General features: G+C 41.8%; 4 protein-coding genes across 4 annotated transcripts; 2 read left to right on the top strand and 2 right to left on the bottom strand.

Annotated features, from left to right (window-relative positions):
- Positions 1-10,845: 10,845 nt before the first annotated feature.
- Positions 10,846-14,649, top strand: cd248a (CD248 molecule, endosialin a). Its single transcript, XM_026298578.2, has one exon. The coding sequence runs from the start codon at positions 11,115-11,117 to the stop codon at positions 13,437-13,439; it is 2,325 nt and encodes a 774-aa protein (XP_026154363.1). The 5' UTR covers positions 10,846-11,114; the 3' UTR covers positions 13,440-14,649.
- Positions 14,650-17,245: 2,596 nt separating this feature from the next.
- On the bottom strand, positions 17,246-34,456 carry LOC113146365 (somatostatin receptor type 1). The gene is given in 8 exon segments (XM_074933700.1): positions 17,246-17,365; positions 17,447-17,631; positions 33,025-33,149; positions 33,151-33,235; positions 33,238-33,370; positions 33,372-33,418; positions 34,317-34,429; positions 34,431-34,456. Coding segments are annotated over 8 exon segments (834 nt in total).
- A 10,353-nt stretch (positions 34,457-44,809) lies between these two features.
- On the bottom strand, positions 44,810-50,090 carry znf16l (zinc finger protein 16 like). The gene is made up of 3 exons (XM_026299394.1): positions 49,210-50,090; positions 47,349-47,558; positions 44,810-47,138 (listed from the first exon to the last, which is right to left on the bottom strand). The coding sequence occupies exons 1-3, from the start codon at positions 49,952-49,954 to the stop codon at positions 46,429-46,431; spliced, it is 1,665 nt and encodes a 554-aa protein (XP_026155179.1). The 5' UTR covers positions 49,955-50,090; the 3' UTR covers positions 44,810-46,428.
- Positions 50,091-53,777: 3,687 nt separating this feature from the next.
- On the top strand, positions 53,778-70,587 carry sh3tc1 (SH3 domain and tetratricopeptide repeats 1). Its single transcript, XM_026299339.1, has 18 exons — positions 53,778-53,894; positions 59,833-59,963; positions 60,674-60,779; positions 60,955-61,095; positions 61,267-61,465; positions 62,050-62,126; positions 62,243-62,438; positions 62,536-62,666; positions 63,457-63,495; positions 63,582-64,925; positions 65,471-65,611; positions 65,699-65,920; positions 66,043-66,223; positions 66,315-66,465; positions 66,769-66,891; positions 67,173-67,323; positions 68,983-69,179; positions 69,552-70,587. The coding sequence occupies exons 1-18, from the start codon at positions 53,891-53,893 to the stop codon at positions 69,783-69,785; spliced, it is 3,768 nt and encodes a 1,255-aa protein (XP_026155124.1). The 5' UTR covers positions 53,778-53,890; the 3' UTR covers positions 69,786-70,587.
- Positions 70,588-72,089: the final 1,502 nt, after the last annotated feature.

Genomic DNA, 72,089 nt, shown 5'->3' with positions numbered 1-72,089 from the left:
ACTTTCATTTGAAAACCCCATTATTGAAGAGCACATTACAGCATTGCTTTAATGAAGATAATAAATCAGTAATAATAATACTACTAGAGATTATGATTGTGACCTGATGAGCTTAATATTGGATAAAACATTGTCTATTTCAAGGGTATTCAACTAAAATTTAAAGAGGTCCAGTTAGAGAAAATTTCTTGAAGCAAAGGTCCGGAAGATCATAATGTCTAACTAGTTAGTGTGATATGTATTTAAGTAGCCTAGTAGTTTTATCAACATCTGCATGTAATCAATACCTGACTGTCAAATCAAATTAATTCAGTACAATTCAAAATCTTTCTGACAATATTTATTGTCATGTAACATACAACTGAACATATATGTATGGCTGTAGATATGTATAATGTTCTCTCATTAACTAAGTTAATAAGTTCTCATTAACTCTCTCTTTCTCCGTCTCACTCGACAGTTTCTCTCCCTTTGTTTTCTACGTGTATCGCTATCTTTCTTTTTCTTCTTCTGCTTCTCTTTTTCTTGTACATGTATAATTTGTCTCTAGCGCTGTTTACACTGTAGAGTCGTAATGTTTACCGCGTGGGATGCACAGACTTGATTGGCTGAATGGTATCACGTGGGATGGCTCAACTCGCATGCAATTGGTCTGTGCGTTTCCACTACCGTAAAGTCTAAAAAAGCTGCGCCGGTGGAAATACAAGCGCCCCGTTAGGTTTTAAATCACAATCTTCTGTTTTGGCTGTAGGTCCGGGTCCATATGGGGTGGCTTCTGGGTCCGCACCCGGACCGCGGTCTGCCTGTTAGTGACCTATGGTCTATTTGAACGTAATTACAATATATACATTCACATCCCTTCACTTTTTTGCACATTTTATTACGTTGTATAAATTTAGCTTGAAATGGAAAATGTTGTGGATAATGTCAGTGTGGCAGATTGAAGTACACATTAGTGGTCTTTGTTGAGTTCACACAGGGAGGCAGTCTGGTGGAACAAAAAGATGGCATCTTATATATATGAAAATTTCCTTCACATATCCCTCCTTTTATCATTCTATGATAACTAAAATATGGTCAGGATTCATCAGGGCTGAGCAAACTAGGGATGTTTCATCAGAAATTATAGTCTTATACGACGCCCAAATGGGCCATTAAATAGCATGACAACATGTCAACTGGGTGAAAATAATCAACAGGAACACAGACTGATGAAGTTAAGGTCTTCCACACATATACAGTCACACACAAAATTGAAGCCAAAAAACTCTTAAAGACCATCCTCTCTCCCCCTTAAAGCTCTCAGGAAGCTAATAGTCAATAGGTACATTTTTATATGTAAGAGACCACGTCCCCAAGTAGTCCCTATTACTCCCTGCATGAATTGACAGTGCTAATGAGGAAATGAAGGTTTTATTAATTCACCCAGAGGATAAGATGAGGGAGAAGCAGGGGATTAGAGGACTCCATCTTTGATTTAAAGGTTAATTTGGAGGGGAGGGTAGAGGGAGCACAAAGAGTGGTATTGACAACATTTTGATGCTTCTGGATGTGGGCCAGTTGTCAGTTGAGAGTCAGATGAGAGGGAGATGAAGTGGCAGCTAAATTTGGGTCATCACTGGGCAACACTTGGGGGCAATTAAGAGTGTTAGCCTCATCAATAACACCAGTGGCTGCATCGGATCACATAGAGCATTGGTAAGAGCTTCTAGCACTACACACGTGGTGTTAGGGTGGCATTATCCACTCAACTCAACACTTGACTTTGATAAGGTCAACCTTGAGGAGCAGCAGGCAGATTGGAGTGATGTCAATAACCTTATACCGTCATGCTGGTGACCTTGCTGGGCTCAGTGCTGCCTTCAATTCAATTCAATTCAATTCAATTTTATTTGCATAGCGACAAATCATCTCAAGGCACTTTGCAAAAACTAAAACTAAAAACCCAACAATTCCCTTATGAGCAAGCACTTGGCGACAGTGGAGAGGAAAAACTCCCTTTAACGGAAGAAAAAACCTCCAGCAGAACCGGGCTCAGTTTGGGCGGCCATCTGCCTCGACCGGTTGGGGTGAGTGGATAGAGAGAGAAAAGAACAGCATCAATAAACAACAAATAGACACTGCAGGTTGGTGGGACCAGTAACTGCACATCAGCGATATACAGCTCCCGGACCGGGGACACCTGCAGAAGGTACTGAGAGAGGGGGAGAGAGCTCAAACTAGGGCAGAGAGAGAGCACAAGGTTAGTGACATTCAATGGTGGAATATACATGAGGTGGGAGGAGAGGGAAGGGGGGGGGGGGTTAGGGTAGGGGGGCTCAGTGCACCGATGGTCCTCGGGCAGTCTAGGCCTATAGCAGCATAACTAAGGGATGGTTCAGGGTTGCCTGAAGCCAGCCCTAACTATATGCTTTGTCAAAGAGGAAGGTTTTAAGTCTAGCCTTAAAAGTATAGAGAGTGTCTGCCTCCTGAACCCAGGCTGGGAGCTGGTTCCACAAGAGAGGAGCTTGATAACTAAAGGCTCTGCCTCCCATTCTGCTTTTGGAAACTCTGGGAACCACAAGTAGACCTGCACACTGAGAGCGAAGTGGTCTATTGGGATAATATGGTACTATGGGGTCTTTAAGGTATGAAGGAGCTTGATTATGAAGGGATTTGTATGTGAGAAGAAGGATTTTAAATTCTATTTTGTATTTTACAGGGAGCCAATGAAGAGAAGCCAATATAGGAGAAATATGATCTCTCTTGCTAGTTCCTGTCAGGACTCTGGCTGCGGCATTCTGGATTAACTGGAGGCTTTTTATGGAGATATTGGGACATCCAGATATTAATGAGTTACAGTAATGTAGCCTTGAGGTAACAAATGCATGGACTAGTTTTTCTGCATCATTTTGAGACGGGAAGCTCCTAATTTTGGAAATGTTGCGCAGGTGAAAGAATGCAGTTCTAGAGATTTGTTTTATGTGTGAGTTAAAGGACATGTCCTGGTCAAAAATAACTCCAAGGTTTTTTACAGTAGTGTTGGAGGCCAGGGCTATGCCATCTAGAGTAGCTATAATTTTAGAAAAGTTATTTCTGAGATTTTTTGGCCCAAATATAATGACTTCTGTTTTCTCTGAGTTTAAAAGTAAAAAGTTACTGGTCATCCAGGCCTTTATGTCACTTAGACAGGCTTGAAGTCTGGTTAACTGGTTTGTGTTAACAGGTTTAATAGATAGATATAACTGAGTGTCATCTGCATAGCAGTGGTAATTAATAGAGTGCTTCCTAATGACATAGCCTAGAGGAAGCATGTACAGGGTGAACAGAATCGGTCCTAGCACAGAGCCTTGTGGAACTCCATAACTAACTTTTGTACATGTGGAAGGTTCATCATGGACATGAACAAACTGGAATCTGTCCGATAAATAGGATTGGAACCATTTTAACACTGTTCCTGTGATACCAGTCTCTGTAATAAGATGTTGTGGTCAATGGTGTCGAATGCAGCACTAAGGTCTAGGAGGACAAGTATAGAAACAAGTCCATTATCTGAGGCTAAGAGAAGATTGTTGGTAACTTTTAACAGTGCTGTTTCTGTACTATGATGTGCTCTAAATCCTGATTGAAAATCTTCAAATAGTTCATTCCTGTGTAAGTGGTCTGATAGCTGCTTAGCAACAGCTTTTTCTAGGATTTTAGAAATAAATGGCAGGTTGGATATTGGTCGATAATTAGCCAAGACTCCTGGATCAAGACTAGGCTTTTTGAGTAAGGGTTTGATTACTGCAGTCTTAAAGGCCTGTGGTACGTAGCCTGATAGTAGAGATAAATTTACCAAGTCTCATAAAGATGAGTTCATTAATGGCAGGGTGTCTTTAAGCAGTCTAGTCGGGATGGGGTCTAAGAGACACGTTGATGATTTCGATGAAGCAACTACTGATGTAAATTCAGAGAGATCAATGGGAGAGAAGCAGTCTAAACATAACTGAGGTCCTACAGATGATTCAAGAGCTACTGTAGTAGAAGATTCATTTATTGCAGGTATAGGAAGTATCTGCTGAATTTTACCTCTAATAGTTGTGATTTTATTTGTAAAGAAACTCATAAATTTATCACTGCTGAGAGCTAAGGGAACACTGGGCTGTGACTTTTTGTCAGCCTGGCTACAGTGCTGAAAAGAAACCTGGGATTGTTCTTATTTTCCTCTATTAGTGATGAATAGTATGCAGTTCTGGCTTTACGGAGAGCTTTTTTATATGTTAGTAGACTGTTTTTCCAGGCTAGAAAAATTTCCTCTAAGTTTGTGGAACGCCACTTCCTTTCCAGCCTTCGCGATGCCTGCTTTAAGGTATGAATATGTAAATTATACCATGGGGCTAGTCTTCTCTGATTCACTAACTTCTTTTTCAGAGGGGCCACAGAATCAAGCGTTTCACGCAGTGAGGTTACAGCGCTGTCAACAATATGATCAATTTGGTAGGGAGTGGGATTGAAGCAGCTGCCCTCCACTATGTTTATACTTGGCATAGATGTAAATAAAGATGGAATCATTTTCTTAAATTTATTAACAGCGTTGTCGGATAAACATCTGCTGTAGTGGAATTTTCTTCCAAACGCTGCATGATCCATCATCTTAAATTCAAAAGTTATTAAAGAATGATCTGACAAAACAGGATTTGGGGGAAAAACTATTAGATGTTCAATTTCGACACCATAGGTCAGAACAAGATCAAGGGTGTGATTGAAACAGTGGGTGGGTTTATTAACATTTTGAATGAAATCAATTGAATCTAATATAGAATTAAATGCAATGCTGAGGCTGTTATTTTCAACATCTACATGAATGTTAAAATCTCCCACTATAATGACTTTATCTGATCTAAGCACTAAATCAGACAGGAAGTCAGGGAATTGTGAGGATTTTACAACAGAACAAATGGTCACTAACTTGTGGGGGTTGAATGTTTGCTTGACCCTTTCATGGTATGTGGTTCTGTCTGTTTTATTGGTTTAGTGTTTTAGGGTAGGAAGTTGTAAATAACTGCCAACAATTTGTTTCTTTGATGGTAAGAAGACTGAAGATAGTACCTGAACAAACGTGGAGTCTGTTCAAGATTAGTCCACCCCTTTCTTGTCAAAATGTATATAAACTGGTGTTTTAACACAGACGGCAGAGGACTTCTGCAAGAACGTCCTCTCCGGGCCTGTGATTAAACCTGAGATGATTCATCACACTTGTGGTTGTTTTCTGAGAATTAGCAACTCTCAAACTTAACGAAATTTCTACCACAATTTGGCGACGAGGATGGGATGGACAGGCCACTGACCGGCGCCTGTTCTGGACCGAAGGAACCACCGGTGGTAAGATTTAAAAATGAAGGGAAAGTTCCGCTCCGACAAACGGAGGGCTGGAATCCCGCCTGAGGTCAGAACGGGTGGCGGACAGTGGATGCTCCATTCATTTAATAAGTGAGTACAGTGTTATGAATCATTTCTTGTGTGTGTCTGTTAAGTGTTGATTTATGTTTTTGGTATGTTTTTGGTCTGCGTCAAAATGAAAAACCCTAGGTGTGTGTGTTTGGTAATCACGTGATCTTTGTAATCCCTCCTGGTAATGAGACCAGTGTGTCTGAGGGACAGACGCCAGATGATGAAAAAATAATCCTAACAAAACAAAAAAAACAAAAAAGAAGAAAAAAAAAAGAAACAACGAGAAAACCCCACTGGCTGAGGATTACAAACGTAAGTCTTCCTTCGGGAAGCCATATGGTTTATTAAGGAAACGACCCGTACGTGGAAAACATGAAAAAATTAAGACAGTACTGAAGAAGTAAGCTCTGATTGTTAATGAGAAGTTCGATAATGTTGTTAATGTGAACTAAGCTGTTAAATGAGAAGTACGCTATTGTCTATGAGGAGTAAGATGTTATTGTCTATATGAAGTGAACTATTATTGTCTATAAGAACCACCTTAGAAATTGTCCCATATCATGAACTGGGCATATGAATGAGGTGATAATTTTATAAGCTTTGTGGTGACTCCTTCAGTGTCTTGTATGCACAATGTGTGTACAATAAGGGTACGTTGCTCGGAACGAAAGTGTCATACAAACTACCTGGCTGAAGAAAGTTACCCAAAGTTAGTGTTTGTCTGATAAGATCTGACCATACGATGAGATGGGAAGATCAGTGTGAATGAGAAATTATTGTGTGTGTGTTATAAGCCCAATGAAAGTGTAAGCACCAGCCCCAGTGCTAAATGATGGTAGATAAATGGGTTAAAAATGTGGTTATAGAATGTTGTTGAGAAGGAGAAGAGGAAGTAAATAGAAATAAATTGGCACTCTTTTCAGGAGTGAGAAAGGGAGGCAGAAATAGAAGTAAGAAAAAACTGCTGCAGAATTAAGGGTAAAGTTAGAGAAATGATGTTGAGGAGAATAAGAAGGTAAAATTGAAATGTAGGGTGAGAAAGTAGAAGTTATGTGTTACAGGTTCGTCAAACTCCGATGGGGACACATCAGACCCACAACACAGCACCAGTGGGATCGCAACAATTCACCGCTACGATGGACACCTTGGATGAAGCTGTGCGGACTGCAATTCCTCTGAGAGTCTGCTGGTTTCAGATTCATGATACTGGACAAAAGGGGGGTGAGTTTCCAGCTGATTATTGCACCCGCATGGAAACTGTATTCGCTGCACACTCCGGATAATGCAGCATAAAGTCACCTGTGGAAGACTGCATTAATAAATGTCTCAACCTGGCCCAAGGAGCTGCGTCATGATGTCATGTGTTGGCTGGGAAACAAAGACTGAAAAATGTATGGACACATGTCTTACACGCAGAAAGGAACCGAGAGGAGTCAGACATGGACCGGGTAAAAAAAATAAAATTCTCCGCTCACCAGCAGGAAACTACACAACCTCGCAGAAGGAGCCTGCGATCTCGACAGAACAATGCAAGGAGATGTCAGGGAAATCAAGGATTTGTTCAGAATCAGCTTCAAAAAAGGACAGTTTCACACTTTAAAGGACATGGACACATATCCTATAACTGAATCAACAAAGACTGATGAAATACAATTGAATGATTGGACCTCAGGAAACCCATATGATGACAGTGCTATAGAAATACCCTGACTAATAATGTAATGTTTTTTTCCCTCTGATTGGTAATTACAATTGTGTTGACACTTTGTGTCAAAAGGGGGGAATGTGAGGATTTTACAACAGAACAAATGATCACTAACTTAAACCAATGTGGGGGTTGAATGTTTGCTTGACCCTTTCATGGTATGTGGTTCTGTCTGTTTTATTGGTTTAGTGTTTTAGGGTAGGAAGTTGTAAATAACTGCCAACAATTTGTTTCTTTGATGGTAAGAAGACTGAAGATAGTACCTGAACAAACGTGGAGTCTGTTCAAGATTAGTCCACCCCTTTCTTGTCAAAATGTATATAAACTGGTCTTTTAACACAGACGGCAGAGGACTTCTGCAAGGACGTCCTCTCCGGGCCTGTGATTAAACCTGAGATGATTCATCACACTTGTGGTTGTTTTCTGAGAATTAGCAACTCTCAAACTTAACGGAATTTCTACCACAGAATTCAGTTAAAAACTCTGAGTAAGGGACAGGTGGATGGTACACAATGACAAGTAGAACTGGTTTTTGTGTTTTCAAGTTTGGATGCGAGAGACTAAGAGTGAGACTCTCAAATGAGTTATAACTGTTCTGAGGATGAAAGTTTAATAATAAGTTTGAGTGGAAGATTGCAGCTACTCCTCCACCTCGACCTGTGCTTCGAGGAACATGATAATTTTTATGACTGAGGGGGGTTGATGACATATTCATTGACTGACATATTCATCTTGCTGTAACCAGGTTTCAGTAAGATAAAGTAGGTCAATTTGGTGATCAGTTATCAAATCATTTACTAACAGAGATTTAGATGAAAGAGACCTGATATTTAATAATCCACATTTGACAGTTCTGTTTTTCTGTTCAATAAGAGGAGTGGTCTTAATTTTTTATTAAGTTTTTATGAATAACTCCTCTTCTGTTCACTTCTGATTTATTTGATTTATATGTTCGAGGGGCAGACACAGTCTCTATGTGGTTTGACGGGGGCGGCGGCTCTAAGGAAACTGCAGAGAGGCGTTTTAGACTGAGTCTCTGCATCCCGGTCCCCACCCTGGATTGTCAGGCTTTAGGTCGGCTAATAAACTCGGCCAAATTTCTAGAGATGAGAGCTGCACCATTCAAAGTGGGATGGATGCCGTCTCTCGCTACCAGACCGGGTTTTCCCCAGAAAGTGGCCCAATTGTCTATGAAGCCCACATCGTTTGCTGGACACCACCTAGACAGCCAGCGACGGAACGACGACATGCGGCTAAACATGTCATCGCTGGTCAGATTGGGGAGGGGTCCAGAGAAAACTACAGAGTCCGACATTAATTTAGCAAAGTTACACACCGACTCAACATTAATTTTAATGACCTCCGATTGGCGTAATCAGGTGTCATTGCTGCTGACGTGAATAATAATTTTCCCATATTTACGATTAGCCTTAGCCAGCAGCTTCAGATTTGACTCGATGTCGCCCGCTCTGGCCCCAGGAAACATTTGACTATGGTCGCTGGTGTCTCTATTTTCACGTTCCTGACTATGGAATCGCCAATTATCAGAGTCGGTTTCTCAGCGGGTGTGTCGCTGAGCGGGGAAAATCTATTAGAAACGTGAACAGGCAGGTGATGAGCCGTGGGCTTCTGCTTAGGAGTACGTTTCCGTCGGACCGTCGCCCAGACTAATTCTCCGGGCTGCTCCGGAGCTGCCCTTGGACCGCTAACAGACCCTGAGCTCGGTGGCTCCACACCAGCTAATGGGGCTAGGCTAGCTGGCTTTTGTTCGAAGGTGCGGAGCCGCGCTTCCAAATCAGTGATCCTCGCCTCCAAGGCTAACAGAACCTTACACTTATTACAGGTATCATTATCGCTAAAGGAGGCAGAGGAATAACTAAACATGTGGCACACCGAGCAAGAAAGAGAGAGAGAGGGAGAAGCCATGTTAGCTAAGCTAACTAGCTAGCTAAGCTAACCGGTAGGCTAACGAGCGCTAAGTCAGGAAATAGCAATAAATACCGGTCAAAATAGAAAGGTACTTGACTTGTACCGGAATGTAGCAGTTAATGAATTGTTTAGAGTTTAGCTAGTTGGTTTTTAGGTGTGTTAAACTATAGCTAGTCTGTTGCTAGTCTGTAGACGAACTATACAACACGACACGCTTGCAAGACAAAAGTGATTGGGGGGGGGGGGTGTGTGATGGAGTCCAATTTGATGGAGAGCAGTTTGTCCAGTGAAACTCTGAACCACGACTTCACAAAAGTACTCCCACTCTGGCACCACGTCTTAAGATGGTCTCATGTATCTATACAGTGCAATATTTATTATTTCAATATTATTTATTAATTTATTTATTTATTTTTTTTTCTCTCTTTTCTTAGTAATATTATTGATCTCTAGTGTGTGATTGTGTGTTTGCTGCACCATGCCAAGTAGTGTCCCCAATCTCACTGTAAACACACAGCACGTTACAATGAGAATAAAGCTTTTCTGATTCTGATTCTGATTCCTATTTGTCTTTTGCACAGACTATACTGAAATTACTGCTACTGGGTTTACTGGTCTAGTGTGATGCTTACTCAGGTATTTACTGTAGCTTCTGGTGATTTTTACCTTTTTTGCACCCTTTTAAATTTAATATGGGCTTTCACTTGGTAGCTGGATTTATGATAGGCTCACAGACTCCTGCTTCAGCCCTATCCCACGTCATCCATTCCTCAGGCTCCTCTACAAGACACACACATCCAGACCCTCTTCCCTCAAACACCCCACATTTAGAAACATAAGTCTTTATTTGACTGGCCTGGCTTTGTTTTCACAGCAAATCCATAGGCCTACTTCCACCGCACTGGTGAGCCCAACAACTTTCCACACTTCTCAAGACCAGTCTGAGAATTATTGTCATAAAGGGAAATCATTGTTTTTAATGTAGCTTGCAGACTTTTGTGCAACTGCCCTCTTTTTTCTGGTCTCTTGTTGCTAGTGTGATATGTTAGCTGTGTGGAATTCGACTAAAGTAGAAGCTTGGTCCTTTTCAAATTATTAAAGACCCGCTTTAATACTATTAAAAGTTTAATAGTTTGTGGACCAAACAAGAAGCCTGTTTTATTGTGAACAAACTTATCATAGACACATGTACAGTGAAGTAGATAAAACATTATCAGCTGATCTGAGTGAATTTGAAAATGTAAGTGATTTGTTTGGAGGAAAACCTCCAATCACACTGTAAGGAATCAAATAAAGCAGACAAAATAGTGTGGAAAGTATTAAACACCATAGGAAGAACATGTGAAGAACCTGTTGATCTGATTCATACTGTATAAAAAGTTCAGCAAAATGATGACAAAGGCAGATACAGGAGTTTAAGTCTGGAGAAGAGAAGACAGAATGATTGCTTTCATATGAGTTATATAGGATAATAAGAAAACATTTAAGTACCACATTTTGATTACTCTGACTGCATATGTGTTTATGTCTGTGGACATAAATGGCAAAGTACCAAAGTATGTCCATGAATAGGGCTTATGAAAACCATATGACATGTGCTGAAAAAGAAAGAACTGCATAGTTTACTGCACCTCCCCCATTCTGACACACATATTCACCCCCCACCTCTTCCAAAAACATACAGTTCTTTTCCTCAATTCCCTCCCTTTCCCCCCTTCTGCCTACCCTGCTCTTGCTATATCTCCCTCCCTCTACCCCTATCCTTTTCTCCCCTCCCTCCTTCCTCTCTGAAATCTTGCAACAATCTGCATGCACTCACCACAGATCTGTTTCAGCAGGATAGAGTGAAGAGCAGAGACAGACTATGAAAAAATCAGGGTTCAGATAGACAGATAGTCAGGGTTCAGATAGACAGATAGTTAATAGAAAAGTTCAGATAGACAACAAAAGCAGATAAAGGGGAAAAGACAGCTGAAAGAAACCTTTTAAGGCAGAGACATAAAAGTGTGGAGAAAGTCAGGTAAGAGACAGGCAGAGAGTGGAGAGATATATTCAGTTCTAAAAAAGAATGGGTTCCCTGATAAGCAGTGCTACTGCTCTTCTTTTAACCTTTCTTCTGGCTTTGCTCTGTGGAATTTCTTCGGTCCTGGGCCAGGAACTGAGTGAGAGAGATGCACTATGTAATGCAGATGGTTGCTTTGTGGTCTATTTCCAACGCAAAACCTTTCTGGACTCATGGAGGGCCTGCAAAAAGAAAGATGGCAACCTAGCTACTATCAAACGTAAGGAGGATGCCACTACCATTGCAGCTCTTTTCTCCACTCTGGACTTGCACCATTTACACACCAAGGTCCATGTGTGGATTGGCCTACAACGGCAGCCTCGTCAGTGTACCTCCACACACCTGCGCGGTTTCTCATGGACTACTGGTGATCAGGACACAGAGTATACCAACTGGCAGAACGAGGACTCCCCTGCTAAGTGCTCAGCGCCACGCTGTGTGGTTATGAGCTACAGCATTCATGAGCAAAATGATAACTTAAAATGGCTAGATGGCCCTTGCTCAGTCCCTGTAGATGGGTATCTTTGCCATTATTCCTATAAAGGAATGTGTCCTACTTTGTGGAATGAAGGTGCTGGCAATGCCCAATACACCACACCATTCACCACTTCTTCTCTAAGTACATTGCTAACCCATATACCCTTTGGATCTGTTGCTGTTGTGTCCTGCCCCACAGGCCAGAAGGAGGAACAGAGAGTTGTGTGTATGCTGAAGGTAGATGGCTCAGTGGGGTGGTCTAGAGATCCCCCCCTATGCTCTGATCCCCCTGTATCACACAATTTGTGTGACAAGGATAATGGTGGATGTGAGCATTTCTGCAGGCTGGCTGGTGATCACGTCTATTGTGAATGTGCCAGTGGGTATAAACTAGGAGATGATGGGAAGAACTGTGAGTTGTTTGATGCTTGCCAAGGGGCCCCCTGCGACTTTCAGTGTCTGCCCCATTCAGATGGGTACCGTTGTGCCTGCCCTGATGGATACATGCTTGCACCAGATGAACGTGGTTGTTTGGATGTAGATGAATGCCTCCAGAGTCCCTGTGAACAGCTTTGTGTGAATGCTCCAGGAACATTTGAATGTCGATGTCGAGAGGGTTACCATCTGGATGATGAGGGTGGCTGTGAGGATTTAGATGAGTGTATACATGACCCATGTGAACATGCCTGCGAAAACACTCCAGGGTCTCATATCTGTCACTGCCATCTGGGTTTTTTCCCAATGCCTGAGGACCCAAGCCGATGCCAAGACACAGATGAGTGCCAGATTCCTGGGGCCTGTCAGCAGATGTGTGTGAATTATGAGGGTGGGTTTCAGTGCTATTGTGTGGAAGGTTACGAACTCATGTCTGATCATTACTCATGTCAGAAAAGAGGGGATGACCAATCCACTGTCACACCTCCCTTTCCCTGGGTCACCCACCAACCTGGATCAAAATTCGACCCTGTGGACTATGACTGGAAGCCACAGCAGAGTCACACTGACTGGCCCCCAGGGGAGGAGCACTGGCTGACTGATCTACCCAGAGTTTTGAATTCCAATGTCATTTGGGTCACTAGTGCTCCACATGTGGAACTGCCCACTGACTTAGCATTGGACCTTCAGACACAGGGGACTGGAATGGGGACTGAAAATGATAAGAAGAACATACACAACAGAGGAGAAGATGGGTTGAATTGGGTGCCGAAATTTCAGTCTGAGACAGAGTTTTTGCACACCATCTATACCATACCTCCACCCACCACCAGCTCCAGCACTGTTCAAGACTTGTATGAGGATGACAAGGAGACCACCACAGCTCTTCCGTTTCTTTCCACCTCTACTATCTCTGAGGGAGCTTGGAATTGGTGGAAAGACCTTACTACTTCCAGCCAAAACCGTGATGATATAGTTAGAGACAAAAACATGCCCACAGATTCCAGCTACCACAATGAGGGAGAAGAACTTAGCAAAGACTCTCAGTTCACAGAAGAGGAGTTACAGGAGGAGGAAGAGAACCATGTAGAGATCACACATTCCCAAGATCCAGCTGTTTCTACTCAGTTTACTTTTTCTCAGTCACCCCCAGGCAAGGGCAGAGAGAGTGGGGACATTGTGGATTCCATCCTGGAAGAAAGGGGGCAGAAACAGAGCACCACCTGGCTCCTGGTGGGCCTCCTAGTGCCCATAGGCATCATCATTGTGGTCATGGTGGTGCTGTGCATCGTCTACTGTACCCGCTGTGCTGTTCAGCCACGCAATAAGAATGCCACTGACTGCTACCACTGGATCTCTGGGGCTCATGATAAACAGGGAACTGCTCACTCCTCAGCAGGGGTCAAGACCCATGTTTAAACAGATGAGAGAAAGAGATATTTACATAAATGGGTTTCAGAGGTAAGCAGGACTGAATAATAAGCCTAGCAACGAGCCAGCTAAATGTCTTACTCTGAGTGTGGAACTGCCCACTCTTTGAACACATTTGGATAATATTATTGAATATCAACAAAAAATATGTGGGCAAGGGACTCTGCAAAACACAGATTTTTTTGAGATTGTGATGCTATGTGGTACAAAGTGATATTTCATACCACCACGCACAATCTAATTGCTTTGTGATTGCACCAGGCTACATTGGTATATCAGAAAATCTGCTAGTATCTGAGTGTTCAATCATTTCTTCATTTCAGCATTTCACAGGGAGCGTTAAGTACTGTTAGGAGCCTTGGCAATTATTGTACAGATGCTACTAGCATTCTGCCAAATATCCCCCCAGGTACAAAAACATTTTGCTGTCACATGATATTGCTGTGAAAAAAGTCAATCCAAAATTACTGTGCAGAGTTGAGTGGCTAATAATAGAGCAAACCCTTCTTTGTATATTGTGGTTCTATTGTATTTATGGTTGTTTCAGTCATTCTTTAAAAAATTGTACAACTTTAATACTTCTGACACTGACAACTTTTTTATGAATACCATAAACTTGGTGATGAGAACTGTATCTCTACACATGGGAATGTTTTTCCTCACTTACTACAGTTTAAGGACATTTCTCCTTTTGTTGACATTTTTTGAAAAAAGGTTAAAGTACAGATGTTCATGTTGCACAGGGAATGTTGTAGCAGCTGGTAGCTGACCTTAGCTTTGTAACCCTAATTCATTCATGAACTTCATACGATTGTGTTCTAAACCAGCCCTGAAATGTTTTTACCGACATGGTGGATTACTGCTGCAACACACTGCAGCCAGTGCCACACCTTGCCTTTGCTGGTAGTTACCAATTTTAAAAGACTGAGATTTCAAAGAATTCAAAATGCCAGATTTCAAAATGTTAAATAACTTAAACATGTTTTATTTGGAGAGGTGCTTATTAGGTATTAGAGTGTATGAATTTTATATCCCAAAGGGGCACACAAAAATTAGGTACTTATCATTCTAAATTTACGCATAAAATATGCCTTTATTTAATTGATATACTGTGAAAATAAGAACCTTCTGATGTCTTTGTATTATGTTTTAGGAAATTGTGAATTAAAAACCACAACAAAGATTGCACAGAAAAGTTTACAACTGGTTTTGACTTTCTGGCTTTCCTCCAACCTTTCAGTGCACCTAATTGGCCTTTGTTATATGAAGTTTCAAACACATTCACAATTACCATCTGATTAGAAAAACTGTTAAATGCATTTTAAAGCAATTTAGAGTTACCTCCTCAGAGAAGTTTTGAAAAGGATGTGGATAGTGGGAGGGTTGGGTGTGTGACACCAGGATACTGTAATTTCAAAAATGGCCCTCTCTTTGTAGTTTGTTAGTGCAGAAAAAAGACAGGCAGTAAGGAACCATTGTGATTTCATTGGCTAACGTAATGTGCTGATCAAAAACAGGTCCTAGCTCTGTGACTGGCTCTCTGAGGGGGTCTCTCTCTCTCTCTCTCTCTCTTCTCTTACTTTGTCTCTCTCCCTTTATGACCTATTTTCAGCATTGTCATCCTGTTTGCATGCTCAGTGTACAGGCACAATCCAGTCACCAGTGAACTGAGTTGTGCATTTTCCTTTGGTAACATTCTCTTAGCATGATGTCAGGCAGCAAAGATGATTTAAAATTCAATTGAGTTATTTTAGTTTTTTTATGAGTAATAATGTAGTTATAATTGTTCTTTGTCAGGGTCTGACAACATGATAAAATCAGTATAAAGTCAAACAGAACAAGAAAGATGAGCAGTATACAATTTAGAGAAACAAATCACCAGATTTGTTAAACATACCTGACATGATAACCCAAAGTGTCTGCTGGAAACCTTATCAGTGTTTACAGCACAACTCTGTGTACAGTTATTCCTGGATTACCAACATCAAACATCACTTAACTTACTCTTCCACAGTAGGAACACTGTCTTTGAACACTGTCTTGTCTCTCCCCTGATACTGTGGGTGTTTAATATGAAAAGGTCATATCACATAATGATTTTAAAGCTTTTATTACGTAACAGTTAGCCACAAAAAACATGCTGCTGATGCTATTTGTTGTTTCTATGTGTTCTCAGAAACTCATACATATATTAGTCTTCAATAAGTTTTGCCAGTTGCCAGCATAGAAGTGACAGTAATAAATAACTATACAGTACATTATTAGTACAGTATTAGTCCTGCTGGTACCCATCCAAAGCTATTTGGAGACACTTTCAAAACATTTTGCTGAGTAAAAATAGAATCTTAATGGTTTGTTAACTTCTAATTCAGAATAGAGCATATGAATATAACTCATTGCAGAGACAAAATGTGTTTACTCTTAGAACAACACCATCATTGATCATGGGTTGGATGGACATAGGTTATGTCCTCAGGAAAAACAATATCCTCTATCATCTGTTTAATATCCTTTGCCTCGACCTGCTCTTTATCTGGATGATAAACAACTGGAGACATGTTTTCAAATGAGGAAAGGCCTAATAATTGAAAATGAATCCTCAGGTTGATCTGTTGTGTCTCCTGTTATGATTTATGTAGGTTCTATCCATCCTTAGCTTCCCGATGATCTTCATCCACTAACTCACGCTTCCCAGAAGGGGCTTTTTGTGTGGATCAAGTCAATGTCAATGTCAGGGCTCATTTAAAGGTGAGAAAGTTCAAAGTATAATGACAGAGATTACTTAAATCATGTTTAAACCACAAAAGTGGTAGAAGTCCAAACAGGCACAAGAAAGCAGTGAATAGAGCAAGTGTTTCTGTTGAGAATGTAGGTACTCTAATGTATGTTGATGAAATTGCTCAGAACTTGAGAAGGCAGATAAAAAAACAAGGCTGCAGACAGTCTGAATTTCTGTGTCAACACAGGAACAAGTTTAATACAGGGGTGAATGCCACAAACAATTTAGTGATGCACAAACTAAAAATTCAAATTTAAGAAGCAGTATACAAAAATGTACACGCTCAAAGCTTAATATTTATTAGTCGAACCAGTGTATACATACAGCACAAAATCTTTAGCTCATGTTTCAAAAGTAAATCCTTTGTCAATGAATAAGTTAACACTGTCAAATTGAAATGTTCTGTCAGCATTGAGTCCAGATTCTCAGTGTGAACTGCTGAAAAACACAATCATCACAGTATAACACCAAGCCAGTTAAACTTTAGGGACATCAATCTGTCCATTTAGGAAGTACAAGTGATTATGAATCAGTTTCACCTGCTTTGGTGCAAATGAAAGTGACATCACCTACAAAAGAAAGGCAAAAACAAGATAGTCTCCAAAGAAGTTTTGCAATGGTTTTGCATGTGGTCGTCAGACAAATGTTCTCTCATCCTTCCTAGCTGATCTTTTCAAGTTAGGTGTTTTGCAAGGTGATTAGCTGTGCCCAGCAATCCAAGTCCCTAAGGTGTTGTGGGAGCTTCCACTGCCTCCTAGTCGCGCGCTGTGATTACAAGGGGGTCAGGAGGCAGAGTCTGGTCAGCGTCTGCTGACTGTTCCTAAGGGCTGGTGGGAGCCAGGCTGTCCCTGTGAAGAACCACCATCTGGCCCCTCTGTGACAGCTGTACACCAACTCTGACAGTTTTACAAGGACTGCACAGCGTCCCAACCCAGTGGCTGAAGAGCTTTGGCGAGCTTCTCTTCTTTCTGACTGGGCTATAGTCCTACACCTGGACACCTGGGGTAAAGTCGTGCTACCGGCAACAAAGGTCATAAGCCCTTTTCTGCTGGACTCCTGCATTGGTCAGGTGTCTCCGGGGGAGTTTGTGGACTGCCTGCATCCTCAGTACTAGGTTGTAGAAATTGTCCCACTCCTGTTCTCCAGTGGGGCCGCAAACACAAGGTCCACAGGGGTACGTAGCTCATGGACAAACATTAATGCAGCTGGAGTGTACCATGTTGACTCCTGCACAGCTGTCTGATAAGCCCACAGGGCCAAGGGAAGGTGGCTGGTGAAGATAGTTGTGTGGCCAGGGTCTGGTTGAACTGTTCCACCAGTCCATCGCTTTGAGGATACTGGGGGCCTGACAGACAGCTTGGAGAACATCCTTCAGATTCTGCACTGAACTCAGGATGGCCACTGGAAGTCAGCAGTGTGGGTGAAGAGATCATCAAGGTAGACCACACAGTGACTCCGAGGAATATCCACCAGGACCCTCTCCATCAGGCTCTCAAACATGGCCAGAGTATTGTAAAGGCCGAAGGGCATGACCTTGAAATGACAAACCACTGGCCAATGGAGAAGGTGGTTTTTGGACAGGCCTCTGGTGTCAACTACATTTGCCAGTACCCCACTGCGGAAGTGCAGGGAGCTGAACCATGATGAGCCAGAAATGTAGTCCAGGGCATCAAAAAGAGAATTTTACTGCACTTGTGGATCAAACCAAACACTCCTTAACTCAGCGGTCACCCTTATCCATATCCCTCGTAGGCCGTGTAAACTTAAAATGTGTGTCCTGCCCAAATTTGTATATCTGTTCCGGGCTTTACCGCTTCCTCTTTCTGACAACTTGATTTGATTATTTCCTCCTATCCATGATGGGTCAAACGCCTCCAGAAATCCACGGCAAATGGAGATTTATCCCTACCCAAAGTCACGGGTCAGTGTGTCTCCGCTCACGCTCCTTGGATCCTCACTGCCACTCCCATCTCTAAGATTGGTCACCAATCCAGTGGTAAAACACTCCCTAAAGATCTGGTCCCAATTTAGAAAATGTCAAGGTCTCTATAACGTCTCTTCTCTAAGCCGTATTATGTCAAATCACCTTTTCAAACCATCTTCAAACCACCATCAGGACCAAGTCTTTAGAAAAATTCAATTGAAAACCTTCAAAAACCTGTTTATTGGTGAGACTCTGGCATCATTTACTCAGCTAAGTGAGAAATTACATCTCAAAAAATCTGACTTCTTCAGGTATTTCCAAATGAGTCATTTTAATCCTTCACTGCAGTGTCCTACACCAGCAGACCCAGCAATTGTGGCACAGACACCACCACCCTTTTATCATTTACAAGCCATTATTGATGATTTTGCTGAGATGCTTTCAGTTGTCTTCAGAGAGTTTGACTGTTTAGTTATTCCAGGTGATTTTAATGTTCACGTGTATATGGCCTGTGACAGAAATGCCAAATAACTTTCTGCTGTCTTTGAAACCTACTTACTTGAGTACTGATGGCATAATGTGAGGTGCTTCTGGAACAGAGGAACTTTTTTATATTTCTTAGAACAGAGAACTATAATAGTTTCTAGAACACTGTTTTAGGGGACATGGTCTGAAGCAAAATGTGACAATTTTGTTGTTGAATGTCATGCAGCTAAACTGTGGCTTAATCCTACTGCTTTTTTCTTTCCTACACAATGGGTGCCTCAGACAGTGATTCTACCAGTCTGCAGTGCTGAAAGAAATTTGCTTTTTAGTGTTAAATGAAAAAAACATTGTAACATTAATCTAAGATGGACTATAGGTAAGTTTCAGAGAAAATGTTCCAAAAATTCTATGACAAATTGTTTGTCTAACCCTATTTTGCATCTAGTTGCTAAATCCAGAAACCAGAAGCATTCCGGTGACCTTTGTTGATTGCTCTTGGTGCACAATAACCTAAAGCAGTACAGCTAGACTCAGAACATATGTGTAAGTGGACTACGTTGTAGAAGAGAATGAAAGGTTGCACTCTGTGAAATGCAGTAATTGGTTATCTTCAAATAAGTTAAGATGTACAAACATGCCATACATTTTGATATTTTCTGTTACATAATGCCTGCAACATTATTTTGAAAGATTTAAAAATAAAATAATCAAAGACACAGACCAGGAGGCGCAGGTGAACAAGAGAGATTGACCACACGAGCAAGCAGGGAACCAGGGCTGTTCTGGAGTGAGGCCCCTCAGGCGACCCCTTGGACAAGCAGGACCTTGGGGTAGTTCCAGAGGACAACCCCGCTGGTGAGCTGGAATCTGGGGCCATTTTGAAGGGCAGCCAGCTGCAGTGAACATTTTCACTACTAACTTCTGTTGAAATGGGATAAAGAAGTGAAGACTCTGCTTGCAGAGATGATGCCCTTGCCTTGGAGTAATCTATGTGATGATAGTCAGCTCTTTTCCTTCTGTGGATCACTGATTCCCAGGTGTTGTCAGCTGATGAAAATGTATCATTCAGCACTTGGCTGGCTGAACATATATACTATATCTGAGGAAGGGGAGATGGAAAATATGTGATAAGTGTAAGGGGGTGCGAAGCATCTTGATCCTCTTTATGAGTGATCTTCAATGCTGTACATCTAATGTGTGCTCTTCGTTCAGTTATTAGTGCTAAAAAATAATCAAATAAAAGATTACTACCTTTCAGGGCATGGTGTCATTTGGGCTAAAAAATGTGGATGCTGTGTGTTAAAAGCAGAGTTGTGGTCACCAGTTACCAGCAGTGTAATCTTATTTCAGCCCTTGCCGTTCTTATTTCATCCTACTGTCTTTAACTTGGAGTAAAAAGACAAGTAAGCACCAACACTGGAATTTATCTAGAGGTAATCAAATGTAACATTGTTTTTTTCAATCCTGTATTCTTTGTCTTTGAGACACAAGGCAAACAGGCCACAAAAACCCTTGGATACAACGGACAAAATGAACTGAACAGATCCACAGCTGACAGTCTGCAGCCTACATTCATTATGTAGTACATATATGTTGTTTGCTCCCTTTTTTACAGTTGTTTTCACTGTGTGTCATTGCCATTTGCACATGTTGTTTTATTTAGGTTTTTTAACAGACACAATACTGGAAACACATTAGGACTGGTCTAGATCAAGTGAACTAAGCTATATAGTAGCTGTCTTATAGTTTTAATAGCTTTAATAAAAAATCTATTTTATGAACTTTATGTAGATGTCCTTACCACAGATTATCATTATGGCACCTGCTTGTTCTTGTTTTGAATTTCGGTCTAGAACGCCTTGACTCAGTCTTCTCTCTTTTAGGGGTGAAGGCTGGTAACTCTGGCAGCTACTGTATCCATTCTGATAATACTTACTCATTGTGCCCTTTGTTTCTCTGTCATTATCCATCAGACTGCTCTGTCATGACAGTGACCTCTTTGCAAATACAATAAAATACATAAAAGACATTTAAGTCTCAGTTCATTTCAGATTCTCCATAGAATACTGAGGTTTCTCAAACTTTCCACAACACTTTGGTGTCAGAAGTGATTTTCTTTGGCTGTTTGGATCAGGACCTAAGGCATCCAGGTCCTGCCTCACCATAACTTTAGAGACAGAGGGGACTGACTGTTCAGGAACCCTGACCAACTGCAGTGGAAAACTCAAAAGAGGCGGACCACATTTGTCGTGAATGGGGAGAATCTGACACACACATTTCTATTCTATATTTCTTTGGTGAAAGGAGTATAGCAATTACATGAGAGCAGGAATAATATTATGGAAAATATACTTAAAAATACATATAAATAAAAAAAGAAGTTGAAAGTTGAAAACTAAATCTGGATTTAGGTTCAGTCTAATGCCATCAAACCACAACTGCTACTTCTACCTAACCTACTTAAAGAGGACAGTATTCATATGACTACAAGGGATCAGATAAACCATTTTAAAGATCTGAACACACAAATTAGTTCTGTCTTATCCCTGGTAAATACATATAATAATACTTGTGTGAGAGGACAGACATTTATAAAGTACAAGCCATCTTGCAATTTTATTGAGCCAAATTATTACTTCTTACTTATTCCAGAAATGCATTACTTACTGCATATTCATCAGGAAAATAATTTAGTGTCAAGTGACTGTAAAATATTTGAGACACATTAAGATGGTTTTGCTGGTTTCTGTCATTTCCATTTTATTTTGCAGAAAGATGAAGTTGATCCTTGCAGCTTCCCTTCTCCTCTCTCTGTTTTCTGAGTTAAGAGGGTAGTTTTGGACATAAACCCCACATCTGGTTTTAATGTCTGCTCTGCTTGTCTGCCCTTCTGTTACTTTGGAACTGATTGCAGATTCACCCCTGCAATCTATAGGCGACACTCCATACAATGTTTGGTAAGACATTAAATAGCAAATATGTTGAAAATTGGAAAAAATTCAATTCAAAGTAATTTGACCCAGTGAAGTCCACATTTTCATGTCTGTGGTGTGTACAAAATGAGCAATATTTAGACTGGCCATGACAATGTAAGGCCTAAGAGACTGATGAGCAACACAAATACAACACATGACTGATCCTAATGTAGGTTACAGTTTTTCTTAATTGCTTAAACACATTTGTCCACTCTGACATCACATTTTCAAAACAGTTAGCACACAGGCTGAAACTGAACCTCACTGGCCAAAATGACACTCACAAAACTTTAAACATTTGCAACAAAGGCAAACACTTTGTTCTTCTAACAGGGCACTGCAGTAAAGCTGAAATACAGTGGTATGCAGTGACATTATGACTTACCTGTTCTCATTCCGAAAAAGCCTGACAATAGATGCCACAATGATCCAACTCAGAATGGGCTGTGGCCCCTCTGTCCAGTCTCTCTATAGGACAAGCCATGATTGATGTCATGGACCTCGGTAATTGTTGCCCAGATTTCATTGGAAACTTGAGCTCTTTTTTTTCCTCTTGCTGCAGTTCCTCTTACTCTCCTTCCATGCCTTTCACCTCTTTGATCCATGCTTACAAGGAGCAACACAGAGGTGACATCTTTTATAGATGGAAGAGGACTGATTAGTAGTAATAAATTGGTGCTCGTGTGTGTGCGTGGTGTGAAAATGTGCGTGCACATTGTGAGGGAAATTTATACCTTGACAGACAAATGTCTGCTCCTGTGTCCTATGTTAATTCAACAAAGACTTTTAACACGGCTTTGTAGTCACAAGGAAGCAGACGGAAAGTCGGGGAGACGCTAATTATATTATGTATGCCATCCTGCCAGCATGATTTACATGTGAGTGACTGATGTGTAAATTAATGCTGTTCAACTGATACAAAAGCTGATCATTTTCTGTGCTCGTGGTCAATCGGTATTGACCCATTCTGCAGAACGTATGCTCTGCAGAATGCCATCCTTTGACCTGAGAGGTGCCTCCAAGTATTTTTTTCACGACACACGTGTGGCACGTAGGTGTCCGGAGGGGGAGTGTATGTTACCTGGTGACGTAGGTGCAATATGTGGGTGTTGGCAAAGGTGTGGTCTGGTGCTATTGGCCATGCTGTGGTGTGAATTGGGTTGCATTAATGCAGTAGGAGTAACACTCCTTTACATCCTCACAAGGCCAGACCAAATTAGCTTTGCAGTATGAAGAAGTGTTCGCGGGAGCGGGCGGGTCTGTGTATACGATTAAGTATTGTAACAGGCGAATTACGCTGTGTGCTAATGTTAGTGAAGGCGAGTGTTGGGGGGTTGGCAGCTCACACAGCAAAAAGACTGGCGGCTGTTTCACTCTGTAATCTGTCCGGACCTTCTGCATCATTGATCGTGCAGTGACTAGTCAGCTCGCAGAGTAGTTTATTTACTTTTTTATTATTATTTATTTACTTTGTTTTCACTTTTCCTTCATATTTTTTTTACTTCTGTGATATCTGTGCCTCATGAGTATTACGGCAGCGGAATATTCTGGGGCTATTCTATTTTGTGCTGCTTTTTAACGCTTTTCGCAGAGAGCTTTTTGTTTTCTTTTTGTTCCTCTCTGTTGTTGTTACTGCAACATACGGCCCTGCACTTCCCACAAACAGGACTGGATTATAATTTTAAACACCATGGACAGCCACATATTTTTCTTGATTTTAGTATTATTGCACTTTCTGGTGCTTGTCACGGCAAATGGACATAATATTACCGGCGGTCAGCATGTCCCATACTCCAGAGACTTTTTGCTACCGTTCAGTCACTCCTACTGGACCTTTAATACAGCTACATTTTCAGAAAAAATACCCCGAAAACACTCTCTTAACAGTGAATAGCATTAGTAGATTACAGGAATGCTTCGAAGCCACTGATTGGAACTGCCTCATATCCACACCCTCTAATATTATATATATTTATATCCAGGTAGACACAGTTTCATCAAACATTTCCTGGACTCTATCATTCCCACCAAAACCGTCACAATCTTCCCCAACAACAAATCTTGGGTTGCTAAAGAACTCAAGGAAATTCTAAACAGAAAAAAGGGTTTTCTTCACTGGCTCCGAGATGGAAAAGAAGGAGGATACCAAGGACGTCAGGCGTGCGATTAAAACCTCCAAGCTGAAATATAAGAACAAAATGGAACAATCTTTTGCTAAAGGTAACCTCCATTAGGCCTGGCACGGCCTCAAGAATATGGCAGCTGTGAATAAAGCTCCCTCAACCAGCAGGACCATCCCGGTCGCAGGTTATAATTCAACAACACTCCCTGATGACCTTAACTCCATCTATTCCAGATTTGAACCTGACAACAACACTGAGCTCAAAGAAATTATTTCCACACTCAAACAAGCCACACAGAGGACGTGGTGAGAGCCCTCAAAAAAAACTAAATAAATACAGCACCTGGTCCAGACATCAGTGGACAGACTATCAGGTACTGTGCAGCTTGGGGGCATGTTCTAGATCCTGTTCCAAAGCTCTTTGGCCTGTAGCATATTCCCTAAGCTGTAGAAACACTCCACGGTTATTCCCATCCCCCCAAAAAAGTGGTACAATTAAATCCCTTGTTTGTTTGGACTAAGTCCTACACTAGGAGGTTTCCCAAAAATGATTTCAAACGGACTTACTATGCGCATTTTTTGTTCTTATACACATGTGAAATAGCACCAGTGGTAGTGCTTGGATCCATGTTAAACCTGTTTCTTCACAGTATTTTGTTAATTTGCTCTTGAGTATGCCATTCTGTCATTCCATTACACCTGCACTCTGTGGACGATAAGAGCAATGGTATTTGAAATCAAACCCAAAGTAGTCAGACAAATCAACATTTTGTTGGCAAACCCAGGACCATTGTCACTGCTGATCTTCTTTGGAATACCCCACCGTACAATGATGTCTCTGATCAAGGCTTTTGCTACTCTGGATGCATCTTGTTTGGAAGAAGGAAAAACCTCTACCCACTTGCTGAACATACAGACCATAGTCAAGCAGTATTTCTTATTCTGGCATGTTGACAGTTCAGTGAAATCAATCATCCAATGTTGAAAAGGGCCATCATGGGGGATGGCTTTGCAATGACATTTTAATGGCACCAGAGGCATTATGTGCTGCACAGATTATACATCTTCTTCAGTACTCAGCTGCCTATGTTGAAAAATACCTGGTGTACCAGTGGGTATTAACATATGTACACAACCCTCCTTTGGATGCGTGATCTTTAACATGAGCAAGCTTTGCATAAATATGGAAATAAGCTTTAGGTAAACAAGGTTTGGTGTCTGGGCCAAGCCATATCCCTTTTTGCAATTTTTTTTCTGATATGCTTACTAGTGACTGCATGGTTGACAGGTCAGCCTGTAGGTTGAGTTCCTGTGAAAGAGAAAGTTGAGTGAGGTAAAATATCTGACCCCATTGTGGCTGCAGCTTTTGCAACTGTGTCTGCTGCTGACTTTCCTGTAAAAATGGGATCTTTTCTGTTAGTGTGAGCTTCACAGGATGACATCTAACAGAGCTGCAACAAGAACATGATGTGCAATGGGTGTTCCAGCTGATGTGAGGAATCTCCACAGACAACAATAATCATGAACAACACCAAAAGCGTAACGTGAGTCAGTGTAAATGTTGACTGTTTTGTCTTTGGAGGATGGCACGGCTCAGTTCTGCAGGAGTTCGTGGAGTGATATGACAGCTCCTGTTTGCAAATGAACATGGAAAAGACCAAGGAGATGGTGGTGATGTTTTCGAAAAAGCAGCGGGAACTGGATGCACAACCATTCACAGGAGATCGGTGGAGATAATCGAGGAGTACCGGTATCTGGGCACCATCTTTCACCAGCTGCTGAGATTCATCTCCAACACAGAGTTGATCCTCAGGAATTGCCAACAGCGGCAGTATCTCTGGAGGAAGCTAAACTCGTTTGGAGTCAGCAAGGCCATCCTCCAAACTTTTTACTATGTCTTCATTGAAAGTGTACTCACCTTCTCTTTCATATGTTGTTTCATTCCATCAGTCTCTAAAATCGAACTCGTCTGAAGAACACAGTAAAGGTCATTGAATCATTGAATCACCAGAATCATTGGACTACCAGTCAGAGCCCTCTCCACCCTCTGTGAGCAGCAGACATTGAGGTCAGCTAGCAGGATCTTACAGGACCACTCATGTCTTGTTTTCTGCATTTGAGTGGCTCCCATCCGGACGACTGCTGTGTTGCTCCAGCTGTAAGATGCATGTAAGATGTAAGGAGGAGAACAACCTCGGTTCCCAGGTCCTCAACTCACAGCTATCCTTGTCCCCCCTTCTCCTCCCACCAACTCAGTAACCACACTCTCCACATTATAGCCCTCTCCACCCCTAACCCACACTCCTTCAAATAGTCTTATGGACTCTCATAATCACAACCTGCATCACTCATAGAGATCAGGACTCTGCTTTGACAATGTCTATAATCCTGCTGCTGCTATGTACCAATGTTTACCCACTGCACAATAATATTGTTTAATTTATTAATATATGCACCTTTTTTTCTTTCTATCTTATTTCTTTCTTCCCCTTTGATTTGCTGCATAAGCTATTTTTTATGGCTTATGTCTTCTGCACTACTCTGCGTGCCTTAAATTGCCTCCTGGGGATAAATAAAGTTTTTTTAATTGAATTGAATTGAGTGGCCAGGGCCTACTGAGTTAGTTTACGTGTCACAGTGGTGTAGTGGAACAGGTCCTGAGCTGTACAGACTTATAGCAGATCATTTCTTCTGGCGTCTAGAGGTTTGTGTTTGTGAGGACAGGGAGAGCATAATAGTGACAAGGAGTCATGACAAATGGAGTTTAAACCTGTACCCCGTCTCGCACAGAGAATGCGAATTGTGGTTTAGACTTATCTGTAGCGTATGTATACTGGGTTGCTGATCAAACACTAGGTACACACTTCTCCTGACTATCTGGTTGGGATAGGTATATCCGGCTCTCGGGAAACACTAGGTGGTGCTCAATCTTGTGAGGACCAACAAACCTAGGTGCCAAATTATTATTTTCAACCTGAATTGGGAGATCTCTTGCACTAGGCCAAACTGTTTGACCCACCTTACATTCAGGTGGGAACTGTCACAGGTGGTTAATCACGCATCTGAGGGCAGTTTCTAGGTCCTGGTTGGCCCGCTTGTTCTGGGCATTCGACTGATGGTACCCCAACATCAAACTGACTGAGGCTCCCACTGCTTTGCAGAATGCTCTCCAGACCTGTGAAGAGAACTGTGGGCCTCTGTCAGATACAATGTCCTGGGGGATTCCGTGCACCACGAAAACTGCTGCTGCAGGAACAGGAGAGTCTGTTGAACCTCTCGATGGCAAACTTCGAATTGTGCCCTCATTGCAGTACCTCTGAGTGAAGGTGAGGGGGCACAAATAGATTTAGTGGAGGGTACTGCTCTGGTTTCTGCTGAGGGTTGGTAGCTTCCTCCACCTTTCTCTCAATTTCCCATCTGGTCGCTCCTACCATGCAGTTAGTAGGAAGGATAGTCTCCACTTGCTCTGCAGACTCTTCCGGGTCCTCATACAGGTGGGAAAGCATCTGGTCTGGTCTGACTACTGGGCTGGTAGGAGATGGTGAAGTTGAACCAACCCAAGAACAGCACCCACCGTGCCTGGCCACTTGCGTGTAGAGCAAAGGTAAGACAAGTTTTTATGGTCAGTCCAGATTACAAATAAATAGGGAGCACCATCTAGATTTTGTCTCCATTCCTGTAATGACATTACAATTTCCAACAGCTCCCTGTTACTGACTTTGTAATTTATCTCAGCCAGCATTAACTGGCGAAAGAAAAAGGCGAAGGGGTGAAGTTTCTGATCCTCTTTCTGTGACAGTACCGTGCCAATCCCTGAGTCCAAGGCATCCACCTCCACCTGGAATGAGAGAGAGGTTTTGGGATGAAATTCAATAGGTGCAGAGGTGAATAGCTGTTTAAGTTTTGCAAAAGCATTTTCTGCTTCTGGTGACCAAACAAAGGGAACCTTAGTGGAAGTCAATGGTGATAGGGCAATGGTGTAGCAACTTTACTGTAGTTATGGATATACTTATGGTAAAAGTTGGCAAACCCAAAAAACTGTTGTAGTTTCTTTCTGTTGTAGTTTTTCGACCACTGCCGAGTCTTAGCAGGATTGGCTTTCAATTGACATTTCACCACAAACCCCAAGAAGCTTACAAAGGACACGTGAAACACTTTTCAGGCTTCACATATAGCCTGTTCACAAGGAGGCTTCTCAAGACCAACCACACATGTTGTGTGTGCTCCGTCAGAGTGCGGAAGAAAACCAAGATGTCATCCAGGTATACGAATACAAACTTATTCAACCAATGGCATGTTAAATGTCCCCTTCTTTAATTCAGGCCAAGTGTTAAGCATTGCATAAATCCAGCTTGGTAAACACTGTTGCATCATGCAAGAAATCAAATACAGAATCAAGAAGGGGTAAGCTGTACTTATTTTTTATCATTATTTCATTAAGTCCTCTATACATGGTCTTAAAGAACCGTCTTATTTATCAACAAAGAAAAATCCTGCTCCTATAGGCGAAGAGGAAGGATGGATGATTTCAGAAGCAACAGACTCAGAGAGGCTGAAAGGCTGTAAGGCTGTAGAGACAGCTGCTGGGTAGAGGCAAACCAGGACGCAAATTAATTTCACAGTCGTGTGGAGGCAAGGCCTGAGCCTTGTCCTTGCGAAAAACCTGTTACAAATCATGGTATTCAGAAGGTACTGAGTCCAATTTAGTTCATATAGAGTGAGTGATTGCTGTATTCAAAACAAAGTGATAAGGACTGTGTTTGCAGGTAATATACTGTAAAATTATTTTGCTGTGATCAGAAAAACAACTTGGTGGTTGGTGTGGCGGTAACTAAAACTAATCATACAGTTATAAAAAAATTCACAATGAAAAGTAATAATAAATGACATTGCAATTTCAATTATCCATTTAATTACATTTGGGGCATGACATCAATAATAATAATAATCATAATTCAAACTAAAATATAAACTGAATAATAAACAGCACTACTTACCAATATTATGAATTGAATCAGGTTTTTTTCTTAATGGTACAAATTTTGTACAATATACAGTGGGTACGGAAAGTATTCAGACCCCTTTAAATTTTTCACTCTTTGTGTCATTGCAGCCATTTGCCAAAATCAAAAAAGTTCATTTTATTTCTCATTAATGTACACTCAGCACCCCATCTTGACAGAAAAAAACAGAAATGTAGAAATTTCTGCAAATTTATTGAAAAAGAAAAACTGAAATATCACATGGTCATAAGTATTCAGACCCTTTGCAGTGACACTCATATTTAACTCACATGCTGTCCATTTCTTCTGATCCTCCTTGAGATGGTTCTGCTCCTTCATTGGAGTCCAGCTGTGTTTAATTAAACTGATTGGACTTGACTAGGAAAGGCACACACCTGTCTATATAAGACCTTGCAGCTCACAGTGCATGTCAGAGCAAATGAGAATCATGAGGTCGAATGAACTGCCCAAGGAGCTCAGAGACAGAATTATGGCAAGGCACAGATCTGGCCAAGGTTACAAAAGAATTTCTGCAGCACTCAAGGTTCCTAAGAGTACAGTGGCCTCCATAATCCTCAAATGGAAAAAGTTTGGGACGACCAGAACTCTTCCTAGACCTGGCCGTCCAGCCAAACTGAGCAATCGTGGGAGAAGAGCCTTGGTGAGAGAGGTAAAGAAGAAACCAAAGATCACTGTGGCTGAGCTCCAGAGATGCAGTAGGGAGATGGGAGAAAGTTCAACAAACTCAACTATCACTGCAGCCCTCCACCAGTCAGGGCATTATGGCAGAGTGGCCCGACGGAAGCCTCTCCTCAGTGCAAGACACATGAAAGCCTGCACAGAGTTTGCCAAAAAACACATGAAGGACTCCCAGACTATGAGAAATAAGATTCTCTGGTCTGATGAGACCAAGATTGAACTTTTTGGCGTTAATTGTAAGCGGTATGTGTGGAGAAAACCAGGCACTGCTCATCACCTGCCCAATACAATCCCTACAGTGAAACATGATGGTGGGAGCATCATGTTGTGGGGGTGTTTTTCAGCTGCAGGGACAGGACGACTGGTTGCAATTGAAGGAAAGATGAATGCGGCCAAGTACAGAGATATCCTGGAAGAAAACCTCTTCCAGAGTGCTCAGGACCTCAGACTGGGCCAAAGGTTCACCTTTCAACAGGACAATGACCCTAAGCACACAGCTAAAATAACAAAGGAGTGGCTTCGGAACAACTCTGCGACTGTTCTTGACTGGCCCAGCCAGAGCCCTGACCTAAACCCAATTGAGCATCTCTGGAGAGACTTGAAAATGGCTGTCCACCAACGTTCACCATCCAACTTGACAGAACTGGAGAGGATCTGCAAGGAAGAATGGCAGAGGATCCCCAAATCTAGGTGTGAAAAACTTGTTGCACCATTCCCAAGAAGACTCATGGCTGTACTAGCTCAAAAGGGTGCTTCTACTCAATACTGAGCACAGGGTCTGAATACGTATGACCATGTGATATTTCAGTTTTTCTTTTTTAATAAATTTGCAGAAATTTCTACATTTCTGTTTTTTTTCTGTCAAGATGGGGTGCTGAGTGTACATTAATGAGAAATAAAATGAACTTTTTTGATTTTGGCAAATGGCTGCAATGACACAAAGAGTGAAAAATTTAAAGGGGTCTGAATACCCACTGTAACTTGAGAGGAACGCTTATACACAGTAGTAGGCTAGTGTAGTGTTGTAAATATACAGTAGTGTATATTTATACTGTATACAAACTATGATCATAGTTTTTTCTTTACTTGTAAATGCACTTAGTACCTGTTAAAAGCTGTGTGTAAACTAAGCTCCACCTACAGGCAATATGCTGTAACATGTCATGCTGTGGCACAAATGCACTGTAGTCACAAAAAATATGATCCAAAATGGTGGCAGGGAGCGACACTGAATAAAGTTCTGTATGTTACAGAATGAGACAATAGAAAACTGAAAACAAAATAAAGAATGAAAAGTGAGCAAACCAAATGATTATCATTGACACAGTGACTACATGCTTGTTGAGAGAACATACTTTCTGATCTTTTCCTCTTAAAATATTTTTTAGGAATATCAGCCCAGAAGAACCAGTTAACCAGACTTCAAGCCTGTCTAACTGACATAAAGGCTTGGATGACCAGTAACTTTTTACTTTTAAACTCGGAGAAAACAGAAGTCATTATATTTGGGCCTAAAAATCTCAGAAATGACTTTTCTAAAATTATAGCTACTCTAGATGGCATAGCCCTGGCCTCCAGCACTACTGTAAAAAACCTTGGAGTTATTTTTGACCAGGACATGTCCTTTAACTCACACATAAAACAAATTTCTAGAACTGCATTCTTTCACCTGCGCAACATTTCCAAAATTAGGAACATCCTGTCTCAAAATGATGCAGAAAAACTAGTCCATGCGTTTGTTTCCTCAAGGCTAGATTACTGTAACTCATTACTATCTGGATGTCCTAATATCTTAATAAAAAGCCTCCAATTAATCCAGAATGCCGCAGCCAGAGTCCTGACAGGAACTAGCAAGAGAGATCATATTTCTCCTATATTGGCTTCTCTTCATTGGCTCCCTGTAAAATATAGAATAGAATTTAAAATCCTTCTTCTCACATACAAATCCCTTCATAATCAAGCTCCTTCATACCTTAAAGACCTCATAGTACCATATTATCCCAATAGACCACTTCGCTCTCAGAGTGCAGGCCTACTTGTGGTTCCCAGAGTTCTCAAAAGCAGAATGGGAGGCAGAGCCTTTAGCTATCAAGCTCCTCTCCTGTGGAACCAGCTCTCAGCCTGGGTTCAGGAGGCAGACACTCTCTGTACTTTTAAGGCTAGACTTAAAACCTTCCTCTTTGACAAAGCATATAGTTAGGGCTGGCTTCAGGCAACCCTGAACCATCCCTTAGTTAGTTATGCTGCTATAGGCCTAGACTGCCCGAGGACCATCGGTGCACTGAGCTCCCCTACCCTACCCCCCCCCCCCCCCCCCCCCCCCCCCCCCCCCCCCCCCCCCCCCCCCCCCCCCCCCCCCCCCCCCCCCCCCCCCCCCCCCCCCCCCCCCCCCCCCCCCCCCCCCCCCCCCCCCCCCCCCCCCCCCCCCCCTTCTCTCCCACCTCATGTATATTCCACCATTGAATGTTACTAACCTTGTGCTCTCTCTCTCCCCTAGTTTGTGCTCTCTCCCTCCCTCTCTCTCTCTCTCTCTCTGTACCTTCTGCAGGTGTCCCTGGTCCTGGAGCTGTTTATCGCTGATGTGCAGTTACTGGCCCCACCAACTTGCAGTGTCTATTTGTTGTTTATTGTTGCTGTTCTTTTCTCTCTGCTCTATCCACTCACCCCAACCGGTCGAGGCAGATGGCCGCCCAAACTGAGCCCGGTTCTGCTGGAGGTTTTTTTCTTCCGTTAAAGGGAGTTTTTCCTCTCCACTGTCGCCAAGTGCTTGCTCATAAGGGAATTGTTGGGTTTTTAGTTTTAGTTTTTGTAAAGTGCCTTGAGATGATTTGTATTGTGATTTGGCGCTATACAAATAAAGTTGAATTGAATTGAATTGAATTGAAGAGGGAGGTTGCTTACTGGCTTCCTGTCGCTCAGAGAATAGACTTCAAAACAGCCCTGCTTGTGTATAAGTCTTTTCATGGCTCAGCCCCACAGTACATCTCTGACATGTTATTGCCATATGAACCATCCTCGACTCTGAGAACATCAACAGTGTTTCAGTTTTATGCAGCTAAAATCTTTTATCTCTGCATATGACAACTGAAAGTGTTTATCTGCACATCTTTTTCTCTCAACATGTCCACCAGCCCGAACTGGTTGCTATATTGTGCATTTGCTGTTCAAAGTTTCTCACTTTTGCCCTATATCCAAAACCTCCAATGACATATTTTTACATGTTGTTATGTCAATTTATCTACTGTATGGCACATCTGTGTACTCATGGGTTCTTACGTGTTTTTTTAGTTACATGTATATCAACTAAATTGAAATCACAAAATCCCCTGGGAAATCCAAGGCTGAGGAACTCCACTTAAGGTTGTGGCTACACCATGTGACTTGAGGTGATCCACTCTAGCAATCAGAAGCATATAGTGTAGTGAATACACAATGTTATACTGTGGTTGTATGGGAGGTATATGTCCCCAAACACCATATCAGGAACCATACAGTCCTTGGGAAATCCGGAGGGCTACAAGTTTCTTGTCTACAGGAAGCTACAGCACAGTAATCCACCTGTTCTGCATCCAAAATGCTTCTGACCATGCTGCTGTGTTGGGACAGTGTCTGCGAAGATGATGATGGGTAGGATGACTATGAGCAACAGCCCCCACACACATATACTGACTACTTTGGCTACAGTGGGTCTGCGGTAGTGGGTAGCCTTGAGGGTGGACTACTACTATATAACAGTCAATACACAGCACAGTCAGGCAGAAGATTGATGTGAACATATTGATTCCATCTACACTACCAAACTGCACATCAATGACCCAAAGGGCCAATGACGAACAGCAGTCGATGTGGCCAGAAAAGAAACACTTAACATGAACAACTCATCAGCAATAGCTAAATTGAGGATATAAATGTTAGTGGCTGTTTTCATTTTTGGCATATTTCAGAATAACATAGATGACCATGGCATTGCCAGTGAGACCTATACTGCAACGTTTTGGGGGGTTTTATTTTAAAAGACTAAAAATACGCTTCAGAGACTGGAACTCAAAACTTAGGGAAAAAGGCTTAGGACCCCGGGCAAACAGAAGCAATAAACTAAACAAGACAAATACAGAACACGGAGTTGCCGAAGCACGAACACAGAACTCAGAAACTAGGACTATGGTCTGGTCACTCACACTCACCGGGACACAGACTTGTACAGGAAACTTGGAGGACGGTCTGGTCACTCACACTCACGGGGACACAGACTCGCACATGGAACTCGGAGGACGGTCTGGTCACACACACTCATGGGGACAAAGACTCGCACAGGGAACTCGAACAGAACACGGACCATCCACCCTGGTTCACGCACACACTCGGGGACTCACAGGGGACGCTAACAAAAACACAAAACTCGGAACAGCCTGGGTCACGCACACACTGAGGATACCACAGGCAGACAGAACATACACACACAGAACTTGGATCACAGCCTGGATCACACACACAAACGGTGACGCATCAGGCTAACACAGACATACAGACACAGACTCGGAGGGAAAACTCAAAGAGACATGAAAAAGGTTACTTAACACACAAGGACTCCACAGACAAAATACAGACAGGAAAATTCAGGCATGGCTGGAAACAAAGCTGGGTGTTGTCTAAACAAATTCTGAACTCTGTGACGGGAACGAAACCACAAACGACAATCGACAAACAACCTGGCAAAGACTGAGGGAGACAAAGGGGTATTTAACTAAGAGGGAGAAAACAAGACACAGGTGAAAACAATCCAAATTAAAACTAGGTGAAACGAACAGAAAAAGTGGATCCTGTCTGATCCTTCAAACTAAAAGTTCATAACAGGAAGTCCATGGCAGGATCCTGACATATACAGCAGATGAAAGTGGAGATTGATGGGATAATGATTTTACTGGCATCAGACTCATCATAATTGTCCTCATAGTCCACGCTTGTGTTATAGGGCAAGCCTGTTGGATGCCAAATCCTGACTCCCATTAAATTCCATTATCAGTTGGTGTGTATGCTTAATTTAAACTTTAATGGCATGAGTTAATTGTCTTATTTCCATTTGCAACAGCACACATTTTCTGATAATCCAGCCCTAGAGTAGTAGATGCTTTGTTAGAATTATGAAAGGCATACTATGTGAAAATGCAGAAATTAAATTGCAGTAATTACTCTGAATTATTTACATAAAAATATACATTAGTTATAAAACACCCAAACCACTAATTCTAAATGCATTGCAGTAGAATATGAGCATCTGTACACATTTTAACAGGTTATTGACAGCAACACTAATTACCAGTCCTTTTGCAATGAATGAAATGAACAGATTTAGATGTTGCTTCTTCATGATGCTTCAAGTGGTGCTGCTGTAAACCTAAGGCAAGACAAGGCAAGTTTATTTGCATAGCACAATTAACACACAAAGTGCTCTACAGAAACAGACAAGTTAAAATTACAAAGGCAAAAATTAAAATAAGAAACAGCAAATAGTAGAAAATTAACTTAAAATAAAATTAAAGGAGAATGAGTGCAGATAAAACATACTCAGTTGTCATATGCAGAGCTAAAAGAAAGGGTTTTAGCTTGGACTTAAACATTGTCAGAGGCTTGTCTAATATCATCAGGGTTTGTAACATACAGAACTTTAGGCTTTCATTATTGAGAGAAGTTCCAGGAAAGTCTTATCTGGACATGCAGTATATTCTTGCTGCTCAAGACTATGTGTTGACTATGACAAGTGATAAAACTCTTTCAAAAAACAAATTAGGAGCTGTTAAATAAAAAAAAAATCTGCTGAGATGCCACATTAAACTGACAGGTCAAGTCTGTGGTTTTTCTTGCATGAGCTTGTTGGTGTTCTGTGCCTGGGAATGGTTAGTGCACTATACCCAACTGAACTGTGCCCTGGCCTGTCTGAAGAGGTAGACTAGCCTGTCATGATTTACGTTGAAACGCACAGAAATCAAGGGTGCAGACACAACTGTAGGACAAAGCAGGGTGAGGATGTATATGGTTGTATTAAAAAGTAAGCAAAATGATAAACTAAGAGAAAGCCAGGGGGAAAAATACAAGATCAAAAACATACCCTGGGAGTAAGATCCAACTAGAAAGTACCGAGGCAAACCAGGAAACCCAAATGTGGCGAGGTGAAAACAAAGGAGAATATCATTATCTACAGAGAGTCACATGGGGAAACTGCTGGGAGGACAACAGTAACTAAAAGGTGAACTAACAGGTAAGTCAACAACATACTCACATAGAATTCAACAAGCAAGCTAAGAAAGAATCTGGCAAGAAGCTATAGGACACATGCAAATAGTTATTGATGAAAAACTTGAGACAACACAGGAATTAATGTCAAAATAAACGTCCACAGCGGGAATTCCATAAGAGATCCTGACATGGGCATGGTTCATCATACCATGGACATGCTGGCATGGATCTTTGTCAGAGAGCAGCAACTAAGTTCCAAACTGTTAGAGAAATTAAAATGTTTTCCCTCCTGTGACCTGATCCACCTTACTTCAGTATAACTGAAACCCTTCTGAATGGGGCCTATTGTGTATTGTGGAAATATAATTGTTGCTCTCAGTGAGCACAGTTTGGTTTAACCCTGACTATTTGATAAGGGCCCAGATGTCTTTCTGTGTGAAATCACCTCCCTTTTGTGTTACCATGAAAACTGATGTGTTGGGCTGCCAGCTGCCAGTGACCCTCATGCTGTACCAAGGTGCTGTGTGACTGTTACTTCTTGCAAGTAAAACTTCTATATAATCTTGCTGAAGTTCGTCCTCTGAGTCTATTTGTTAAAAGAATTTACCTAACAACTTGGGTGCTCGTCCGGGATCCAAACCGTCCCATAATGGAACGGTTTGGAGCATTGAGAGGCTAGGATCTGCTGTGAGGGACGAGGAGTGACACGATTGAATTTTGAAAAGAGAGACCAGAGATGGACTCCTGTAGGGTAAGAGGAATTTTATAAACGTATTCGGGTAAAACCGAGCAGGGCTTTCAGGAAATCAGAAACTTGGGATGATCCCAGAGGTCTGTGGGAAACCCAACCCGCGGTCTGTGAGAGACCTGGAACAAAAAGAACCCCAGTGCAGCATCAATAATGCTTTTGAGCATAAGGCCAAGAGAGAGAGTATTGGTACCATGGGAAGAATAGAAAATCATAGAAATAATTAATGTGACGTAAAGCGAGTTAATCAGCTTCTCCATCTCCTCCAATCAGACAAGTCAGTTCAGTAACTAAACAATAACAGTAATTAAATGAATTTAAAAAACAGAAAAGGGGGGGGGATAAGGAGCCTGTTAAAATAATAAGTGTAGGTCTACAATAATAATAAATAAATAATAAATTAATCAATAATAAATAAATAAATGAATAGCAGTGAGTAAAAACAAATAGTAACTGAATATAAAAAAAAATAATAATAATAATAATAAAATGGGTAATAAGAACACTAAATTAGAAGAACTAGTCAGCGGTGACGCAAAATTGATGCATCAAAAGGATCCTAGAAACATAGAAAAATTAGAAAAATGGAAAAATAAATATGGTTTTTCGGGGAAGTTAAACTGAGAACTGTAGAAACTTAGTGAAGGACATAAAAAGAAAGACAGGGAAATCAGAAGAATCAGAGAAAAGAAGGTCTTATGAGTCCCCTTTTGGGACTTCCTGCCGGGGACCTTTATGCTGAAAGGGCTTCCTGTTTTCCCCCTGCATTGGTCCCCGGCAGCTTTACATTGGTCACTGATTGTTTGCACCTGTGTCCAATTACTGTTTTTCTGCCAGCTATATGTACTGCCGGTATTCCTTTGTTGAGTGCAGAAGTATTAGCCTGTTAACCCGTGTGTTGATGGTTGTTGATTACGTTGAGTGTTTTCGGTTCTTTTCCTGATCCCTGGCGTTTCCAGGTAAATTATTAAACTTTCTGTCCTGCATTTGGGTCCTGTCACTCCTTCCTCCTTCTAGCACTCCAACACATAACAAAATGCTTCTGCCCCATACGGACCCAGCGGACAAGAAAACGGCGCGAGAGGAGGCGTTCGTCTCAGCGCTCCTCCGCGCCTTGAGGAGTGTTTTACTCACCGCCACCGATTACCCTGCGGTCTTCGCCATGTGTTCCCGGCTAGAGGGGAGCATCCGACTCCCCCCAGGCTATGTCTCAAAGGGTCGGTTTGACATTCTGGTAACCCTCTTTTCCACCCTACTAGTATTGCAGTATAGTGTAATCCTATATGTTTAGATACGTGACAGGGTCACCGCTCTTCACTATGTCTTTACTATGAGGGAAGGTAAAAGGGAATAACAACTCCATATATGGTAATGGTCCGAATTCCTTTTGTGGAAAAGTACTGGTATGTAGGGCGGTGGCCACCAGCTATATCTATCCTATAGTTTCCCCTATAGCTCAGATCTCTCCGTGTGTCCCATGAGGGTTGATCTCCAGAACGCTCTGTATAGTTTGAATAAAACCTATAATCAGCTGAACCACCCCAGCCGCCTCTGTGTACTTCCTCATCAACGGACCTGTGTAAAACATGGGAGTATTCAACACTAGGCAAGCTTCCCTGGCCCTGCTTCAGCCCGTGATGCTGGGTCTCCTGACGCCAGGGTCATGTCGCGCCCCGGACCTTCACTCACCCGCCCAGCTTCGTGGGGAGGAGGAGGGCCGACCAGATACTCTCCCACGTGGCTACCATTCAGTCTGTGTTGGAGGAATGCCTGGACCTAGATCTTCCTGTTGAGCAGGTTTGGGATGTGTTCGACGCCTTGGCCCTGTTCCAAGTCCCTCTTTCACGATCCCCGGTGTGTCAGCTGCCTGGTTCCCGGTCCCCGGCGTCCCAACCGTCGAAGTCTCCTGACCCTCAGCCCCGGCACCGGTGTCTCCGCCGACTGGGGAAGCAGAAGCCGGAACCTCGGGAACCTGGGGGTTACGATCGGTTGAGGCACCATTCCGACTTTCCTCCGGGGTCCGCCTCATCTCACCGCCGACCGCCCTGCCTTCGACACCGGCTCCACAGTCGCTAACACCGGCGGAGGCGCATGCCATCTGGCGGGAGCTAAAGGCAAAACCCCTGCCTCCCTGGGATTTGGCTCTCCTCGTTGCTGCCCAGCCTGAGTCCCTCCTCGGTGCTGCCCAGCCATCCGAACCGGTATCCCGGATGTCTCTATGCTGACATCGCCGCCGCCTTTACGAGGCAGTGACCAGAGCATCAGTGTGCCGACGACGCCCCCTCTGAGGCCTCCGTCCAGGTTCCCAGGCCTCAGAGTGCCGACGTCGCCGCTGAGGTTCCACCGCAGCAGCCCGAACCTCAGTGCGCTGACAAAGGCGTCCCCGCGGAGGTTCCACCCAGGATCCGGTACCCTCAGTGCGCCGACGACAGCATCCCCGCTGAGGACTCCTCCAGGAACCTGCAACCTCAGTGTGCCGACGAGACCGTCCCCGCTGAGGTTCCGCCCCGGATCCTCGAACCTCAGTGCGCCGACGTAGCTGTCCCCACTGAGGTTCAACCCCAGCAGCTGGAAGAACCGCCGGAGCCTCCCGAGGCGCAGCAGCGGAGTCGCCGTCGTCGAAAGAAATCGACGTTGGAACCTCAGTACGCCGACAAAGGCGTCCCTCCTGAGGCTCCAGTCCAGTTCCCCGAGCCACAGTGTGCCGACGACAGCGTCCCCGCTGCGAGTTCCTCCAGGGTCCTGCAACCTCAGTGTGTCGACGATAGCGTCCCCCCTGAGGTTTCCCTCTCCCCTCTCCCAAGTCTCCTGAGCTGTCAGGGTGCCAACGACGATGTCCCCGCTGAGACCTCAGTACCACAGCCGGAATCTCAGTGCGCCGACGCATCCGTCCCCGCTGAGGCTCCACCACAGCCGCTGGATTTCCTCTTCGCTGCCCAGCCGGATCCATCCTCAGAGCTTCCAGCGGAGGCCACAGTGGTCGTCTGATCAGTTTCCAGCGCCGCAGCAGCAGCCGTCGCCTGATCAGCTTCCAGCGCAGCAGCAGCAGCCGTCGCCTGAGCAGTTTCCAGTGCCGCAGCAGCATCAGCCGTCGCCTTATCCGCTTCCAGCATCGCAGGACTTTCAAGAGCCGCCGCCAGGTCCTACGCAGCCAGCGCCGCAGCCGGGTCCTCTGGTGCTGCCTCTCAGGCCTTCACCTACAGAGCCTCCACAGCAGCTTCCACAGCCGCCTCCGCAGCAGCTTCCCCGGCCGCCTCAGCCGCCTCCGCAGCAGCTTCCCCGGCCGCCTCAGCCGCCTCCGCAGCAGCTTCCTCGGCCGTCCCTGCAGCTTCCCTGGCCGTACCTGCGGCTTCGCCAGCCTCCGCCTCCAGAAGGTCCAGAGCAGTCACAGCAACCACTGTTTCCCGAGCTGATGTGGCAGCTGCCCGAGTCCTTTGCGTCTCCTCTGCAGCTACCGTCTCCGGAATCCCCAGGGCCCCGAGCGCCGCCTCGTCGGCCATTTCCCCCTTGGCCGACTCGTCGGCGGGACTCCTCACATCCCAGAGTCCATGTCAGCCGGAGAGGTCGTCCCCTTGAACGACCTCCAACCAACTTCCGCCTTAGGGGCTGTCCTCCTGAACGGCCCCGGACTTCCGTCTGCCTGCGAGGCCGTCCACTCGAACAGTTTCGGACCTTCGTCTGCCCCAGGGGTCGTCCTCCTGAACGTCCTCAGACCTACGGCCACCTCAGGGGTCCACCTGAACGGCCCAGGACCTGTGTTCCCAGCTCCCTCCCGCCCGCCCTGACTTTTGTTTCTCGGAATAGGGTTTGGGCCGTCTGGTATCCAGCCTCGAGGGGGGGGGTACTGTTATGAGTCCCCTTTTGGGACTTCCTGCCGGGGACCTTTATGCTGAAAGAGCTTCCTGTTTTCCCCGTGCATTGGTCCCCGGCAGCTTTACATTGGTCACTGATTGTTTGCACGTGTGTCCAATTACTGTCTGGTCTGGTTGGTGTGAAAGGTCTGGTTGGTGTTGCTCTCCGGGTAAGCGAATCACTTTTGTCTTGCAAGCGTATCGTGTTGTGTGTGTTGCATAGTTAGTCTACAAACTAGCAACAGACTAGCTATAGTTTAACACACCTAAAAACTAACTAAACTCTAAACAATTCATTAACTGCTACATTCCGGTACTAGTCAAGTACCTTTGTATTTTGACCGGTATTTATTGCTATTTCCTGACTTAGCGCTCGTTAGCCTACCGGTTAGCTTAGCTAGCTAGCTAGCTTAGCTAACATGGCCTCTCCCTCTCTCTCTCTTGCTCGGTGTGCCACATGTTTAGTTATTCCTCTGCCTCCTTTAGCGATAATGATATCTGTAATAAGTGTAAGGTTCTGTTAGCCTTGGAGGCGAGGATCACTGATTTGGAAGCGCGGCTCCGCACCTTCGAACAAAAGCCAACTAGCCTAGCCCTGTTAGCTGGTGTGGAGCCAACGAACTCAGGGTCTGTTAGCGGTCCAAGGGCAGCTCCGGAGCAGCCCGGAGAATTAGCCTGGGCGACGGTCCGACGGAAACGTACTCCTAAGCAGAAGCCCACGGCTCATCACCTGCCTGTTCACGTTTCTAATAGATTTTCCCCGCTCAGCGACACACCCGCTGAGAAACCGACTCTGATAATTGGCGATTCCATAGTCAGGAACGTGAAAATAGAGACACCAGCTACCATAGTCAAATGTATTCCTGTGGCCAGAGCGGGCGACATCGAGTCAAATCTGAAGCTGCTGGCTAAGGCTAATCGTAAATATGGGAAAATTATTATTCACGTCAGCAGCAATGACACCCGATTACGCCAATCGGAGGTCACTAAAATTAATGTTGAGTCGGTGTGTAACTTTGCCAAATTAATGTCGGACTCTGTAGTTTTCTCTGGACCCCTCCCCAATCTGACCAGCAATGACATGTTTAGCCACATGTCGTCGTTCCGTCGCTGGCTGTCTAGGTGGTGTCCAGCAAACGATGTGGGCTTCATAGACAATTGGGCCACTTTCTGGGGAAAACCCGGTCTGGTAGCGAGAGACGGCATCCATCCCACTTTGAATGGTGCAGCTCTCATCTCTAGAAATTTGGCCGAGTTTATTAGCCGACCTAAAGCCTGACAATCCAGGGTGGGGACCGGGATGCAGAGACTCAGTCTAAAACGCCTCTCTGCAGTTTCCTTAGAGCCGCCGCCCCCGTCAAACCACATAGAGACTGTGTCTGCCCCTCGAACATATAAATCAAATAAATCAGAAGTTAACAGAAGAGGAGTTATTCATAAAAACTGAATAAAAATTAAGACCACTCCTCTTATTGAACAGAAAAAGCCAGAACTGCATACTATTCATCACTAATAGAGGAAAATAAGAACAATCCCAGGTTTCTTTTCAGCACTGTAGCCAGGCTGACAAAAAGTCACAGCTCTGTTGAGCCCAGTGTTCCCTTAGCTCTCAGCAGTGATGAATTTATGACTTTCTTTACAAATAAAATCACAACTATTAGAGATAAAATTCAGCAGATGCTTCCTATACCTGCAATAAATGAATCTTCTACTACAGTAGCTCTTGAATCATCTGTAGGACCTCAGTTATGTTTAGACTGCTTCTCTCCCATAGATCTCTCTGAATTTACATCAGTAGTTGCTTCATCGAAATCATCAACGTGTCTCTTAGACCCCATCCCGACTAGACTGCTTAAAAGCACCCTGCCATTAATGAACTCATCTTTATTGGACTTGGTAAATTTATCTCTAGTATCAGGCTACGTACCACAGGCCTTTAAGACTGCAGTAATCAAACCTTTACTCAAAAAGCCTAGTCTTGATCCAGGAGTCTTGGCTAATTATAGACCAATATCCAACCTGCCATTTATTTCTAAAATCCTAGAAAAAGCTGTTGCTAAGCAGCTATCAGACCACTTACACAGGAATGAACTATTTGAAGATTTTCAATCAGGATTTAGAGCACATCATAGTACAGAAACAGCACTGTTGAAAGTTACCAACGATCTTCTCTTAGCCTCAGATAATGGATTTGTTTCAATACTTGTCCTCCTAGACCTTAGTGCTGCATTCGACACCATTGACCACAACATCTTATTACAGAGACTGGAGCATGTGATTGGTATCAGAGGAACAGCGTTAAAGTGGTTCCAATCCTATTTATCAGACAGATTCCAGTTTGTTCATGTCCATGATGAACCTTCCACACGAACAAAAGTTAGTTATGGAGTTCCACAAGGCTCTGTGCTAGGACCGATTCTATTCACCCTGTACATGCTTCCTTTAGGATATGTCATTAGGAAGCACTCTATTAATTACCACTGCTATGCAGATGACACTCAGTTATATCTATCTATTAAACCTGTTAACACAAACCAGTTAACCAGACTTCAAGCCTGTCTAACTGACATAAAGGCCTGGATGACCAGTAACTTTTTACTTTTAAACTCGGAGAAAACAGTAGTCATTATATTTGGGCCAAAAAATCTCAGAAATAACTTTTCTAAAATTATAGCTACTCTAGATGGCATAACCCTGGCCTCCAGTACTACTGTAAAAAACCTTGGAGTTATTTTTGACCAGGACATGTCCTTTAACTAACACATAAAACAAATCTCTAGAACTGCATTCTTTCACTTGCGCAACATTTCCAAAATTAGGAACATCCTGTCTCAAAATGATGCAGAAAAACTAGTCCATGCATTTGTTACCTCAAGGCTAGATTACTGTAACTCATTACTATCTGGATGTCCCAATATCTCCATAAAAAGCCTCCAATTAATCCAGAATGCCGCAGCCAGAGTCCTGACAGGAACTAGCAAGAGAGATCATATTTCTCCTATATTGGCTTCTCTTCATTGGCTCCCTGTAAAATATAGAATAGAATTTAAAATCCTTCTTCTCACATACAAATCCCTTCATAATCAAGCTCCTTCATACCTCAAAGACCTCATAGTACCATATTATCCCAATCGACCACTTCGCTTTCAGAGTGCAGGTCTACTTGTGGTTCCCAGAGTTTCCAAAAGCAGAATGGGAGGCAGAGCCTTTAGTTATCAAGCTCCTATCCTGTGGAACCAGCTCCCAGCCTGGGTTCAGGAGGCAGACACTCTCTATACTTTTAAGGCTAGACTTAAAACCTTCCTCTTTGACAAAGCATATAGTTTGGGCTGGCTTCAGGCAACCCTGAACCATCCCTTAGTTATGCTGCTATAGGCCTAGACTGCTCGAGGACCATCGGTGCACTGAGCTCCCCTACCCCTCCCTTCCCTTCTCCTCTCCTCCCCCCTCACATGTATATTCCACCATTGAATGTCACTAACCTTGTGCTCTCTCCCTCTCTCTCTGTTCTCTCTCTGTACCTTCTACCGGTGTCCCTGGTCCTGGAGCTGTATATCGCTGATGTGCAGTTACTGGCTCAACCAACCTGCAGTGTCTATTTGTTGTTTATTGTTGCTGTTCTTTTCTCTCTGCTCTATCCACTCACCCCAACCGGTCGAGGCAGATGGCCACCCAAACTGAGCCCGGTTGTGTTTTTTCTTCCGTTAAAGGGAGTTTTTCCCTCTCCACTGTCACCAAGTGCTTGCTCATAAGGGATTTGTTGGGTTTTTAATTTTAGTTTTTGTAAAGTGCCTTGAGATGATTTGTATTGTGATTTGGCGCTATACAAATAAAATTGAATTGAATTATGATAAAGTGCCTAATCTAGAATGCTGCAGCCAGAGTCCTGACAAGAACTAGCAAGAGAGATCATATTTCACCTATATCAGCTTCTCTTCATTGGCTCCCTGTAAAATACAGAATAGAATTTAAAATCCTCCTTCTCACATACAAATCCCTTCATGATCAAGCTCCTTCATACCTTAAAGACCTCATAGTACCATATTATCCCAATAGAGCACTTTTCTCTCAGAGTGCAGGTCTACGTGGTTCCCAGAGTTTCCACAAGTAGAATGGGATGCAGAGCCTTTAGTCATCAAGCTCCTCTCCCGTGGAACCACCTCCCACACGAGGCAGACACCCTCTATGGCATTGACATTGTCATTCCTTTGTCAATGGGCAAACTTTACAAAAATCACCAGGGGCTCAAATAATTTTTTCCCTCACTGTAAATCAATTAGCAGTGTGAGAGACTACTAGTATAATAAGAAACAAATGTGTCCAGTAAGCTGTATATAATAAGCATAAAATAGCATTAAATGTCAACACTGGTAAGTAAATATACCATTCCACCAATGCTATTTGTTAATAAACACACATCAATCACTATAAGACAACTGTTTATTAGAAAGCAGATTGTCACTGGTTAGTGTTTCACTTCCACACAGTGCCAAGACCTAGAAACTCATTGTTCAGTCACACTTGAGTAAACTAGGTTATTTTTCTAATGAGCTTTTGCTGCATCACATCAAATGAGTAAACCCACCAGACATTTGGGATGTTATTTTCCTCTTAAGTATGTTTTTTCTGTCATCACACAAATGTTCAAGCAAATATATACTGTAAAATTTTTGGTACTATACAATATATAGTCTTACAGAGGGAGATAACACTGGTTTGACTTTATATGATCAGCCTTCTGCTCTATACATAGCACCAATCAGTATCATGATGAAAATCAACTAGTAGTACTGCGTGACCCAGATCTTTTTTGTTGTAGTTAGACACATGGTCCACATGGTGGTGGTGGTACCACACTGCTACTGCTAACAGATCCATCCACAGGTCAGGAATAGAGCATACCCTGTTAATGCAGATTTGAAACCATTATACTGCTTTCATTGTTGCATTTCACCGAACACACTTGTTTAGTCTCCTGTTAATCAAAAATACCCAGATGAATGAAACTTACTTCATTATGTCTGAATGGGAAGTTTTATTGTACTCGAACCACTTTCACAACAGTGTTTCCTGGTCCCTGAAGGTCTTTACACACCAGAGGCGAATTTCCCATGCTTTCCCATTATTTTGTGTGTCAACAATATTTTTCAAACCCATAACCTGTCAATAGACCATTTCACATCAATGATGGAATATCATTATTCTTTTTTTCGTCTCCAGATCGATTTTACCAACTGGCAACAGGAATACCTCTGCATCACAATGCACCTTGTTGGAATGTCACTAAAATATTCAACCTCAAACTTATGAGTTCTTTATGATAAAAAGGACAAAAATTACAAAGACGAGTACAGGGACAATGCATTGAAAAAGATAGCTGAAGGGCTTTATTATGGCATCGGTGTGTTTATATCCTACTCAGTAGTTTGTGGACAACAGTGATTATGTGAAACCCTTTGCCAGCTAGTCATCTAGTTATCTAGCGGAAAACCTCACACTTTACATCATAAATACTGTACGTGAATGAGCAACGTAAAACATTACAATTTTACCATTTATCTGAGAATCATGACAATGTGGACAGCACATTTTCTGTTACTATCCTGCTAAAACACAGATACTGGTTATTGGCATTATACACTGCATTAAGAGTGTGATTGCAATCAATGCAATGTAGTGACTGTCCTTGTGCATTGTATTGGGTGCACCCTAAATTTTCTTTTTTCCTTGCTTTTATTTAGTAAAAATCAGCACAAGGTCTTCATCACTTGATGACAAATCTTTTTTTTGTGTGTGTGTGTGTGTGTGTGTGTGACTTTTTAGAACTCATACTTGCATATTTGTATCACGTTTGATGTAAACAGCTGTGGTGCATTTAATTTGCTTCCGAATTTTTTGCTTTTTTTATGACATTTACTCACATCATTTCTGGTGTGTAAAGGCCTTAAGGAGAAATGGCATGAATGTGACAGAACATGAATGAAATCTTGAGTGGCATCTCAGACTAACTAGCAAGACCAGCACCTCCCAAGTGATACAACCACGCAATGAAAACACACGCCTCACAGTCAGAACCATGTCTTGGCTTTGACATGCATGTTAAATTTCATGGTATCAGCTGCTAGTTAGCTGGAGAAAATATAGCAGTCAGGTTGTTTACTGTGCTGGGGTGCAGCGGTGGCTCTTATAAGTTCCCAGATGGCGGAAGCTGCGGCCACACTGCTGGCAGCAGTAAGGTGTGGCCCCGCTGTGGATTCTCTGGTGTGTATACAGGTTCCCCAGCTCCTTAAAGCGCCGGCCGCACTGTGGACAGGCGTATGGGCTCTCACCAGTGTGCACCCGTTGGTGTCTCTTGAGTCCAGACAGCACTGAGAAACCTTTGCCACATTGGGGGCATGGGAAGGGGCTCTGGGCTCCACTGTGCACCAGCTTGTGGCTCTTTAACCGGGCTGCATGACGAAACCTCTCCCCACACTCCGGACACATGAAGGGCTTTTCTCCGGTGTGAATACGCTGATGCTGCCGCAAGTTTCCAAGGTAGTTAAAATGACGGCCACAGTCCCCACATTCGTAACCCCCCTCAATTTTAATCTCCTTTTTCACAGGCTGCCCTCCCCGGCTGATGCTGACACCAACCCCTGATCCAGTGCTGTCCTCATTCTGCCCTCTGCCACCCTCCATCCTGGAGTCGCTGCTACCATCCCCCATGGTGGGTGCAGTGCATGAGGTGGATTGCAGGGCCTGGAGAGCCTGAGCACCAGCAGAGTCTGAATGTATCACTTTAATATGTTCCTCCAAGAACAAGGAGTCAGGGCAGAATGTTCCACACAAAGAGCAGATATAGGTGTGACCGGAGAACTGCTGACCTGAAACCACAAACAAACATTATTGTAACTACTGTTAAGTGTGATGGGTACAGTAGTTCTGTCCTGGTGGCTAGAATCAAGTGACATTTTTTAGCTAGCCCTGGCATACACCAACCTCTTTTCTTTTTATTTTTGAACATTATTACACTTTCTATCTTGATTTTGTAGATTTAGCTTTGATTTGTTTCATGTCTCTCCATTCTTACCCACCTGCCTCGAGCTTCTCTGTGTTGCCCTCCAGTGGACTTCTTCCCTCCCTCGGAGAACTTTGGGGCTCCATGGAGAAATCAAGGGGCTGGATGTGTGACAGTGGGACCTGGGCCTGGGCAAGTCCTCCCCCCTCTCTCCTCAACGACTTGTGCTCATTGTCCTCCTCAGTTTCACCAGTTGAGGTGTTCTCACTCTCAGGATCCTTCATGACTGGGATAAATAAACAAACAAAACTTGAGAATAGACATAATATAGTAGAAGACATTAAAGCAGTATTGATAAGTTTAATAGAATCTACAAAATTCTAAGCATATCCATCCTTTTTTCTGAAACCCTATTATCAATGTGACCCCCAGTTGTAGATCATTTCCTCTCCTGTTTCTTTTTAAACACCAGCAGTGTTTAAAAGCACCACTAGCCCTGTTAAACCATCACCACGTGTTCGGTAAAACAGTCCTGGACCTTTAAATGTCAAAAATTCCCAATATTGTCAGCTTCCCACCAACTTTAGTACACAGTGATTTCACACAGGTGTTTCATCATCCCAGTGCATGGACTCACAGGCACAGATTATATGGAGAAAAAAATGTAACGTATGGGAACTAGTTCTAAGTAAAACCAAAATTCACAGGTGCGTATTTATACTATGGACGGTGTACTGAACCACTGAATATTATATTGAGAATTGTTGCATCCCTAATATTTCCACATTACAAAAAAATGCAACAACGTTTAAAACAGTGTGTGAAGCCCAGCAGCAGTGCTATGACTGTAGACATGCACTACTGATGTATAGGTAACTGTACACTAGGCCTCATGCAAGAACAAGCCCTAAGAACACGTTTTTTCTTAAGTGCCATCTATGAGAGATTTAAAAGAATCTGTGACACTCATGAATTTTCTCATATCTAGGCTTTACTCTTAGGTAGGAGGGAATTCATGAGTGGTGCAGTCCTGAGGACCCCTTAGCTACTTCACATTGAAAAGATATTTCTAGCATGTATTTTCATGTAGCCTGAAACATTCACTGTTTATTTCTGTTACAGTACAGTACAGTAAAGACATGTCGCTGACAGATGCACTATTAATCCGCACTGTTGGGGATGTTTTCATTCCAAACATAATGAAAGGGTAGTGTTTTCAATAGAGTGCATGAAGGTTAACAATTCTTCTTTTGGCTTCTCTTATATGACTGCAGATGCAGCTAAAATAGTTTGTTTTTTGTTTGCCGATTTCTGATAGCAAACTTCAAAATGTGAAATCCGTTTTTTTTACTCTTGCATGACATTTTTATGAACAACACTTTCTCACAAACAAAGTCAAACATGTAATCTACATGGCTATTTTAGGGGTGTCGATTGAGCTGATGATTAAATATTAAGCATATTTCTTTATGCTGGTGTACCTTAGTCTGAAACAAGATTTCTGACATACAATTCAGGTTAAGAGAATTTAGCGAATAATCCTACTTGGCACATGTGCGAACAAGACCAACAATAAATTAGGAGAAATGTTTGACAAGAATTGGAGAATGTTCAAATTTTAACTTACAGCATAGTTTTGAATGAATCCATATATCCATCCATTAGCTATACCAGGGGTGAGCAATTCTGGTCCTCAAGACCCACTTCCCTGCTTGTTTTCCAACTATCCCTGCCATACCCACTGCTGAATACCTGGATCAGGTGTGTTCAGCCAATCAGAAGCTGGAAGATACCATCTCAGATGAGGCTGGAGTTGGGGAAGACAAAGTGATACTGCTTTTCCATAGGTGATACAAAATGGATGTTTCCTGAAGTGAACTCGGTTTGGCAGGACCACTCCTGTTACTCCCCACACTTATCACTGTGTCTGTGTTTACCTTTCAGGTCTGAGGAATACTCCATCGGTGCTACCCATTCGTAGTCATATATTCGTTTGCTGCCAGACGGAAGTATGCTAAAGATGTCATCTGTAGTAGAGTCTGAGTCTCCGTGCCCAGGCCCGGGACCAGCCATCCCGCTATCCGGCCACAGGTTGAGAGAGTGCGAGTCCTGCTCCTGGCGAGCCTCCCGGTCACCACTGGCTTGGCTCTGGTCTCCGTCCATTTCAACACAACTTCTCGAGTTTTTGTCTTTCATCAGATAGTCACAAATGGCATCTATGTTCTCTTTCTTGACACCAGGCACGACAGCTTTGGCTCTTCTAGGATCAATGTTGTTGTGCTTGGTTCCCGAACTGAAGTCGGGTTTCTTGTAGCCAGTCTCCGTAGATGGCTCTCTGGTGGGGAAAGACTCTCTACCATCCCTCTGGACTGTAACGTTATCCAGTCTCGCCCTTAACATTTCGATTTCCTCCGTTTTTTCGCGTAGCTCCATTTTCAGGACCCGTATTCTTATGCTCACCATTTTGCGGATTTCAGACAGCGCCGTCTCCAGTACCGCGGTTATGTTCCTACCGAGGTGCTCAGTGATGTCGCTGACCGTGCAGAGCAGCTCCTCATCGGGCTCTAGCTCCAGGAAATCGCCACTGGCTCTGTTCAAAGAACGGGGAGGCTCCATGACGGCGCCGTGAACTTCAGTGGACAGGCTCGTTTCGGTGAAATTGTAGGATTTTTTACGACTCATAGATTAGTATCGATTAGCCTGTGGAGAGTTTAGCTAGCTAAAAGCTACTCGGCAAGCTAATGTTTGGGTGATGCTGGTAGACAGTAGTTAAGCTTGTCAGCATTAGTAATAACGGATGTAACGGGAATTAGTCTTCAAAACAAGGGGATCGTCATCAGAAAGGCATGCTTGGACGGAGGCTCCTTGTGAGGCACTTTTATTTTGAAAGCAGGAAATAAAAAAACTGAAAGCAGAGTTGCAACACTGGCTGATATCGACACTTTAAATTTGATTTTCAGAATTAGCGCCCTCTGAAGTCTGTAACTGCAAATAAACCATAATAATTTTAGCAAAATATTATGGTAATATTTTTTAGTACCACATTATTAGGCGCCTTGTATATATGGTTAAATAATACATTAGAAATAAACTTGGAACTATTAATTATTAAATTATTCACTAAGACGAAATAATGCCATAAATGTGAATAAGTCATCAATTAAAACTTCTAGCAGTTGAGTTTGCAGTTTTAAGTGTTTCAAATTTAAGCCAGGATAGGGTCTGGCTTAATCAATTTGCAGTTATTATGACTTTCACCCAGACAACACAGGTTTAAACCCCTGTAGCTAAGATGATAATAGAGCAACAGCCTAACATCTTTGTAAGGCAAAATAGAATATATCAGGTGTTGTCTCTTTGGCTTGCTCCGCTGCCCTCAGCTGGCCAATTGGAATAGCTCAGCGGTAACATTATTGCAGTGTGTCTAATTGTTCTGGACTCACAGTTACCACCAATGAAAGACGGTTGGAAACTAAACTTGATCCCACCATGTCGAGGCTAAAAACTTTTTAAGTCACTGAAATGAAAATTGGTTCACAAGACATTTGAGAAATGCATCTTGTAGTGTAAAGTGTTTGCTTCACAATGATGTGAAAGTCATCTTGTTCACTCATTCATAGAAAACAATACACCAATTTAAATGTTCTAAGACACTTTTTATTTAGAAAAGACATATGCAGGAATGTGTGTCTGATCATGAATAATCATGTGATTTACCTGAAAAGACAAAGACCTGAGCTGCACAATGAGCCTTGCAGTCAGGAATGTGGCTGAGAGGTAATTACTACAATGCAATGCAGATGCAAATGTCGTCTTCTGAGTCACGTTTTTCCTCTGAGGACAAAGTAAACTCTTCATTGCTGTCTGGAACATACAAAGCGCTTCTTCACCCATGGAGCGTGGGATAACTTCACCTGGACAACTGAGAATCTTCACAGACTTATGCAATGTCATGAGTTGTCATGAGTGCTGCTTTTGTGTTTCCTAAAGCTCTCACATTCCACATTCACCACAACAGCTATCAGACATGTCTTAGCTGTTGTGTGCTCCTTATGAGGATTGCACTACACTTCCATATGAAGCATCTACACCTTGCTACCGTAACTCTACCATTCCCTTGTGCTGCTGCACTCCACCTGATACGGCACTTTGTACAGGCAGTTTTACAAACTAAGTCTTCCATTGTCCATGTCCTGTTGTTAATCTTTCTAGAATATGCTGTGCTAAGTTAACCTTGCCTGTTCTTTTGACTACTGGTGAGTTAGAAAAACTACTGAAGAAAGGGCAAGCTGAATTATGTGTGTCCACATCCAACACTGTAATTTTGTGATCAAATCAGTTCCTCTCATCACTTATACAGCAGCAATGGAAGGTAAGACACCAAGGTCTCAGAGAAAAAAGGTTAATCTCTATGGACTTCAAACATTAATATACAGTATATTGGGACAAATATGCTGTCAGAGGTAAAATTATATAGCTTATGTGTGTTTATGCAGCAGCTGATGGAAAATCCAGTGGACCATAAATCATCCAAACAATTACAATTACACCTGTTCTTCTCCTTGTCTGCACATTTAAAAATGCATTATTGCTTATATGCTTTATTTGTCCAGAACATTTAAGATTATATCATTTTTTGATGTTACTGATTATATGAATATGTTCCTGTGACTGTAATGTGGTAGCGCTACAATGAAAAACTACATGGCATACAATATTTATACACATAATATTTAAAGTGGAAGTTTGAATTTTAATAAAAATGTCCTGACAGAGCTGATGGAGCGCAGGACTCACACTTACAGTGGCATCCCACTGGCTAATCAGAATAAGCTACCATTTGGTGCCAGGAAAACCGCAGGCAGAGAAGCAATATATATATATATATATATATATATATATATATATATACAGTGGGTACGGAAAGTATTCAGACCCCTTTAAATTTTTCACTCTTTGTGTCATTGCAGCCATTGACCAAAATCAAAAAAGTTCATTTTATTTCTCATTAATGTACACTCAGCACCCCATCTTGACAGAAAAAAACAGAAATGCAGAAATTTTTGCAAATTTATTAAAAAAGAACAACTGAAATATCACATGGTCATAAGTATTCAGACCCTGTGCTCAGTATTGAGTAGAAGCACCCTTTTGAGCTAGTACAGCCATGAGTCTTCTTCGGAATGATTGTACTTTACACCACTATCGTCCGAAAACCAGCACGTGTAATAAAAAGTGTAATAAAAGTAAGTTTTATATGACACCAGACTTTTGCAGAATGTGTTGAGAAGCACAGACAACTTGTGATTCCTTCCCCGTGACTGTCTGTTATAAATTCCTGAGTGCTGCTTCAGTTTCAGAGCAACACTGAGCTAACAGACAAACTGCAGGAGAAAAGGAAATGCTGAGTCTGTTCCTGGGATGTTTTAGGGAAAACACACATTCTGCACTATAAGAAAAGCCAAACCCACAAAATCACACAAACAGAAATAAAATCTGGGGAAAAGGTTATGAAAGACATTGCAAGCAAGTTGTGTGGTTATATTGTTATATTTAGAAAGGATTTGCTTAAATAAAGTAAATGAATAAAATGTAGACCACACCCCGGCCTATTTAGGGTTTTGTCAATGGAAGGAATAGATGGAGCCTTGTTTAAGTGATTAACCTGAAAACTCCAGTTTAGTTTTGAGGATAGGCAAAAGAAACCTAAGGGGAATCTCACACAACATTAAACATCTACAGTATAGGATAAAATGGGAAGAAATAACAAAAATAATAAAAACATCCCAACAGCGATTATTTTTTAGGCCTGCCAATGTAATAATTGTCAGTTAGGCCTTAGTCAAGTTCACTAGAGTAATACAGGAAACTAAACAACTTGCAACTTCAAATGAATGAGTCGTATTGATGCTGTCATGTATTGTGGAGTAAATTTACATCACAATATAACCAAAATATTTAGATACTGAAGTCGAACCAAAAGAAAAATTGCGACACAAATATTAATCATTAAGCTGCAACTAAATATAAGGAAATTAATAAATAATGCAAATAGAAATGAGTAGCCTACAAATAAAAATGTAACAATAAGAACAATTATTTACATACCCAAACGACAAATAGTCTCGAAATTGTCTTATTCTGATGTTTTACATTTTGTATTAAACATTTTTCTATTAGTATACTTGTTCATTTGTAGAACAAGATATATTGGGTAATGGTGTAAACCCTCACATTCTCTGTAGGCTGCGTGTTTTATGTTATTTTTCCTATGAGCTATCAAATATAGCCTATTAAATCTTCGTCTGAAAAAATAAGCGGCAAACAGTACATTTTCAAACAGGTAGACCGGAATGTTTCATTTAGTGTTTCTTAAATTTTGATATTCAAGTTTTGTCAACATGACATTTATTTTGAAAAGAAACACGAGGTCATTTAGTGTGGTAGGCTTGACGCTGCTGTTTTGTACTGAGCGAAGTTTTATTGCTCTGCTTTGGTGGTTGTACCGGACATGTCCGGACCGGACCGACACTTCGAAACCACACGCACTGGATAAAGAGCTCTAATAACGGCGAGCAGTGGCGGGAACTGGCGGAGATAACGAACCGACGCAACATAATGGGTATCTGTACAACTATTATTGTTAGAACCAGCCTAGTCCTATAGCACATCACCATCGGAACGTCTAAGTGCACGTTAACTGGTGTCAGGTGGCCTTATGTGAACGTAAACTCAATTTAACTTTCAAAATGATTTGGCCCTCAATGCAGGGCCGGATTAACGGGGTGGGGTGGGAAATCCTTAAAAAAGCTCTGATGTGGGGTTTATAAAAAGGAATGGTCACTTTTGATGTAACCACGAGAAAATGGGCTAAACATGCAAAATCAGTGGTATGGTTTTATAGAGTGCATCTCCACAAACACAGGCTTCAAGAAAAGGACAGAAATCAGGAAATGGTAATCGGTAAATGACTATGGTCAATGGTGATAAAGTTATTAGATACTCAACGTGTTATTCATATGAGCTATAGCACTCCTAAAATAAGTACCTTCTACTCACAAAGCAAAGTAAAACGTATGAGAAACTTGAAATGTGCATGCCTTCAGCTGTGCTTTTTAACATTTCTAGCAGTGCATGATTCCTCCAGAGATTCTACAAGTCTTAAGGGAACTCTGTCAACATGTGAGGAAAAATTTCCAACAGGTAACTTCACAACAGACAAGCCAGTTTTATGTTTTGTTAATGAACCACTTCTTATGGGAATTTATTAATAATGTGCTTTTAGTGTCAGTCTTCAGTGTCATGCGCCATTTCCCAGTAGTGTATCATTGCTGTCACAATAGTCTTGGCTTATAAAAATGGCATGTCCTATGTGTTTTACTAAAAGAAACCACTTTTCACTGGCAGCTACAACTTCAAACACCTAACAATTAAGTTTCTCATTCAATTCAAGGGGAAAGCGTGTTTAAAATTTTGAATGGTAGTTCAGGCTTTTTCAGCGAATGGAAGATAACCTTTCATTAAAAGCAAATGTGACTGATGAATGATACATTTTTATTGTAGCTTAGCTAGTGATACTACCACATATTAGCCTTGTAAAGCTAGAATAGCCCAAAGTTAAACTAAAGACAACATTTGAGAAAAGGTCAGGAACCTAGTTGACCATAACAGTAATTGGGTTTTGATTTTGAAATGTGTGATATTCATTCTGAAATACTAAGCAAACTTACCACATAATAATTGTGGTTACTGGAGTACAAAATCATGTGAGAGAATTTAAAGTGGTTTATACCTTGAACCTGTGTGTTCCTTTGAAGTCACTTATTAATCTGAGTCAGTCACACAGTGTCATCACAAACTCAGACTCAATTCAGCGGATATGTTTTGTACTAGAAGCATATAGAATTCTATATATAGATATAGAAATATATATTTTAAAACAATTTCCTTTGTGTGTGTGTGTGTGTGTGTATGTGTATGTGTCTTCCCCAATCTCGGGGCCTCTACCAGAGGCCTGGGAGTTTCAGGGTTCTTCGCAGTATCTTAGGTGTTCTTATGTAACAAATCATTTTTAATCAATAATTTTATCTCCTCTTACAATCTTGATTTTATGTTTTTAACAGAAACATGGTTAGATAGCAGGACAGCAAATGCAGTTCTTATTGAATCCACCCCACCTAATTTTACATTTCTATCAGAAACACAAGAAAACAAAAAGGGTGGTGGTGTCTGTCTTTTTTAGGGATAATATGGTTACCCACAGGCTGTCATTTGGTGAGTCCTTATCATTTGAGTATGTATCTTTTAAAATTGAGCAAAAATTATCTCCCTGTACTTTTTATTATCATTTACAAACCTCCCCAATGCTGTCAAAATTTTATTGATGAATTTACTGAGATTCTTTCAGTTGTCTTCACAGAGTTTGACTGTTAGGTTATTACAGGTGATTTTAATGTTCACATGGATAAGGCCTGTGACAGATATGCCAAAGAACTTTCTACTGTCCTTGAAATGTATGGCCTTAGTCAGCATGTTAGGGAGCCGACCCACACCAGAGGTCACACTCTGGACCTTGTCATTACTAAGGGTGTTAACGCTTCTAATGTCACTGTGATTGATGTTGCTTTGTCTGACCATTTTTGTGTCTTTTTTTGATTTGTCCATAATTCCCAAAGATACAACTGGACCTACACTTGTTCACAAAAGACACACAAATGATAACACCAGGACACTGTTTATGGAGATGATTAGGTTTGAAAATACCACTTTCTCTCATGTTGAAGATTTGTTGAATTCATATACTTCAAGTGTTCTAAATGTCATATATGTGATTGCTCCTGTTAAAGATAAATTAATCAGGAAGAGGCAAAAGCCACCGTGGAGAAATGATGACTCGGTCAGGGCACAGAAAAGGGAGTAATGGCGTAAATCAAAGCTCCAGGTTCATTATGACATTTATAAGCAGATGTTGTGTGTGTTCAATGAACCTCTACGTAGAAAGAGAGAAATGTATTTTTCTGAAGTCATCAACAACAGTAGTAACAACTCACGTTACTGCACTCATCAAGGTGACAAATAACATTCGTCTGAACACAGACGCTGGCAAAGTCTCTGTCTTAATACTGCTGGATCTAAGTGCTGCTTTTGACACAGTGGACCATGTGACCCTGTTACAAAGGTTAGAGGACTGGATAGGCATCTCTGGTACTACCCTTAAATGGTTTAAGTCTTATCTTGAAGACAGGAAGTATTTCATTGAAGTTGGTAACTGTATCTCAGACCAAATGGCGTTGACATGTGGGGTCCCCCAGGGGTCGATCTTGGGACCGCTTTTGTTCAATCTTTAGGTCAGTTAATACGCAGCAATAATGTGTCCTACCATAACTATGCAGATGACACTCAGATTTACATTTCACTCACAGCTGGTGAATATGGACCAGTCGATTCACTCTGCCATTGTATTGAACAGATCACTCTGTGGATGCAAAACAACTCTCCAAATAAACAGTGACAAGACTGAAATAATCATCTTTGGGCCACAGAAACAAAGAGAAAGTGTCAGCAGTCACTCCGAGTCTCTTTCTCTAAACTTTAAAAATCAAGTTAGAAATCTAGGGGTAATCATGGACTCAGACTTGAATTTTAAACAGCCACATTAAATTGATAACATCGTCAGCATTTTAACCTCTCAAAAACATTGCCAGAATCAAAGGGATCATGTCTAAACCAGACTTGGAAAGACTCATCCATGCTTTTATCTCTAGCAGGTTAGATTACTGTAATGGCCTGTTCACGGGGCTCTCAAAACGAGCTGTAAGGCAGCTACAGTACATTCAGTACGCTGCTGCTCGGGTCCTGACTAGAACCAGGAAGTACAACCACATTACTCCTGTTCTCAGGTCTCTGCACTGGCTTCCTGTCTCTCAGAGAATAGACTTTAAAACAGCACTGCTTGTGTATAAGTCTCTTCATAGCTCAGCACCACATTACATCTCTGACATGTTGATGCCATATGAACCATCTCGAACTCTGAGAACATCAGGGACAGGCCTTCTGCTTGTGCCCAAAGTCAGGACTAAACAGGGAGAAGCAGCGTTTCAGTTATATGCAGCTAAAACCTGGAATAGTCTTCCTGATGATGTTAGACAAGCCTCATCTCTGGCAATGTTTAAGTCCAAGCTAAAAACCTTTATTTTTAGTGTGGCATATAACATATGACAACTGACAGTGTTTTATCCAAAGTGATTTATCTGCACTCAGTTCTCATTTTTATTCTTGTTTATGTATTTTTAGCCTGTCTTTTATTTCTGTAAATTACTCTGAATTACTCTGTGTATGAATTGTGCTATATAAATAAACCTGCCTTGCAACTGCGCTCTTCTGAACTGAGAGCTCTGATGTTGTTCCTGGGATCTATTGGAGCCACTCTCCCACTTTGGGGGTCACTTGATGGAGAGTTGTGCAGATGGCTTGAGGTTGGCCACTAGGGTTGTTTTCCACAGTTCCACTGACTTCCTGATGAAGGTTCTTAGAGTCCTGTTGATGTTGTAAAGCTCCAAGCATTCCAGGATCCATGTGTGAGGCACTGAGTCATAGGCTTTCTTGTCAGTCGGCTTTCTTGTCAATGTGCGGTGCACATGTTGGTCTGTCTGGTTTTATAGTCTGAAATAACTGCTTTATTTACCAGTAGTTGATGTTTTGATCTAGTGTTCTTACCCATTCCTTTCTGTGCTCCAGTATTGACCCAAGTGCTCATCTTAGCCGCTGTGATGCTTGACAGGAACTTCCATGTTATGCAGAGACAGGTTATCAGATGGTAGTTGGATGGGACTACTCCCTTTTGGGGTTCCTTCAGGATCAGGACTGTTCTGGCTTCAGTTAGCCATTCAGAGTGGGTCCCATCCTTTAGCAACTGGTTCATTTCTGCTGCCAGGCACTCATGAAATGCAGTTAGGTTCTTTAGCCAGTAGTTGTGGATCATGTCAGGCTCCGGTGCTGTCCAGTTCTTTAGGCTTGAGACCCTTTCTTGGATATTCACTATTGTGATGGTTACTTGGTCCTGTTCAGAGGTTGCTGTGGTCTGCTCTAAGGTCCACCAGCCACTGAGCATTGGTGTTATATGATGCCTCCTTCTATGTTTTTCCAGTATTGTTCAGTCTACCCTGCCACTGAGTACACATTCGATGGTTTAGTTAAATTTCAATTCAATTCAGTTCAATTCAGTTTATTTGTAAAGCACCAAATCACAATACAATCATCTCAAGGCACTTTACAAAAAAAAACAAAAACAGAAGTCCCAAAAATCGCTTATGAGGAACTACTTAGCAACAGTGGAGAGGAAAAACTCCCTTTAATGGAAGAAAAAAACCTCCAGCTCAATTTGGGCGGCTATCTGTCTTGACCGGTTGGGGTGAGTGGATAGAGGAGAGAGAAAAGAACAGCAACAATAAACAACAAATAGACACTGCAGGTTGGTGGGGCCAGTAACTTCACATCAGCGATATACAGCTCCAGGACCGGGGACATCTGCAGAAGGTACAGAGAGAAAGAGAGGGAGAGATCACAAACTATTCAATTCAATTCTCAATTCAATTTTATTTGTATAGCGCCAAATCATAATACAAATTATCTCAAGGCACTTTACAAAAACAAAAAAACCCAACAAATCTTTTATGAGCAAGCACTTGGCGAAAGAAGACAGGAAAAACTCCCTTTAACGGAAGAAAAAACCTCCAGCAGAACCGGGCTCAGTTTGGGTGGCCATCTGCCTCGACCGGTTGGGGAGAGTGGATAGTGGAAAGTGGACAGTGGAGAGTGGAAACTAGGGGAGAGAGAGCACAAAGTTAGTGACATTCAATGGTGGAATATACATGTGAGGGGGGAGGAGAGGGGAAGGGAAGAGAGGGGAGGGTTAGGGTAGGGGAGCTCAGTGCACTGATGGTCCTCAGGCAGTCTAGGCCTATAGCAGCATAACTAAGGGATGGTTCAGGGTTACCTGAAGCCAGCCTTAACTATACGCTTTGTCAAAAAAGAAGGTTTAAAGGAAGCCTTAAAAGTACAGAGATTGTCTGCCTCCTGAACCCAGACTGGGAGCTGGTTCCACAGGAAAGGAGCTTGATAGCTAAAGGCTCTGCGTCCCATTCTACTTTTGGAAACTCTAGGAGTGAAGTGGTCTATTGGGGTAATATGGTACTATGAGGTCTTTAAGGTATGAAGGAGCTTGATCATGAAGGGATTTGTATGTGAGGAGAAGGATTTTAAATTCTATTCTGGATTTTTTAGGGAGCCAATGAAGAGAAGCTAGTAGCCTATATGAGAAATATGATCTCTCTTGCTAGTTCCTGTCAAGACTCTGGCTGCAGCATTCTGGATTAACTGGAGGCTTTTCATGGAGATACTGGGACATCCTGATAGTAACGGGTTACAGTATACAGTAATCTAGCCTTGAAGTAACAAATGCATGAACTAGTTTTTCTGATGTTTGGTGGAGAACACCGTATTTATTCTCCTTGCTTCTATTACTCTGGTGTACCTCTCTCTCATATATCTTTTGTGTTTAGCTCTGACAGTGCTGTTGGATGTGGTCAGGGGTCCTGAGCGGTTTCCGGCAGATCAGGAGTTAAAGGAAATGTTGAGAGGGAAACTACGCGTTCTGCAGGTTGACAGCGCAGAGGTCGATGCTCTATTCATGGTACAACTCATCACATACATACACAGATGAACAAAATCAGAAATGTCTAATTTGATTGCTAAAACAGATATCTGAATATTGAGTATTTATCAAGTAGAAACTCTAAATGAACATAAATCTTCCTTCTAGTTTTGTTGTATTTGCTAGGCCAAACTAAGCATTAGTCTGATACACAGAACATATTCTTTCATATGTATTTTTGGTGTCCAAAATAGAAGTTGAAATGAAAAGCAAATGAAATTGGTCCTCATCAAAGATAATAAAGATGTATTCTGCACCCAAAGAAGTCAGTACATCACATTTTCATATCAAAATGGGAAGATATGGTGCTTTGAAAAAAAGGAAACCTGTTTATTGTGTGATTTAGGAGATATTCAAACACATACCATATGAGTGTATTTTTTTCAAAATAAAGCAGCTTGAAAGCATTAAGATTTCCAGATAACATTTTTTGGTGCTTCTGTACCATGAATCTCTACTCTTTGGCTTAGCATGTTCCAAAGAGAAACATCTTTGCTCATTTTTTGTTAATTATACATACATTTTTTCATGGGAAATAGGCTCATGCCTGCAAATGAGAACAATGTTATTGCATTAATGATTGTGTACAATGAATTAATAGGTAAGCATTTCCTTCAAGAATTTCTATCCTACAGTTCAGACATATAGAACTATGTAGTTTTAAACCTGCTCTTTTCTTTGTCTTACAGGAGTTGTCTGGTCATGTTATCTCTATTAACAGTGAAGAAAACAGTATTGTTGTGACATTCAAAACATTTGATGAGATATGGAAGTTCACAACATATTACAAACTTGGTATGTTTGAAATAAAATAAATAGTTGCCAGCCACTTATTTGGAAAAGTCTGAATTAATGCAGATTAATGTGTAAAAATAATTCTTAAAGTGATAATGCCATGTTTTTTACATTGCATTAAAGTTGTATGTAATGCCTGTTTCATAGTAAAATGTAAGCATCTCTTCTTTTTCAGGCTTCCTGGCTCAGTGTATGGAGAATTTGTTGCTAGACCAGAAGTTCTGGCTCAGTTCTTTGGAGGAAGAAGTTGCTATTGTGGTTTCCATTCAGGAGGAAACTCTTAATCTTATTTACAAAGGCATCCTCATGCAAGAAGGTAGGTGATATAATATATTTTCTTAAGGTGCTCAGTAAAAAAACCAGAGGCTCTTCTGAGCAGAAAATAATTACAAAATAATATGTAACATTATCATTATTCTGTGTTATGACTTTAAAAAGTCAATGAAAACCATGAGCATAAACACACCATCTTACTGTCTGTCCTCAGGTTCTTTGTTTGCTCATTGTAGTGCCAACCAGATTTTTGATAGCTCTACATCTGGAGGAGACCTGTATCTGGAGCAGGGAGATCTAGCCCAGTTTGAGCCCCCATTCCTGGGCTCAGGGTGGACGGTACTTTGCCTGGCTGATGGAGCCCGTGGCACTGCCCCCAAACCTGCTCTGGAGCCAGTTATTCCTTTTCATCAGTGAGTCAGTAAACCCTACACATAAGCTGGGTGTAGCCTTATGTCACAAAACACACATAAGAGTCTGTCTAGTTTTGGTTTTTGAACTCCATGCTTTATTTTGAAAATCATGTTCACTGTTTTGTGTAGTCAATTAGATTCCTGTCCACCAATTTCCCACATGCAGCTTGTTAATCATCTTCACCTGTAAGTCATTGTCTGCATATAAATACCCCAGTCTGTTTAGTCAGTATTTGCCAGTTTGTGTGATCTGTTGTTCCTAGTGTTCCAGTGTGCTTACCCGTCTTGTCTTGTCCAGTCTGTCCTGTGTATGACCCTTACCAATTTTTGTAATTCTAATTCTGCCTGTTGTTTTGGATTCTTCTGGCTGATTGTAAGTGTTGGACTTCTGCACGTGTTTGACATTTCCTTCTGGATTCTGTCGCCTGTTTATTAAATTTTACTAAAGGCCCATCCTGTCTCTGGCTGTGCTTTTTGGGTCCAGTTGTCTGAAGTATTACACCTTATAACGGTGACTGTTTGCAACGTTCTGTTATTATACAGAAGTAGATAGGTGTTATACACTGATCACATTGTGTTCACAGATGGTTTCTTAAATCCTGTGCAGAAAGCATTTTAGTGGGTGATGGGAAACTGGCCTGTGACTTCCCTTTGCAGTTTGGTAAGTACAGTCAAATTTACACTATCACATACATTTTAAAAAGAACTAAACGCCTAGGTAAAAGTTGTGGAATATTTACTCTCATTTGCAAATCTCTTTTACTGTCCTCTGTTCAGCCAGAGGAACCTGTCTGGCCACAGGAGAATATGTCGCTGAGGGTTCAGATGAGCTGAACATAGCACCAGGTGATCGTATCATCATTATGGGAATTCTGGTGTCTTGTTTTGAGTGGTTCACAGGAAGAAAGGAAAGGACAGGTGAAGTTGGTTTGGTGAAGACGAGCCTAGTGAAACCATCTGCTGACACTTTCTCGTTAGTGCATCATTTTTGTTATCCAGTTTTAACAAAACAGACAGTTAAAAGTAGCCATGTAACAATATTGTGTTATTCTGTTCTCTCACTGTTCCAGCTCAGCAGATATTTTTTTAGATGAAGAGGAATGGGTGTTCTTCAGCCTGCAAGAGGACAAAGTCATAGATGAAACAATTGCCTTATTGAAGAAGAAATCTCAAAATGAAACTGGTCACAATTATATACTGGGTAAGACAGAAAACTTGCAGAAGGTCTCACACTAATCCAGTGTTTGGTTTATCCTTTTTTGGCTACTGTAGAAAAATGGTGAGAGAAAATGGCTACCTCTTTGTAAGGAGACCTGCTCCCTATTTCAATTTAAAAGGATCATTCTAAGATGCAAAAATGCAGTGGTTGATATTTTCTAGTGGTATTTTCATATTTAATGCTATATTGAATTTCTCCTACTAAATCCCACAAAATATTACACATTTCACATTTAACATACACACGTACACATACCTGTTTTCCACATCAAAACAAGAGAAAATGTAGTACTGTTGGAGTAGTGCAGTTCAGTAGACAGAGAACATCTGATTTCTGTTGTGTGTAAAAATATCCAAATGAAGAAATATCTTGTTTATCTTTTCCACTAAATAGTGTCAGACAGACTTGCATGTCTGGTGTTCAACGCGTGAAACGAGGGTTTGTTGACATTTAGAAATGAAAAGGAAATCAATCACCTAATTCTGCCACTGCATGCTGTGCTGTTATAGTTAACCTATTGTAATAAGTAATTAGTACCTGAACTAAGTTAAGTTATCTTACACTAAACCAGTGGTCAGTGGCAAGAATATGTGATATTCTATTCTTTGTCAATTGTTTAGGCAGAACAGTATAAATTTGGTGCATGGCATGAAAGAGAGAGTGAAATGAATGCAAACATAGTGAATTGCTGCTTTAATTATTCACGAGATTTAATTACCAGTTTCGAGATGTTATTTCATTTACTGTCTTGCATTTTTTTCTTCCATCTCAGATACTGTCAGTTACGAAGCATCTGAAAAGAAAACATCATGTAGGTATTCCTAGCCAAACATCACATAAATGTACTTTGTCTTCTCATCATTTTAGCACTGCTTTTCTTTTGTTTTTCCTATGCAGTCCACTCTTCAGGTAAAGCTGATACTCAAACTGATCTGAAGAAAAATATTCAAAGGTTTCTTGAGCAAGGAAAAGACTCATCACCAGACTTCATTGGCATCATGAATGAAACTCTGAAGAGCTCAGCTCTGCCTACTGAACCCAAAGGCCCGGGTCTTCCCTGTTTCACTGTTCATCCAGTTGTTGAAGTAAACAGTACTGAGAATTTCATTCCCCTTTTCTCTTTTTTGGATGGACAAGACTATAAAGTAGAATTTGGTCACCTGTATGGACTTAATTCTGAAGTCCTTGCCTCATCTACCTTCTCTGGTCATTCTGACCATGATGAGCTAATTGCCTTTCTGTGTGCTGCTAGAGAAACAGCCAGAAAGAAACGACTCTTTTGGTCACAAACTCGTTTGTGCTTTCTGTTAGGTAAGCTCTGCGCTGGGAGGTCAAAGTTCAGTCAAGCCAGTATTTACTTTGAGGAAGCCCTCGGTATTCCATTAGAAAGCTTCACTGACCTCAGGCTGGTAGCCAGCATCTATTCCCACCTGGCTGCTATATATCTTTTGCAGAAAAGTTCTGAAAGTTTCTTTGCTGTGACAGAGCGACTTGTTGCCTTGCTCTTGGGAATTCCAGTCTGCCTGCAAAACTTAGACAACTCAGTTCTTAAATATGTTCTCAAGAAAGCTATTCTATCTCACAACACAATGGCAGAGGCTCGGGCTTGTTATTTATTGGCAAAGTACCACTGGAACTGTGCTGATAGGGCTCAATCTGTCCCTTATCTTGAGAGACTACTTGTTCTTTATGTTGAAGCTCAGAGAACATGGCGCATCTCTCTTAGTCATGGATACGTGGCCCTGGGAAAGCTCTACGGTGAACTCTGCCTTCCCTATCTCAGTGTCACTTCAGCCAGAAGAGCTTCTCTGCAGTCATCTGCCACACTGAGTGACTGTCTTAGCAGCATGGTTCTGGCTCTGGACAATGTCCACAAACTCTATGCGATCACAGAAACCTCTGTCTTGCCACAGGTAGCTCCATTTTTACAGCAGGCTCTCTGTTTTACCAGGGCCCAAGGAGGAGGAAGAGACCAATACTATGTTTTGACTCATCAGCTTACTGTTTGTCTCTGCCAGCTCTTTTACAAGCACAAAATGGTTGAACCTGCTATCTTCCAAATGCATACTCTCATCAACAGTCCACCTTCACAGCAAGTCCCCATCTCTGTCCAAGAAAGAAACAGTGCCCTCATCTGGCTGGCATGGCTTCATATTGACAACAAACAGCCTAATGTTGCATTTGATATTCTGGACTTGGTTCTATCTTGCATGCCAGAACATTGCACAACTCCCCAGGAAGGTCAGTGGTGATCTGTTTTTGTTTTCACCATTGTTTAAGAGTATTTATGTACTTTATTGCTCTACAGAATCTTGTGTGCATAGTAATCCTGTTATAATCTACCTATAGTGCAGGTTGCCATATATGATGAACCACAAGTTTGAATGCAGATCTCTGTATATGCATGGTGGTGCCAAATTTAATGATCACCAATAACTTTACCTTATTTTATTTTATTTTTTTAACAGTACATTTCTGTTCCCAAATAAGGCAAAACGTAATGAGCTTTAAGTGGTGTTAGCACCTGTTAGGTATGTGTTTGAATGTTGCAAATGTCTTTTTCCCCTTTATGCTACGCTGGGCTAGCCACATTCCATCTCTATGTTGTATGCGATTGATATCAACTGTGTGATTTCAATCGAGAAAAGAAAGGGAATATGTATATTTTACAAAATGTTAAAGTTCCTTTAAAAATGTGCACACATCATAGTTTAAAAAATAACATACAGTGTGAGTTTAAGTAGAAAAAACTGAATCCTCTTGGCTATGTTTAATTGGACATGAAGGTGTGGCCCTCAACATGTGTGGTGTGGCACTTCGATGTATGAGTGATCTTCAGAGGGCAGCAGAGAGCTACCAGACTGCTATTGACATCTGCAAAGAGTATGAGGACCTATCAAATTGGCCTGTAGCTCAGGCTAACCTAGGTAAGATAGTATAATTTTCATGACAAATGGTTCTTCTAGTGGACGTTGGTTCTCTGGGCTGACTTTGTCTTTTTTGATTTAATTAAGGGCTGTTGTGTCTGAAGGCTGGAGCTAAAGAGCTGGCAGAGAGGCACCTGACTGAGGCTGTGCAGCTGTTTTCAGAGCTGGATGAAAAGGGTCATGAGGCAAACTTCATCACAGTGCTACTAGAGCTGGGACAACACTATTTGAAGCAGCAGCAGCTGTATTATGCGAAAGGATGCTACGAGTGGGCGCTACTGCTGGCTATCAGTGCTAACTTGTTAGACTGTAAGTAAATCACAGTTACATACATTTGTCCTGTCTCGTATTCTGGGATAAGGTCTTTTTTTTTTTTTTTTTTTTTAAATTTTTATTGAGCTGAATTTGACTTACTGCACATGCGCTGCCAGGCCAGCTCAGTGCAACCAGAAAGCTATGCCATCTTTATCGGTGTGAGAGTCCAGACCAGGCCCAGTGTATCATCTACAGCCAGCACCAGATCCAGCTGCTGAGACGCATAAGAGACAGAGGACTGGAGGGAGATGCACTGGTAGCCATCAGCCAGCTCTACCTCAGTCTAGGCACAGAAAGGTGTGTGTGGAATTAAGCTATATATAACATTCACCTATGTTCCTTTTTGTCCCTTTCAAAGAATACTATTTGAGTTTTATAATGTCTTCAGGGCATACCGGGTAGCTCTTGACTATACCAAGAGCAGCCTGGGTATTTTCATTGATCTGGGCTGCAGGAAGAAGGAGGCATACGGCTGGCTACAGGCTGGGAAGATCTACCACCTGCTGGGCCAGACTGAACTTGTGGACCTTTATGTTCAGGTCTGAGACATCAGAGCTATTTTATATACACATCGATCAGTTTTTAGGACAACATATAGTTCGTTTTGCAAATGGGATCTGTAAGGCCTACTGTAAATTCTTAAAGAGTGGAGGCACAGTATTTCTGTTAAAAAGTGGAGTGGTGAGTAGAACAAAAGTTTGCATCTAAGCAAATAAGACAGATAATTACACCACCTCTTAAAATAATTTACATTTTAGCGTTGGACAAATACTTTTACAGGTAACCTAAAACTGACAAGAACATAAAATGAAAATCTATATTTTCGGTGATGTCGTTGTCAGGTCGCTCAGGATACCGCCCTGAGCACAGGAGACACTAGGTTCATCCTGAAGCTTCTGGAAGCAGCAGGAGACATTTTCTTCAACAGTTGCAAGGACAGAGAAAAGGCTATCACCTTCTACAGGGTATAGTCTGAGTACAGCAATTGGTCAATATGAAATTATGTTTTCTTGTTGCTGCCTAGAATTACTTTTTCCATAACCACAAAGTTTTCATTTTCTAATACCCTTGATGTAAATCTCAGTTTTTCTAATGCTGTTTTAGATAATTCATCTACTTTTTATATTGATCATAATTATCTGTGAAAATCGCCCTACATGGCTAAACATCTAAGCTATAGTAAGGCAGAATAATCCTTTACACTTTTCAAAATGTTCAGTGTATCTGTGTCTAATCCACCCTGTAGGACCGTGCTCTGCCCATCACAGTGAAGACAGACAGTGTTCCTACCAGACTGAGACTGTGTAATAAGCTGACTGAAGTAATGCTCAGTCTCAAGCTGTACAGGGAAGCTGTTGAGTTTGCTCAGACTGCGCTGGACATCAGTATCACTCTTGGTACAGAGAACTTTTTTTCCATTGGTTTAGGATTGTTTTTTTTGTTTGTTTTTTTTAAGTGGTCTATGGTCCAATTACATTCACCCATGATGTAATGCATAATGCAGTTAGTAAAACTTTAGTTCAAGTTGGCATTAAAATAATATTGAGGTATCTTTATGTACATGAAAATAGGTCTAGTCATTGTTACTTTTACTCTTGACACTGACGCTGAATATTTCCTCTTGGAGCATTACTTCACTGTAAACAATGAGGGACAAACTACACAAACTGACTCCAAAGTATGTCTGAAGCTTTTTTCTCCCTAATTTAATTTGTATAGCACCAAATCAAATTTCCATTTCTAGATGCATGATAAACACTGTGGTTGTGTGGTTAGACACAGGAAGGGCCAGGGAATGTCTTCATTAATGCTTGTTTATTGAAGGTTAATCATTGCAGGTGGACAGGTATAATCTGGCCCAAGCAGTGGATAACAATTGAACTGGATTTATCTAATTGCCACCTCTGAGAAACTCACATTTTTGCCTCAGACGGGTATTCCAGAAACTGGGTTTAGTGAAAACTCAGAGTAGTAGAGTTGAGGGAAACTCAGTCTATTCCAAAAAGAGAAATCATTTAAACCTCTTACTTCTACCTCTGTTGCAGCTGTGTTTTTTGGTTCTCTCCCTTATTTATGAACTCTCATGGTTTTACTTGCCTTACCACGTGGAGCTTTGTTCCACCAGTGAAACTGTCTTTTGTTACCACAGTCACAGCCAAACAGGCTTTATCAGTTTGAAAGGGCCACAGTGCTACCTGCAATTTGAATCCATGTTTATAACGTGGGGATAACCTATAAAAATATCTACTAAATGACAGCTAAAATCACCACACATCAGTAATATTTGCAGCCAAAACATTACTAATAGTGTTAAAAATTATTAAAAGGGTTCAGTCCCTTGGGAAGCTCTTATGGTTGAATGGCAGTCTATAAAAGAAAAGAGATATGTTCTGCAGGAGAGAGTTCATCCTCAGGGGCTCTATGTTAGCAAATTTGATGCCCATTAGGTTACATTTACTTTTTGTATGAGAGAGAATGGAGTAGGGCAGCATGGTGGATGAGTGGTTAGCACTGTTGCCTCCCAGCAGGAAGGTTCCTGATTTGAAACTCAGCAGGGGCCTTTCTGTGTGGAGTTTGAATTTTTCTCCCCATGTGGCTTTTCTCCAGGTTCTCCAGTTTCCTCCCACAGTCCAAAAACATGCATGCTAGGTTGATTGGTGACTCTAAATTGCCCATAGCTGTGTGTGGTTATTTGTCTCTCTATCTGGCCCTGTGATGGACTAGTGACCTGTCCTGGTTGTACCCTTGCCTTTCACCCAAAGAGAGCTGGGATAGGCTCCATCAGATCCCCATGGCCCTAAAATAGGAATAAGTGGGTATAGATGATGGATGGAATATGGATAGTCTGTAGCACCACTAAAGGTCAAAGAGTGTTACAACCATTAGAAATCTACCCCACTCTAGAAATATCAAAATGAAATGTCATGCTGTTTTTGCAGGTAGTTATAATATGGATACTTCAGCTTGAAACATGTACTGTAGATGTATTGACAGTTGAAGCCTGTTAGAACTGAATAACTGTTTACTACTACTTTTATGCTTGGTTTTCTATCTAGGTGATTGTCTGAATGAACGAGTGGCCTGCCACCGCCTGGCCTCTCTGCACCACTGTCTGGAGCAGCATGAACTGGCTGAACACTATTATTTGAAGACCCTAACTCTCTGTCCAACACCTTTGGAGTTTGAGGAAGAAACACTGTACTATGTCAGGGTTTACCAGACACTGGGGGACATTATATTCTATGACTTGAAGGTATGCAATTACATGACAGACAGTGTAGCATGTGGTTTAGGTCCATTTAGAGGGAAGGTTCACTTCAAATTAATACAAAATTGTTATAAGTGATCACATTTATCCTTTGAAAAACATTTCTATCCTGATGGGATGACATTGTACTTATCCATAGGGCATAAGGGCTCACTGAATGGCTTGAAAATGAAAAGGATATGCACCATATGCTGTGGCCTTAGCTGTTACCCTAACTGTACTCCTGTAGGAAATTTTGGTCACTGTGTTGGACAGCTCTGACACTCATATTGCATTTCTAGCCAGCAAATTATTCAGTGGCCTATAATGTAAAAATGCATTTTTAAGGGACTGTAAATTTTGCTATTTTCTCAACAGGACCCATTTGATGCTGCGGGCTACTACCACTTAGCTCTAGCTGCAGCCATGGACCTGGGCAACAAGAGGTCTCAGTTGCAGCTGTGTACACGGCTTGCCACGATCTACCACAACTTCCTCAAAGACCGGGATCTCTCTCTCTTTTTTTACCAGAAGGCAAGAGGATTTGCTGCAGAGCTGAATGTGAGAAGGATTAACATCTCACCAGATCAGTGGTATAGCACCACCTCATAGTAACACCTAATCTACAGTTTGCTAGATGCATGTGTATACTTCTGTAGATGGCTGAGTGTGTGTGCGCACGTAATACAGAGAATTGTTGCATTTGTTGCAAGTGTCCGGCATAGATGAAATGATCACAATTTTTATAATTCAATTCAATTTTATTTGTATAGCGCCAAATCACAATTCATTCATCTCAAGGCACTTTACAAAAAACAAAAAAAACCAACAAGTCCCTTATGAGTAAGCAAAAAGCGACAGTGGAGAGGAAAACCTTTAACAGAAGAAAAAACCTTCAGCAGATCCGGGCTCAGTTTAGGCGGTCATCTGCCTCGACCGGTTGGGGTGAGTGGATAGAGGAAAGAGAAAAGAACAGCAGCAATAAACAACAAATAGACACTGCAGGTTGGTGGGGCCAGTAACTGCACATCAGCAATATACAGCTCCAGGACCAGGGACACCTGCAGAATGTACAGAGAGAGAGGGAGAGAGAGAGAGAGCACAGACCTTTGTTTCTGTTTGTGGCCAAAATGTCCATTTTAATCATACTGTATGCCAAAGACTTTCTAATATTCTTACTTATCCCTAGAAAACATAATTCTTCATTACATTTTTCAGTAACTTGGATTTATGGTGGCGGAGTGGTTAGCACTGTTTCCTCACAACAAGAAAGTCATGGATTCGCAACCCGGTCTTTGTGTGTGGAGTTTGCATGTTCTCCCCGTCCTTGCATGGGTTTTCTCCAGGTACTCTGGTGTCCTCCCACAGTCCAAAAACATGTATGTCAGGTTGATTGGTGACTCTAAATTGCCCATAGGAGTGAGTGTGAGTATATATGGTTGTTTGTCTTTGTGTGTCCAGGGTGTACCCCTGCCTTCCACCCAAAAGAGAGCTGGGATAGGCTCCAGCAGATGCCCGTGACCCTGGTTAAGGAATAAGCAGGTATAGAAAATGGATGGATGGATGGATGGATTTATGGCTATTTTTAGGATCACTGAAGAATTTAGCTATAGTACATCACCTGCATCCCATGGTTTGTGGTACTGAACACCATTTACCTGGTACCTTGCCCTTTACCAGTACAGCAACTTCTCAGGATTCAAATAACAAATGAATTAAATGACTTAAAATACCATAAGAAGAAAAATAATTTAGTGTACTAAGTTAATACATGCACCCTGGTGGCTTGGTCAAATGGTATTTCTGGTAGTCACTTTGTTGTAGTATTGAGACCACAAAATCAGATCATAAAAAGTTTTTATTTTTTAATCAGGAGCAGGGAGTTTTCTTCAGTTTTTGCACATTATACCTGAATAATCACATACAGAAGAGGATTAGTGTCACTATAAAACACATTTGTGTTTTCACTTTTTTTTTTTTTGTTAGAATTCTGTCTTTAAAATCAGAAGTGTGGATACCTGTAAGGAACTAACTTCAATGAGAGTCACCTTGGGGAGGGGAACTGCACACTGACCAAACATGTCAGACTTACATTTGTTTTGGGGTGTTTGAGTTTAAAGTCAGAAATCTGTGTTTAAAGTAAAAATAAAGTAAAGTAAAAAAAAAAAGTGAAGAAAAATAATTAAGGAAAAAAAATTGACCTAATCCTCTTCTGTTTTAATGTATGGTGAACATTAACTGGAAGCAGATGACACAATGTTTATATAGGTGTATGTTATAGCCAGTAGTTTAAATTATTTAATCTTTATCCTTGGTTATGTTTTGTCCACTAGTTTTGGGGATGAAAATGGAATTTATAAAAAATTAATGCAAATGTGTTATTTTCTAGTGCACTTGCTGGACTATAGATTGATGCTGTAGTGCTGTTTATGGTAAAAATGAAAGGAATTTTACTTCCAGCATATCTCAGTCAAAGGTTTTCAAGGGTCCACTCAAACCTGAGAAGCCAAGACTTGGGTTGGGTCCAATCTGAGCTAAGCATAATCAGCTCTAGTTTTACATCCACATGTCAATTGCAGAGTTAGCTGCTGGGTGTTTTATTGTTGTTATGCATTAAATAAAGGAAATATGACTTTTAACTATTTATAGCAATGAATGAAGCATATAAAATTGTCTTTATTATTTTCCATCATTACTTGTTAATTGAGCTAATTAATTGATAGTGTATGTTCTTTCTGTTCAGCTCTCTTTGGGTTAATCCAAATGTCATTAGCCTCTTTTTTTTGTTTTTTCTTTGTAAATTTAACAGATGTCCATGGCACAATTCATTTTTCATCAGTAACATGGAACCAACATTAGTGGAGCCCTACTGGTCAGAGTGGTTGTTTTACACATGAGTTATAAAGTAAAGTTTAG

The sequence above is a fragment of the Mastacembelus armatus genome, chromosome 18, assembly GCF_900324485.2.
Source record: "Mastacembelus armatus chromosome 18, fMasArm1.2, whole genome shotgun sequence".
NCBI classification, from domain to species: domain Eukaryota; kingdom Metazoa; phylum Chordata; class Actinopteri; order Synbranchiformes; family Mastacembelidae; genus Mastacembelus; species Mastacembelus armatus.
The sequence above is the reverse complement of the archived record's forward strand: the minus strand, read 5'-3'. Positions and strand labels throughout refer to the sequence as shown.

Excerpts from the sequence above, each read along its gene's own strand:
- cd248a (XM_026298578.2), top strand. The coding sequence starts at position 11,115 with ATGGGTTCCCTGATAAGCAGTGCTACTGCTCTTCTTTTAACCTTTCTT.
- znf16l (XM_026299394.1), bottom strand. The coding sequence starts at position 49,954 with ATGAGTCGTAAAAAATCCTACAATTTCACCGAAACGAGCCTGTCCACT. Across the intron at positions 47,559-49,209 it reads GTATTCCTCAGACCTGAAAG|TCATGAAGGATCCTGAGAGT; the intron begins GTAAACACAGAC and ends TATTTATCCCAG. Across the intron at positions 47,139-47,348 it reads CACAGAGAAGCTCGAGGCAG|GTCAGCAGTTCTCCGGTCAC; the intron begins GTGGGTAAGAAT and ends TTGTGGTTTCAG.
- sh3tc1 (XM_026299339.1), top strand. Across the intron at positions 64,926-65,470 it reads TTGCACAACTCCCCAGGAAG|GTGTGGCCCTCAACATGTGT; the intron begins GTCAGTGGTGAT and ends TTGGACATGAAG. Across the intron at positions 66,892-67,172 it reads AGGCTATCACCTTCTACAGG|GACCGTGCTCTGCCCATCAC; the intron begins GTATAGTCTGAG and ends TCCACCCTGTAG.